Genomic DNA, 71865 nt, shown 5'->3' with positions numbered 1-71865 from the left:
AAGTCATAATTTCAGAGGAGCAAAAGAGGATCAGAAGAACAGCCTGCCTCAACGTGGTGCTGAAGAGCCAAAAGATTAAGTACTGCATTTCGTTATTTGTGAAACCTATACTAAAGTACAACCTCACAAGATGCTCCACATTCCTCATTTTAACACAGGCGGCAGGCTGCTCTTCTGATATTTCCCCTCTAAAATAACATGTAGCCTACAATTATGACTTCATTCCCGTAATATTATGACTTTTTCTCATAAAATTATTATTTTATTCTCGTGGCAATTTCCTCCAAGTCCGGGTGGTTCTTTCTTCGGAATAGACACAGTTTCTTGCACAATCTTTTCAAAGTCCTGATACTTATGATAATGTGGTGCTGATGTGCCAAAAGATTAGGTATTTTGTTATTTGTGAAACCTATACTAAAGTATAAGTTCACAAGATGCTCCACGTAGGAGGTAGGCCTACATTTGCTCTGACAGTGTAGTCACTAGATAGCTGTAATCACCTACACGCTGATTTTCTTTTCAGTGGTGTTTATGGCTACACATGTTTATTGTTGGGTTTATGAAAACCGTAAACCAATAAAACATTTAAGTGTTCATAATTATTATAATAGTTTATTGAAGAACTCTTATATTAACACTTTAATATCCTAAAATCAGAAGTGTAATAAAACAAAAACAGGACTCTTATGTCTATTTCCACTTTTATTCAAATACAAATACAAATACAAATAATTTTGCCATCTCAACAAATATAGATACAAATACTGGGCTCTCTGCACATCGCTATATATATGTATATATACACACACACACACACACACACACACACATACATACATATATATATGTGTGTGTGTGTGTGTGTGTGTGTGTACAGAATACTCAAATGACTTGTTTTTCAAACTAAAATGACTTAAGGCAATTGGTTTCCTCAAACCATTTGAGTACTCTTGACTCATCAGGTTTTGCAGTGTTTAAAGACAAATGTTCATTGAATCCAGACCTCATACCAGAGTAGTTGCCATGTTTTTTTGTTTTTGTAAAAGCTGATTTGCTTTCTTCAAAAATGTGACATTTATTAATCTGTAAATTGTCCTTTTTTATCTCAGCTTAATTAAAATGCTACCACAGTGCCCTCATAAGTCAAGGGAAAAGGACTTATACAGTTTATCACACGTCCTCCAGTGCCACTCATTCAGCAGCAAACTCATCATGGCTTCTTTTGAAAGAGTTGGGGGAGGGGTGTGAGGGCAAAAAGTTCCTTTCAAAAGTTATGTTTACTCAAATGGTTCAAGGAAACTGATTACCTTATACCCTATGAGTAGGTGAAATTTATTAATTTAACTCAATTAAACACTTGTGTTAAAGACTGCTGATATATTTTAAGTTAAAGAAAGCAGCAAAAAGCAGCAAAATTAATCAGTTTAAAAGTCTTCAAAACCAGTCTTTAATTGATAAACTTGCCATACTCAAAAAACCATTTGAGTAAACTAGATAAAATTTGCTGATTTTAATCATTTGAAAGAAATGTTAATTTTAATATCTGAGACACCTTGATTAAAAAAAAACATGGATTTTCATACAGCTGGAACCAGTAATGAGGAGAGCCATGAACCATAACAACACCGTCAGGCTAATTGGCCTAAAACATGTTGCTGCTCTTCCTCCACTTATAACTATACAGTGTGGTTGGAGATTTATGATAACCAAAATCAGGAAGAAAGGCACTTCCTCTTGGAGCATTTAAACCTTAACAAGAGGTGGGGGTTAACCCTATTTTTTCTCTCAAAGAAAATTAGAAACATGCCCAATTAAAAAACCTCAAAAGCTCCAGCTAATCACAAGTCAAAATCACAGGTAGAACAAATAAGACAGGCCACTGAAAGGATTCTGTTTCCCAGCAACTTCAAAGAAAAGAATAAGACTCATTCACACACACACACACACACACACATATCACTGAAAACGTAAAGATAAAAATATGAACTACAGTTGATGAGCAGGGGATTCTTAAAAGCTTTTGACTCTGAAGATTAAAAATATTATGATAGGTATCAGACACACCCACTATTTTTGTTCATTTAACCCATACCCAAGCACATTTTGGGCAGTGACTACACTATATACTAGTCGATATAATTATTCATTCTTTACGTCACTGTACTGGCCTTTAGTTTCAATATATATTTCCACTTTATTTTAAGCGTTTTCTTGCGAATCATCTTCGTTTTTGACTGCTTTCGAGGAAAGTGAAGTGTGTCCGTTAACCATGTGTCAGTTGATAAGGGTTTGAAAGTTTGTCCAGTGATGTATCAGTAATTGCGTGATGGAATCAGTTCTCTTTGTGAAGTCTTACTCGCACCATCCACACGGGGGAGCCCTACATAAATGTGTGCTTTGGATCAACGTACCGTACTTTATCCATTGCATTATTGGATGATATAGCAAAGGAGACGTTAACAGTGTTCTATAGAGATACAAGTTGCAGTAGAAATGTATGCTACATAGGCAGTAGGATAATGACTCTCCATGTTTACTGCTTTAAAGTTACTCTACTAGACAGCACTCCTCTCGCCAACCTGTAATTCTCGCTGAAAAAGTAGGAAATTATTATAATGTAATCATGGTTTACTTCCTGTTCGGCACGTTTAGAGCTGATACTCGTATTCGTGTGTGTGTGTGTGTGTGTGTGTAACAGACAGACAGACAGAGGGACAGACAGACAGATAGATAGATAGATAGATAGATAGATAGATAGATAGATAGATAGATAGATAGATAGATAGATAGATAGATAGATAGATCAACATTAGCAGTTAGAAAGTTTATTACGCCATCCTGTAGTTTAAAAAAATTGCCAGTTCCCATTATGTGCGCGAATGTTCCTAAATAACTGAAAACGGTATAACGTCATTGTCATCAATAACGCTTTCCAGTTTTAGTTCCACTTTAGCTGGAACAGTTATTGCATCATTGTGAGTTACGGTTTATCTGGTTATCCGATTTATTCCACTTTTAGAGAAAAAATAATGCATTTCTCTTAAGTATATTATAGGTTTTTATATTATCGATAGATTATGTTATATGTTATAAAATACTTGTGTTAAATTTCTTGAAGTTAGACTGAACATCATGATTTCGCAGACGCTGGTTTTTGTCCACATTTGAACGTAACCGTGATGGTTTTATAACGCATGGAAAGAACGCTTTTGACCTCTAGTTGAAACATTTTGATTTAACATTTTTACAAAGGCCTAAACACATTTTGGCTTGCGGATTGAATTTGAGTGCTTTGTAAATCCAGCTAGAAGCATCACAAGAAATTACAGCGACCGAAAGGTGTGTAATTCATTTGACAAATACCCTTCACTTTGAAATGGTTCCAAACCGCCTGCACTGTAGAAAGAAGCGTGCTCCATGCACTTCGCCTTTGTCCCACTAGAGGACACTATAGAGACTCTAAAGACTCTAGAATTATGTATAAAGATCTTGATCAAAATCAACTTATTGTTTATGTATGTATTTTGTACATCATGACAAAAAATTAAGCAAAACTTTTAGTTGGCAGGCATTTCATTTCCACACACAAATAAAAAAAAATGATCAGCCAAATAAACTGATCTACAAAGCAAAGAATAAGTGAAACAAAGAAACTGTGCGTGTTTGTGTGTGTGTGTGTGTGTGTGTGTGTGTGTGTGTGTGTGTGTGTGTGTGTGTGCGCGCATGCGTGTGTGCAGAGGTGTATTAGCTATCCATCTCTTTGTGTTCAAACACTGCCAACTGGATGGACTGCATTACTTAAATGATTAAGGGAATGTGTTTTCGGTAAGAGGTGCGGTCACACCAAATAAAAGCCTTCATCTCTCTAATCTCAGCTCAGACGATCCGACAACATGAAGATGCTGGTGTGTACCCTCGTACTGGCACTCCTCTGCAGTGCTACAGGTAAGGAGTGAATCTGAACTCCCTCAGTAAGATATTTGATTAGTTTAATGATACATTTGTGTGGTATGGAAAAAAGTTTGTCATTAAAATACTCAACATGAAATTTCCTTCAGGTGACTGGTAAATTCTGACTCAATCATTTCCTGATCTGGTGTAAACAGCTGATCTCATCTTCAAAATCTGTTATGTACAAAAGACACAAAATATTGAACCTGGCTGTACACACCTTTTGGCGGTGTAAGAACGCGTTTAAAAATATGCCTTTAAAAGGAAAGGAAGGAAAACCTTACAAGGACAGAGAAATCAAAACAAAATTAAACTTTCACAATGCAGTTGTTTTCATTCGTTACATTTTCAGAAAAAAATCTTCGTGACGCTCACAGTGACAACTGTTTTTTTTACTGCTCATTCTAATCTCTCTGACACCACAGTTCACAGCCTGAAATGCTACACCTGCGTTGACGGGGACTGCAAGACTGTGACTGAGTGTCCAGCGTCAAGCAATTTCTGCAAGATTGTTTCCAAACGTAAGTGACAAACACAAATTTTGTTCTTAAATAAAAGTTAATGCACGACACAGAAAGGTTAAGGGTAGCAACTGACAGTCACTAACAAGGACCAAAAGGTTTTGAAGTGTGAATATTCAAATTGTCTTGAAACAAACCAAAAGAGACAGAGACAGAGAGAGAGAGAGAGAGAGAGAGAGAGAACACAAGAAGAACTAGAGGAATAGAACTTTTGTGAGTTTTATTCTTCATTATGCTTGTCTTTTCCAGCGGACCTTTTCCAGCGATCCTGTGAGGAGCTGTGTGTGCCCGGGGTTGACATTCAGTGCTGCTCTGAAGACCTGTGTGGCTGATTGCCCACACACATTCCTCAATCTGTTGACATGCTCACCCTCCTGGAATGTTTTTCTGACACAGAGCAAAAGTAAAAGTAAAACTAATACTGATGGCTGCTGACAGCTATAAAATGAGAAATGAACTGAGATAACTCCTGATTCATGAATGCATTTACCATTTTGAAAAATGCTTTATTAAAATGGTTAAAACAATCTATTACTTGGGGTTTTTTTGTGTTTATTTTCCTGTTTCTCATATTTATTGAGGTACATCAGTGGACATACAGCATGTACATAAAGATTATACATCTTAAGAGGATCCTGTGGCAGGCTGTCATTCATTGAATGAACAGGAATTTATTAATGGCAATTATCTCCTCTAATCTCAGCATCTTAATGTGTGTGTGAGTGTGTGTGTGTGTGTGCGCACATGCCATAACTTAGCATGTGTGTGTTTTTCTGTCTTTTTGTGGATGCATGTCTGCATGAGTGGATTTGTGTATAAGCAGGCATGTATGGGTGTGTGTGTGTGTCTGTGTGAGTGTGAGTGTGATGAAGACTTTGGTATAAAGGACAGTCAGTGAGTGGTTAGGCCATGCAGCACAGTACAGTGCAGCTCAGCATTCTCTCTCTCTCTCTCTCTCTCTCTCTGTATCTGCTCAGACAGCTGACAGCTGTGTATGTGGTTATTTGTGTCTGTGTGTGTGTGTGTTTGTATGTGTGTGCGTGTGTGGGTGCGTGTGTGCGTGTGTGGGTGTGTGTGTGAGTGTGTGTGTGTGTATGTTTGTGTGATGTGTGTATGTGTGTGTGAGAAGGGTCTACTGCATTTTCTCCTTGTCAGTCATAGCTGTCCAAGATCTTATAAATTTACATCCTTGATCCTGACCATCAAAGTAACGGATGGAGGTTGACACATGCATACATGTTAATACAGTATGTGTTCTTTTCATGTGGCTGTGTTAAGCTGTGAAAAGCTTAACAGAAAAATCATTGATTGGATAACTAATCTTCTGAAGAACATAAGTGGTTAAAACATGTATTTTTTGCAGAGGCCTATCTTTGCAGAAGGCTTATGGCTGCTACTGTGCTACCCTGACACTGTTCTTGTTTCTCTAGTACATGAATAGCTTCAGCATTCTGATGCTGGGCAGGTTGACAGAAAGGCCTAGCAATGTTGCCAAGCTACCGCGCTGAAACAGACAAATGACTAAAACAGGTATGGAATGACAAGTGTGCAATATGATCATCTCTAAGTTTCTGTTGACATACAATGCGTCACTGTTGTCAGCAAGCTCAGGTACAGTCATGCTGTTACAAATATCTTAAAACTGCTTAAAAAAACATTTAAGACATTCTAGCACCTTCATTTACCTTGGATAAAAGAAGTTTTGTTGGTTAGCTCTATAAAACCAGCAAGCTGTATAGCATCCAATTTTATAAATGACCTGTCCCAACCATACACAAATAATTCAGTCACCCCCAGTCTTAATCAAACACTGGAATATGGGTCAGATACGCATTAATCTTCCGACGGTTGTTTCTTTTTCCATTAGAGTGGGTGCAGATATTAAAGAGATTGAGGATTTGAAGCAGGTAAAAATAACTGCCGTATCACTTCCACTTCTTCGCGCACGTGTGGAGTGCATTCCATTTATCTTGTCACATTCTCTGATGGAAGAAGAAAAAAAGAGGAAGATAAAGGGCCAAAGTCTGGACCCGTCTTTTCTGACAAGTCACTTTCTGTCAATTTACAAGTTCACAGAAATGGTCAAGAGCGGGCAGTTCGGAGAACCAGTGCTCTTTTGCTAATTGACATAGAGGAATACGAAAAACATCAGGCAAGCTGAAAGACAAGACAGGGGCCGAGACAAATAGGATCTCATAAAATATCAGAATGAAATATTTCAAACAACATGCAACAAATAATGACTATTGAGGAGAGGGGAAATGCCACAAGCTGTAAAGAACAATCTATATTTGGCGTGAGGGGAAAAAACCAAACAAACAATATTTCTACGCTCATGAACTCTCAACATTTCCCGGATCGCTTATAAAACGATGTGAAGTGGTTGGAAACAGAAATATAAACACTGATAGTGACTGCATAGACTTAGCCAATTTTACTGACAACGTTGTAACGTTAACAAAATGCAGCTTAGAACTCATGCTAGCATTGCGCGTGGATAAGGCGATCGTGTAGTGCAGATGGCATATCCTGGCAAACATCTGCGAAGTGACATAAACAGATTATCGGAAGGAACAACAAATGGCTGTCAGCTTTGGTCATCTCTCTGATGCGTTAAATAGCGAAAGCGCTGGTGATTAATTGCGAACGGTAACGGGTTACCAAGGACTGAATGCCAACGTCTTTTGGTCAAAGAATTGTGACCACAGCACCTCATATATCAGCTAGTGACCTACTTCTGCTGGCAGCCGCAATTCCACAGAACCCAGTGTCCCGTTGGCGATTAGTTCATTCCCCCCAGCAGGCTGTGGCCTAACTATGGGAAGACATAATGAAAAGATAAAATGCGAAATATCACAAAAATAGGAGCTGACAGTTATTTTACAGAATAATATAGCCTATATCTGGTTGCCTGTTTCCTATTTTTTTTTCTTCTTGACACTGTCAAAACAACTGAACATTTGATTAAAAGGAGATTGCAGCGCGAGCCCCAGGTGGTGGGATTCCAGGCAATCTGGATTTTGCGCGAGGATTTTAATGCGTATCGTAAGTGCCATTTCCTGCGCAGGGAAGACAACATGACTTCGTGAATAATACATTATTTGCTCCCGAACGTCAGAGTAGATAACTGTGTCACTATCAAGGAGTATAGGAAAAGACTCTCCATTATAACAAGACTGATGTGTCCCAAAGTTAATTTTGTTTGTGTGTGTGTGTGTGTGTGTGTGACAGGGCTAATATTACTAATTGTAATATTAAGTGTGTTTAAGGTACAGCGTCTCAGTTTAGTCAAAAAAAAGGCTATGATTATCTCTCCATAAATTTTCGTGATGGATTGTCTTGACAGAGGATTAATAGCACACATACATTTCAATAAACGTCCTACACACAATTTTGTCAAGTCATTGTTGCCCTTTCAGTTTCAAAACACTTTCATCATTGTTTGCCATAGCATTCTAATTAAAATAAAATTCCTTTGTATTTACATTAAAGTAAAATGTCTTTTAGATTAGACGTCAATAAGGAGGAAAAAAGAAATAAACAAGAAAATAAAAGAAAAACTGATGCTGAAGCAGAAAAAAAACATGATCTAAACAGCCTCACTGGCTGGCTGTGTTTCGCTGTGGCCTTTCTGTAAAGGGGAGGTTCTGCTGTGAGTAGTGATGGTCGTCCTCCCCATCTATTGGATTATGGAGGGGATTTCATTCAGTTTTAATCTGTCGGGCCATCAGGCAGCCCAAGGCACAGAGTGCAGCTGTTCCGTGTCTGTTCGTGCACTTCCTCCGCCGTCCGCATTGTTCATCATCTGTTCCTGTCCTTTCTGCAAGGGAAGGAGTCAGCTACCAGGCAGGGATGAATCTTTTCTGCTTCTCTTTGGTAAGAGTCATCTTTCCTCCACCCTCTTGCTCAAGCCATGACCCATGGCATTGTTCTCAGAAAAGAGAAAGGGAAAGAATTTCCTCGAAATTTACTGTAGGGCACGAAGCCTGAACAGGACTACTGACAGCTTGCCCAGGGAACATGAATAGGAGGATTAAAGCATGGGCTTTGTTGTGATTTTCAGTGTGTGTGTGTGTGTGTATGTGTGCCTGTTTTGTTTTGTTTTGTTTTGTTTTTGAAAAACCCTGTTGTTGTTGTTGTTGTTGTTGTAATGGTTGAAGATATAGAGTAAAATAATACAAGAGAATCTGATATTTCATCAGCACAGTAAAGGTACATCCATTACTTTTCCTTGTTCTTGAAATTTCATCAAGTTAACCTCAACATTCTAGCACTGGTATCTGGAGTTGGCTGTTGTGGTCTGTGGGTTTCAAATATTTTATCATTCGAATCATCCCATGGGAAGTTTTATTGAAGGATAATTAGAATCAAAGCAGGGGAACATGCTTTATAGGAACTTTTTAGGAACAATGTTTATAGGAACTGTGCCCTTTGAGCAAATGTTTGGATGTCTGGTCCAACACAGGATTTATGGTTAGCACATTCTGCTGAATTTTAGTCATGGGACAGATTCTGTATCCAAACTGATATTATAGGGTATTTTTTTAGTGCTATGGTATGTATACTATCTTGTGAGAACACTATCTTGTTAGATAGTTAAAATGTTGCAAAAACAATGTAAAATGCCTTTCTGTATAGATTATAAATTATAAAACACAATGTTCACTCTGTGCAAGCAAAAAAAAAAAAATAACAGTGTATGATCAAATATCATGTATGATTTTGTTTGTGTGTGTGTGTGTGTGTGTGTGTGTGTGTGTAATTCATATAATTCTGACATGTTAGCAATACACTCCATCCTCAGATCCTAAAACTTGTCAGCCAGGGTTAGGTGGGAGTGCTGGTTTTGCTTCTTACGTTTTACTGAAGTAACTCAGTGTGGAAAAATAGAATCTATTGGAGTAGAAGGAAATGCAGCAAAGAAAGAAAGAAAGAAAGAAAGAAAGTAAGACTTCCTCAACACTTTACCTCTTCAGTCCAAAGAGGTCAAATTATGTGCAGTTTTGTGAGAACTGACTTTGTGTATTTGCATTGAGGTTGAGTGTGTGTTGACAGTGCCAGTGTTGTGTTCCAGGAGGGCTCTATGGACAGCCTCTATGAGGCAGTACACAGCTCCAGTGAAACTCAGGTCTACACCATCCCCAGCCGCTCATGCAGTCCAGCCATGCTGCTGGAGGACACCACCAGGTGGCCTGCCACTGGACGCTCCGTCTCCATGGTAACCTGTCGCAAACCTGACAGAATAACTTGAGCATCTTTGTTGTTTGTTTAAAAAAACATTTAACATACTCAGTAAGTGAATGTTTAATAGTGACTATGTCTAATCAAATATATTGTAAGACTAAACAAGTTTGATATTTTCCAGAAAGCCCTCTAATTTTGTTGTGACCACAGTAGTGCTGCGTTGTTTGTTTGGTGTTTTTTCCAGGAGATTTCACAGATCAACACAGATCACAAATCAAACAATTCTAAGAAGAAGAAAAAAAGGTAAGATAATCTAATTTTCTTTTGAAAAAAAAAACAGTTTTGAAGTGCTAAGTCTCTTTGGTTGAGAAAACAGAATGAGCTGAAAGGAGCTCCAGCTACCTGGAGATTACCAATGGCTCTTTATCAGAATGACTGAGGTTTTTATCTAGTGGATTTTCACACATAAACCCTTTCACAGCATCTGCTGGTTTGAACAATGTCTTCTCAAGGGAGGTGAAGGTAACAACACATTTGGAATAAATATCTACTTTTGACCTTTTTATGACCTGTTTTCACCTTATTCCCATCTGATATTCTTATTTCCCAGTGGGCTCACTGATATGTATTACTGTCTCAACATGAAATAGCATAATGTCCCATTCACTGTGGAAGCTCAGGATCAGTCCTCTTTGCTGTTTGAACTCCTTAAAATAGATCTACATGATCCACTTAAAGATCTCAGGCCTCCACCCTTGGCTTTTACTGTTTACCGCATCTCTGTCTAACAACAGTAATGTCTCTTAGCCTGCTGTGGTAGAAGGCAAGTCTTCTCTAGAGTCTATGAGCTATCTGAAATTACCTTATCAAGACCACAAGTGCTCATATGTACCTAATGGTAGCTAATGGTTGAGTGCAAGATTAAACGTGTGGATTGGATATTGACCCCATTAATGCATGCACTTTAACATGCTGATTCTCTGCTGGTCTGGACTGTTGGTAAAGGCAAAGCCGCTTCACTGGTAAAGATTTCAACTGTTTTCGACTGCTTCTCTGTTTTCATAGCATATCAGTAAAAGAGAAGGAAATGACTCAGTGATATATCTGTACTTGTTTTGATTTCAGAACCCTAACCAAATCTGTGTCTGACAATGAAGCTTTAGGTATGTTCTGAATCCACTGTTGTGTTTTCATCCCTGGAAACAGCCCTTCCGCCCAAATCTCATAAGCAAATTAGTTCTTCTGTTTGAAAAGAACACTGACAACTGACAAACCAGTTTTACAAGAGGTGGTAAACAATGAAATACCACTGCGTTGTATTTGTTCCTGAGGAGAAATAACTCTGAATTTTACAGCAGCTTCACCTCAGAAATGTATTGTTGGTGCCGTTCTCACTTTACTAGTTGAACAGAAAAACCCAGGACCCAAAATCGCATGGGGACCGTTAGAATAGCCCAGTGACCTCATGTACCCACTACCCTACTTGGCAGGAATTTGCTTGTGAGATTGTGCTTAAAGTTGATCTGCTTTTCTTTGTTTTGTTTTGGGGTTTTTTTCTGAAGCTCTCATTGGTAAATGCGCTCTAAATAGTTTTGTTTTCTGTCCTGCAGACAATACCATATGCGCAAATGATCCTTGGCTGCCGTCCAAAAACCACAAAGATTTAGTCACCACCACTAAGACCAATCAGAATGAAGGTAAGTTGTCCAGGGATTTTACAAATGAAGCTGAACTTGTGTTTATCTACAGTACAACATCACCTGCTGTTTTCACTGTTAACCATCATGTATCTTAGACTGTGCCAGACACGTGGACGTTTGGAGTGGTGGGGGGGGTGGGGGGGTATTAAAAATGACTGTACGAATTCTTAAGAAGGACTGGTCTGGAGCATTAGGTTGTCATTTGTTTGATTAATTAAAAAACAGCAGGGCATTAAGTCTAAGCGGGACAAAGGACTAAGAAGGATGGAGGTTTTTTTTTTTTTTTAGCAATACAGGACAAGTGGTGCAATGCAGGAAATATCCATTCACAACATCTGTGGTACACAACGCAAGGCTGGTACACAGCCTAAGGATGTCTTAAATGACAACAGGCTACGGGGAAAAAAATGCTGGTTGTGGGCGCATAATGAAAACTTACACAAAACACACAAAATTGCCAAAATGATACTGAAAAATGAAGAACATTTGAGACCATGGTGAGGTTAGATATGCTCACACACTGTAACAGCAATACATAACAACTGTTGTTGCTGAATTCCTGTGAGTCCAAGCTCAGTACAATATGCCAGAAAATATGCCAGATTTCAGTTTCTCATTAAGTGCTGGCGTGATGTTATAAATCATAATGACCCTGGTTCTGTGCAATGTCACATCGTGTCAAGTTCTTTCCCTGAAAACTAAACATTAATATCTTTTCCTTTGTGCACTCTATAGCAAATCTGTCTCAGGAACAGTATTAAGGTTACAACAGACAACTGTGCAGACACATTTACTCTTGATGTATTGGCATTTGAGTTTTTGCTGACAGCTGAGGAGCAAACCCTACCTGCCCCCACCCCCTTTCTTTTTTTCATGTGGCATTTTCAGGAAGTAATGTGCAATGCTGGCCTTTTGTTCTGAAAAATACCAGTGTGACTAAATGACAAAACATCTCAGGGTGACTATGGAAAACCAGTGTTCCGTACAGGCAGGCCAGAGAGCAGTGTCTCTAAAAGTGAAAGGTATTTTTAAAGACTTTCTGATCTCGGTGGAGTTTCGGCCACGTTGGTTCCTCTGATCTAGTGTGTGTGAGTGGAGAGAAACCAAAAGCATGCCCCCAGAACTCAGAATATATGTTTAATTTCTAAAGAGAGATATATTAAATAAACTGGGTCTAGTTTGGGACTTGCACTGTCTTTCTTTCTTTCTTTCTTTTTCTTTCTTTCTTTCTTTGGTTTGACTATGACTAGCTTGACCTTCCAGTGCTAAGGGACCTATTTAGCTGGTAATCAACAATTAAAATGAAAATGAAAATACAGCCCTTGGTTATTTTTGTGAGAATTTTTGTGAACTTGTATTCCTTTCTATGTATATGGCCTCTCAAAATGTATGCAAGTGTTATGTTACGTTTATGCATTTATACATGTTTATATATGTGTTTATGTTTAAGTACACACGCAGAGGTTTAAGTGTGTGTATAAGTATCTGTTTGTGCTTACATGCTCAGTTACCTGTTTATGTCTGTATGTAAATGTGTGTTAATGTTTATATGAACATGTATATGTTTCTGTGTGTTTTTCAGAGCCAGTGAGGAAGTTTGCTGATGCTCAGACAGAACCCAGACATCATCAGATGAACTTAGAGAAAACAGAGAAAGAGCCGTCCATCCAGGTTAGCATACCAGAAACACATCTCACAAGCAGTGACCAGAGACCAGCCTTTACATTATAACACCTACTTTCACTTATTACAGCTTCCTTTTAAGGAAAACATCAAAGCATATGAATTCTTCCATCTAAACCCCAAAGTAGGGTGTCTTGACATGTTTTTCTTTGTTTTGCTGTTTTTTGTTTTGTTTTTTTAATGTGTCAGCAAATGGTCTATTATGAAGGATGGAACCCAAACAAAGAGCGTCCAAACAGCAGACCAGGAGATGTGGTATGATGTCCCTCTGGGCATAACTGCCATTTTTTCCACCTCTTTTGATTTGTTTGGCAGCATTCTGTGCATGTGTCGAAGGCAACAGTTGTCCTAAATAAGGTAACGATGAAGCACAGTGGCTGATTGTACTGTAAACATTGTGCAGATGGCAGAGAGTTGGGTCCATCCCTGTCTCAGTAATCGTCCAATCACAGGGATGGACAGAGCACTGGTCATGGCCTTGAATCTGTCAAACTCATTCATTTCATTGCACAGAGTACAAGGCAAGGCCTTTGATTAGTAAACAATGCCTTCCATCAGTCACACACACACACACACACACACACACCCAAGCATGTTGAAAATGTGCTAAAATATAACTGAGAATTGCCATTTTAAAACCCCTCTCATAAAGAGATCTGTGTTAGTTCTTTGTGATGTACATACAGATACTAGTAATTTCACTTATGAACTTTCACATGTTTGCTTCTATAAAAAGATCGCAGAAACAAATGCAGATACTTTGGACATGAAATGCACTATGGAACAAGCTGAGAGAGCAGGGAAAGGAGTCTCCATGAGGAATGGGAGTCAGAGTGAAACAGCAGTGATTAAAGGATCAAACAAACCAACAGGTAGAAACCACAGGATTTCAGTTCTCTTCAGCAAGTGAAGTGAAGAGAAATCTGCTCAGTCTTTAATGAGTATTACAATATATTTTGTCTCAATGACAAAATACATTATAGTGAAAAATTCTTTTTTCATGATTTATTGTTCATGAGAAAATGATCAGCCCAAACATTTCATATTCCTTTGTTAAGGTCAAATGAAGGACATAGTGATGGTGGGGGCAGAGAGAGGTGAAGGGTCACACCTGAATACCCATGCCACGCCTGCTGCAGGGGTGCCCCCCTCCTGTCAGCGCTGGACTAACCCTGCCCAACAGGGACAGATGTGGGCACAGCTCTACCACACACACACCTGCCGCCGACCCCTGACAGAGTACCGTGTCTACACCCACAACGTCACCCTGCACTGTCCCAGAGAGGCAAACAAAGTCAATAGCCAAGCTCAAAACAGAGCCACTTCTCCACAAGGAATAGCTCACTCCATCACTAATGTAGACCTCTATGTCAACAGTGTAAGTGATTGCCATGAACACACATTCTAAGCATTCATCAGTAATCCACGATACTTTAAATAACAGGTTTTGGAGGGGAATAGTAGTAAATTGTACAGTTTGATGCGAGATGTCCACTGTCAGTTAATCTGCTGGCAGTCTGTTAGCATCACTTACAAGAACAGCAGGACTGTTGTATAAACAATCATGAAAAACCAATCAGAGAATCGGTTTATAGAACAGAGACCGGAGCAGTCCGCCCAGAAAACAGATTACCCGTCATGGTATCGCTTCAGCAGACTGCTCTACAGGGTCAGACCTGAAGACAGATGTAATGCTCAAGTTTTTCCAAACTTGTGTATAGATTAGAGTAAAATACCCGTTCCCCTGGGATCTCGCTGTAATTCATCCATTTCTCGAAATTGCTGATTTGTTTCAAATTCTCTTGGCTGTGTGGTTAGATCTCAAACGTGATGAGACTGAATTGTGGCTACCAGAATCAGGACACCCCCCCACACACACAAAAAGAGGAATATATGTGCTGTTTTTGTATTTGTGGGCTGTGTGGGTCTGAAGAAATAGATTATAAACCATAATCCTGGATTGGGATTAAAGCATGCCTGATTGCACACAGCTGGATTAGACTATGTTATTGTCCACAGGGTTTTCTTAAACATCATTGGTCAGTTGTTTCTGGCCTTTGTGCATACCTCTCATCTTATCGTTTCTTTAGTGATAGTAGAATGAACAAACATTTGACGAGAAGAAAAGACATTATGAAATCCCACTTTCAAACAAAATATACAAATATAAAACAAATTAAAAAATAATTTGTTTTATAAAATAAAACAAATATAAAAAGGTCGTAAACTTTATAGTTTACAGATATCACTAAATGACCACTGGAGACTACATAAACTTGAACCAAAAAGTGGAAGCTAAAATTGTTAAAATTAAAAAACGGTAATAAGATTTTAACTAGACTGACAAATCAGAGGTGATATATGGTGACATATATATATATATATATATATATATATATATATATATATATATATATATTCTATCAGACTGATACCGATTCCAATATTTAAAAATCCGAAATTGATATATCGGCCAATATTCTTTTTTTTTTTTCCAGAAACATATAACATGAACAAAGATTTTCCATAACATTTGTTATGTTTAGTTATTTAAGAGTCCTTGCCAAGATAACATGACATAATGCAGTTTAAAAATAAACTCGTTTTAATGTCATAAGTACTTTGATTAAAAGTACAACAAAATATAGCCTATCAAAGTTCTTAGTTTTGATGAATAATGCAGTAAACTGATATAGTGACCTAGAGTAAACACTGTTGTTGAATGCCTCTAATACTACATGACTGTCTGCAGCAAGGACTTTTGGATTTCACACTGCACATCTGAAAGAGTAGATAGATAACTTTGTTCGGCTACCAAGCCATGTTAGATGCTTGTTCAGCTCACGTTTGTTTACGTGTTCCTTCTGGTTTAATAATGTCCAATGCACAAACTGTAACTACAGACATGCGAGTCACATATTTACCATTGCTTCATTTAGGCAGAAGAAGTTAAACGCTATAGTTCATTATCAGTATCATTAGCGTTAGCGGTCTTCCACTGACAACATGACACTAGCTAGCTTTGTGGGTAACCTAATTTACAGATTTATCTGCAATTAGCTCATATCGGCTGATTATATTGGCACACCGATTCATCGGTCTGGCTCTTGTATATATATATATATATATATATGTCTTCTTATATAGGCCTATGTAATGTTTTAATGATATATAATATCTTCTGATTTATCAGAACAGGATCAGAATAGCAGTCTGCTGCGATGTGGTGCTGACGTACCAAAAGATTAAGTATTTTGTTACTCGTCAAACGTTGCAAAATCACGTTGCAATTTCCTCTGAGTCCATGTGGTGCTTTCTTTGGAATAGACACAGTTTCTTAAACAATCTTTTCAAAGTCCTGATAATGTGGGCCAGGTGTGCCAAAAGATTAAAAATTTCGTTATTTGTGAAACCTATACTTAAGTATTTCACAAGATGCCCCAGGTAGCCTACATTAGCTCTAGCAGTGTAGTCACTAGCTAGTACACCTACACACTGTAGTCACTGCTCAGTCAGCCTGTGTGTCACAGTTGCGTCTTCCAATTAGGGCAGGTGGTGTCGAGGTTCACAGTGTTCACATAGGCATTTATTAGTTTAGAGTTTAGTTTATTGGTTTAAGTGTGGATTAGGAACTCAATGATAGTTTTAAAATGATTTTAGTTTTCAGTGATGTTTATGGTTATACCTGTTTATTGCTGGGTTTCTGAATACCATAAACCAATATTACATTTAAGTGTTCATAATCATTATAATACATTACTGAAGAACACTTAGCCTATATTAACACTTTAATATCCTAAAATTAGAAGTGTAATAAAACTAAAACAGGATTGTTATGATGCCTATTTCCACTTTTATTCAAATACAAATACAAATAATTTTGCTGCCTCCACAAATACAGATACAAATACAAATACTGGGTTCTTTGCACATCCCTAATATATATATACACAAGAGCATTACATTACATTTTCTCAGCTTAAAGTGCCTGTAAGTGAAAGTTGAATATTGAGTCCAGATATGTTAAGGGTCAAATGAAACCAAATAAAACCATACATCACAACTAAACTAAATTTAAATCCATAAACCGTAGATTGTTCATCCTAAGAAACTCTTTGTCGTATATGTGAAATCTTAATAACCAAATAGAAAACATGGTGGCCTCTCAACTTTCTACTCTTCCTGTGTGTGTCAGAGTCAATACTTCCCCTGCTCTGAAACCAGATTTTGAAATTTGGGCAAAGGATGAAAAAAAATGGTGTCATCAAGTTTAAGCGGGTTCACTCTCAGCGGTGGAATGTTTTTTTGGGGGGGGGGGAAATGATCTAGTGAGAACAAAGAGCAGATTTTATCAGTCTGTTTTAGGCAGAAATACTGACATCTGTTTTATTAACATACATAGATACAGTCTGAAGCTGCATGGAAATCCTGCATACCCCCCCCCCCCACACACACACATCCCCAATCTCCCTTCCCCCATCCCCTTCCCCCAGTAAGAAACATCCATGTATAAGTTTGAGTTACTAGAAATGACTCTAAAAGCGGTTATCACACAGACCACAAAATGCCGACTTCAGCGGCTTGTGTTCTCTCCTCTGAAACTGATGCTTTGATAATAGACAGAAACACGAATTGGCTCACATCCTGTCTGGTTTGAGGAAGTTGAAAAAAAAAAAGGCTGTACCACTAAAATGCAGCGTCAAACCTTTTCCAGTACTAAACCAGATCACATCTGAGAAGTATTCAGATTACTGTGGAGAAATAAAGTCAAACAATGCTTCATAGAGCAGCTTCTAGCGTCTCAGACAAACCCAAAAGCATCAAACCTAAGGTAAGAACATTTACCTAGACCTTGAAAAAAGATGCTGTATACAGAGAAAAAATAAATAAATTGAAAAAAAAAATCGGATAAAGAAGAGGTCTGTAAAACAATGGGTTGGAGGTGATAAGTGTGTGTTGTCGTTCCAGTCTCTTGCCTGAAAAAGCTGCATTTGTGAGACACTGCTTAGATATTCCGCGGAGATTATTACGAATTATTCATTATTATTCAATTGAAAATGCAATATGAGTGCCTCAGATATTATTTCAGTTGTTTATTTCTGCTGTAATGAATGCTGTGTATGGTTGGAAGAGGACATTGCAGAAAGCCATTGTAATTAATGTTTTCATTCATGATGTTATCATCTGTAATCCACATCATTTGGGTTTTTTTGTACTAATGTAAATAACTGGGGTATATCACAGGATGTATATCTGTAGGGCAATGATTATCTCTCTTACTACGGCTGTTTTCAGTATTGGTTTGTGTTTACGCTGTATTGAGGGTTGATTTCTGATTTTGCAGCGATCCACCAGTTTCGGAAGATTTGATGGATTCAGGAATCATCCATCCCCAGACCAACTGGAGGAAAACGGAAGCACAGCGGTATGTCATGTTTGTGTCATTCAAATTTAAGAGAGGAATTACTGTAATCAACGGCATGACAAACTATCTCAGTGTTAAGAAACAGCTGGGTAACAGTCTTAATGGGGAACAGTTAGGAATGTACATGCTAGCTAAGCTGTTTGTGCGTGTGTGTGTGTGTGTGTATGTGTGTGCGCGCGCACATGTGTGTGTGTCCAGCTGACAGAAGGGGAGTCTGGAACAGAGAACTATGACAAACCAGGGGGCTTGAGTAAGAAGATGAAAGCCATTTCAATGACTATGCGCAAGAGGATGTGCAAGAAACACGTCAAAGCCCATTCTGAGGACGTGGTGAGTCATTGCATGAAAACACTTCCCTCATTGACAGTTCTACAAATGCGAGTTTACTTCTGTTAATCTACCAGTCTTATCTGTATTCAGATCATTTACTTATTACTAATCATTAGCTCTCTGGAGGGAACAGGTTGCCTTTTTCACACGAAACCCAAAGCATTTCATTCCCCTACCAATGAAAATCGTCTCAAAAAAGTAACAAAGCAGAAATCAAATACCATGAGACTAGTCATTCAGGTTTTATAGGTGATGGTACAGTTGTGTTTAAACATGAGGTTGTTGTATCTGGTTCAGGGTGAAGACGTCGACAAAGACCAAGACGGAGAAGTGGAGGGAAACTCCACTGAGGAAAAAAACTCAGACATAACGAGTAACTCACAAGAAAGTATCTACAGTGGGCAGAGCTCCTCCAGTAAGGAAACACCCATGCCCTACAGTAAAACAAGACCAGGAGCTGGTCAATCTATCTGTTATGCATTTGGTCTCCAGTCAATGGTTCTGCTCATGCTAGCCTCTCTAATGTTTGCTTTACGATAAATCTGCACATACTTTAGGAACTCACTATTAGTGAAAAGGAGGACGATATTATGAACGGTGTAGTAATATTTCTGATGTCTTCTCTTTCACTGGCTCTGGACAAGTGAGCAGTTCGGACCTGTCTGGTAACAGGGACAGTCTGAGGATAGAGGAAGAGGTCCCTTACACTGGGCCGTTCTGTGGAAAGGCCAGAGTCCACACAGACTTTGTCCCCAGTCCATATGATACAGACTCTCTCAAACTCAAGGTAAGCCAAGCCTCACCTAGCGTCTGAACTTCCTATACTGGCTTTATCTGTCAATCAGTATTATTTCCGTGTGGAAATAATTGCTTGTGTCTGATAAGATTTTTCATCCTTTTTTTGTCTGATGAGGTTAATATATACTTAAATCATGTACATTTTAACATATATCTTATATTTTACATTTACCTACGATAATTAATACACAGTTTTTTTCTTTCAGGTTGGAGACATAATCAACATCATAAGCAAGCCACCAATGGGAATATGGACGGGCATGCTTAACAATAAAGTGGGAAGTTTCAAATTCATTTATGTTGATGTTCTAGTGGAGAAACAGGAGGAGGAGGAGGAGAAGGAGGAGGTCCCTAAGATTCGACCTCAGACACATTCCAAAAGGCCGCGACCCAAAACACTGCTGGAGTTACTGGCTCGTCTTCAATTAGAGGTAAGTCCTGGAGAAAACAGAAAAAATCACAAAAAATGTGAAATTCATTTAATTAATCACACACACACACACACGCACACATGCACATACACATACACATACACATACCAGAGGAGATTTTGCTCCTGTGATAAAGAACTAATGTGTGGTATGACTGTTCTGTAGGAGTACACCTCTTCATTACTCCTGAATGGTTATCAGACTGTGGAGGACCTGAAGCACCTGGATGAGAAACACCTGATTGAACTGAATGTCACTGATCCAGAACACAGACGACGACTGCTCGCTGCCACAGAGTCCCTCAAGTATATCGGAAGTAAGAGTCCAAACAGAACTCACAAATTTACCATTATAAATTTGATATTCATGGAATGATCTGGGATAAACGGACTGGATCTTTGGGAGTCAATAATGCATTGTCTGAATACTTAACCAGAACATAGAAAATGGCAAAGCTTCAACTATAAAGACAATTCTATAGCTTTACCATTTGTCTGGTGAAGACATAAGATACATCTTGTGCATATGTCTCATCTTACTTTCCAGTACTGACAGAGGGAGTCGTGCCACGAAGTGAAACTGCTTATCAAAGCGCAGTGCCTTCCTGCCACATCTCACAAAAATAGAAACTGTACTATTTATGGCGGAAGTTTGAAAAAAAAATTATATAACCTAAAAATTCCATTATTCAGTCAGCTGCTCTCAACAGAGGAAAGGACACACCTGTTGAGATACTGAATGTTGGGCCTGAATTCATGTCACCTTATTACATAATGTAATAATGTAGAAAAGTATAGAGGAGTCTTGAAATGACAAGCAGGGAATGAGTGTTCATTCCTAGAGGGCTTCTGATTGAACAGGTGGCACATGGCTGGGCAAGGTTGTTTTTTTGTTTGTTTGTTTTTTAGCTGACACAAGAGGGTGTTAATCGCCAGCATGAAATCTAGTCATTTAATTAAGATTAAACTCCATTAGGGCTGTGAGGGCGTGCAAACCTAATTTGCTTTAATGAGATGAAGATAAGCATCAGACACCCCCACAGTAGAAACTAACCAACTGCCCTCCTCTGCCTCTACCCACAGGAAATGACATAGCACAGACTAAGGACAATAAAGGCGAGGAAGAGGAGGATGAGGAAGGAAATGACTGTCCCAGAGACTCTGGCTGCTTTATTCCATCAGAGTGCACAGAGAACGGCAAAGACGACTCAGAGTGTCATTCCAACACGCCTAATGCAGTCCCTGTAGTGTAATTTCACTTCATTACCACCACAAGGCGCTGCAATAAACATCTGTCAATTACTAATTTAGCAAACATACATGAACATTTAATTGTTTTGTTTTGTTTTGTTTTGTTTTGTTTTGTTTTGTTTTTTTGTTTTGTTTTAAATCATGTAGCCCCGTTTGTTTGTATTTAGAGGACTTACTGTAACCACTGCTCTCTAACTATTATTATGTAAATATGTTTTTGGTTTGAATTATTAGCTGGGGGGTATTCCAGAAAGCGGGCTTTGTTTTGCTCGGAGAATGAAGCCACGGGGCTCCTCTATTAGGAAGTTTACTACTTATTCTGAGTTAACTAACTCTGAGTTTTCACTAAACTCACTTTCTTAAATCCCCCCCTGGTGTGTGTGTGTGTGTGTGTGTGTGTTTGTGTGTGTGTGTGTGTGTGTTACGGTTTTTGACTTTTCTGGGACTGTTTATATACATATAAATAAAAACTGTACATAATCATGGAACATTATACAAGAGGCATAATCTGTATTTACTAAATAAATTATTTACACGGTACCACTTTTATTTATTTATTTATTTACTTATTTATTTAGCAATTTCAGTGTATTTCAGTTCATGTGTCACATCATCACCAACATCAACAACAATGTCGTCGTCATCATCATCAAATCTCCCTGAGTCATTTATCTGTTTAATCATCCAATAATGAGCGATAAAGGGCTAATCGTCCACTCAGTCAGTCCAGTTTTTATTATTATTATTATTATTATTATTATTATTATTATTACAGTTTAACTAATAATAAGTCTTTCCCTCGACCATAAAATTCACTATGATACAAACAAAATATTTTTTCTTCAGAGGTTTTAAATAAACTGAAACGTAAACGCTGCCTGCGTCAAAAACGCATTTCTGATGCTACGAAATGTATTAGAGGTGACTGGGCCGTTCGCATTGCATCTCGGGAACAGTAGTCTTTAACAAATATATTTCTTTTAATGTTAACGCAAACAGCAGTACAGTGGCACTACAATATCCACAAACAACAATATCTTCGTTTAAAGCTGACGTGGGGCTGTACACAGGAAATTTCCTTCCACCCGGCTGTCAATGAACTCTGAAGACTAATGAGTTGTTGTAACGTTACTTTTAACACATAGTTTATGGAGAAATGGCTGGTGAAATGACGATACTCGGTAAGTGATAACATAAAGATATGAGCTGTTTATCTTCCCAGAGTAACCGATTTATTTGCTAACCAGCAGGTCAGTTTCCACTGAGCTCAACGCATCGCAGTTTTCATTCAGCAACTTATAGAATCTGTTTTAGAACATCCTGTACATCTGTTTAGAAGATCTGTTTGTTTTGTTAACCAGACCGATTATTCTATGTTATATGGTCCTCTGATTTTTTTTCTCGATTATAATCGACACTCATAAACTTAGTATGAACTAAGTAGAATACCAGTTAGTCAGTCTGAAGAATTCCTAATCTTAACATTTTAATGATGCGTTTTAGGTTCCGCCATCCTGGCGCTATTATTGGCGGGTTATCTTGGTCAGCAGTATCTACCTCCTCCTAAACCCAGAGTAGTTGGGTTGGATCTCGGCACAACGTTTTGTTCTGTCGGGGTTTTCCATCCCGGGACCGGAGAGGTGGAAGTGATCGGAGACGATAAGGGTCGGAAGAGCATCCCCAGCGTGGTTTCTTTTACCGCTACTGACATCCACGCGGGACACGAGGGCCAGGACTTTTCTGACAGCAATCCTCAAAATACTATCTATGACGCCAAGAGGTTTATTGGGAAACTTTTTGATCCTGATACACTTCGTCAAGAAAGTGCTAGATACCCATTTAAGGTTAGTTATTGTGAGAGAAACGCTCTAACCTTCTGATAGTATTGATGCATTTTTCGTATACTAACCAGTTTGGATACCGTAACGGATTGTATGTGTAATGAAAGCCCTGTCACAGCGTTGAAATTACATTATAACACTGGACTAGCCCTGAAGTTACACTGTCGTACAGTTTGAAAGTGCACCTTCAGAGCATCTTGAGTGCTTTTTCAGTGAGAAGTTGATCGCTGCCTTTCAGGTTATACTAAACAATGGGAGTGCAGAGTTTGTGGTTTCAACCAATCAGACCTTCACCGTGACCCCTGAATTCATTGGCTCTCGTCTATTGCTGCAAATGAAAAAGATGGCAGAGAAGCACTTGGGTGTCCCCATTGAAAAAGCAGTTATATCCGTACCAGCTGAGTTTGATGACATGCAGAGGAACTACACCATCAGAGCAGCCAACCTGGCAGGTTAGTCAGCCAGTCCCTGGTTACCATACAATCCAATCAGTTTGTAAACTTGTGTTCCTACACACACACACACACACACACACACACAAACACACTTATCTATATGTGCACCCTCCACTTGTCATTACTCAACTATTTATTTCATGTATAGATCACAGTGATGGATTATCCTTAATCCAAATGCCTGAGACCTGTTAAATGGTACATTCCTGTGGGGAGTACAGACACTTGACACACATTTACAGTAGCTTCAGAAGGTTTTAACCATTTATTTAAACTGTATTGTTGAATAATCAGAACGTTTCTCTCCCTTTGTCACTGCTACATTCAGGACTGGAAATCCTCAGAGTGATTAACGAACCCACGGCAGCTGCTATGGCCTACGGCCTCCATAAGGTGGACGTCTTCAATGTGTTGGTTGTGGACCTTGGCGGAGGGACGTTGGACGTGTCTCTGCTAAATAAACAGGGAGGCATGTTTCTGACCAGAGCCATGGCAGGTCAGTGTGTACTGTACCCACTTCTGTTTGTGTGCATTAGCCAAGAGTTTGTAAAGATGGTTGGCTGACTGAGCCAATACTGAACTTGCACAACACCATCTGAGAGGAAAAGCAGGTCACTGTTGAGGGAAAAACTCTTTGGACATTAGTTTTATCCCTGTCACTTGTATGCATGTGTCAGATTTGCTTTGCGTAATATTTCCATTTGAATTTTGCACAGGTAATAACAAATTGGGAGGACAGGACTTCAGTCAGAGGCTGTTTCAGTATGCCATGGAGCAGGTGAGGCAGAAATATGGTGTCTCCCCCACGCTGAAGGAGGACATCCATCGGCTACGTCAAGCGGTAGACGCCGCCAAGCTCAACCTCACTGACGTGTCCAGTGTTCTTCTTCGAGTTCCTCTGCACCTCCAGACTACAGGACCAGACGGACGGGAGGAGGAGCAGCACATCCTCTTCCTGGAGACTCTGACCCGAGAGCTGTTTGAAGACCTGAACGCAGACCTCTTCAAGAAGATCCTGGCTCCTATTGAGACAGTGCTGGAGGAGGGCCACCTGAGTCAGGAGGAAGTGGATGAGATCGTCCTGGTTGGAGGCTCCACCAGGATACCCCGCATTCGTCAAATCATTACCGAATTCTTTGGGAAAGAGCCCAACACGTCAGTGGACCCGGACCTGGCGGTAGTGACCGGGGTGGCCATCCAGGCCGGAATTATGGGAGGTTCCTGGCCTCTGCAGGTTAGCGCTATTGAGGTTCCCAACAAACACCTGCGCAAGACGAATTTTAGCTGATTTGACGCGGAAACTTTTTCAAACTGTTGTGCTGAATTCATTATCATGTGACTTGTACTCATGTGACCAGCTTGACATGAGATTGAAACATGTTTCTTTTGTTGTTTCGTTGGTTTTATTTTGCCTTTTCATGTGCATATATTTTGTATGATACGTATACTGTATTTGAGGCAGTGACCTGTTGCTGTAGTTGCTTAAATGTTCTCACTGAGAACGCGTTAACGTCATGGCAACCCATTCAAACTTCGTTTTCGTAGGGAATCGTAAGTTGACTTACAGGGTGAGTCATGTTATCTCCAGGAATTAGACCAGATGTGGTCAGATAAGCAAGATTTGTGAAAATACCTAACCTGTATGTAAGATTTCTAGCTGGTAAATGTCCTTTTATTTTTGGTTATTCAAACGATGATAAGATTTATCAGAATACTTGCCACGGGCCAAAATAAGACTGAATTGTCATGTTAATAAATAACCACTGGTAATTTGTGTAGACAGTAGCAGAACTGTTTTTATTCAGGGAGTAACCATTTGTGAAGAACTGTGACCAACCCTTTCAGATATTTATTTATTTATTTAGTGTTTCAGCTGCCAGTTTTTCTGTTTGTTTGTTTGTTTGTTTCGTTTTGTTTTTCTGTAACCATGACAACATGCTTGTGCCTTTTTAAACTATCTGCTACTGTTTAGTTTTTCTGTTAGCTTATCTGTATCTCACTGAAGTTCATAGTACAGTATAAGCCTCGAGAACTGAGGTTTTTGGCACTGCCTTGTGGCCACTATGAGAAATACTGAGAAGTCTGGCACATTTGGATTTGTGCATTGTGTGTCTGAGTTAGAAATGCAGGTTCTAGGCAGATGAAATAAGAGGTGATGAATGGACCAAGACAGAGTAGCACGTAAGCTCTGCACAGATAAAACAAGTGACAGGAGGTTGATTGGTTTCTAGTGTGTGTATGTATGGGACATGCCATAAATGGACTCTAGAGCTTTAAGGTATAGGAACAGTAAGTCTGCTCTGCTTTTCAGTAACATGGACAATAGAAAGAACTCATTCCTCAACATGCTTCATGTTGTTTTTGTCTTTTCTTTTTGAAGTGTGATAACTTGAAACTGTAAGTTAAACTTTTGAAGAAGATGTCACCTTTGGTCACTTTGTACTTTGTAAGACTGATACCAGACTTGCACGTTTTGTTCGACATTTTCAGGAGAGAATTTAAGATGCCAGAAACCTAACTGGTTATTATGAAATACATATTAGTTTTTATTGACAAAGTGTCTATGAGAAAATTTAGACGTGCAACTCAACCTGTGTTGTGAAGCATGTAAGTGAAAAACAGCAGTTTTCTCAACATTCTTGTCTCTGATGAGTTTCAGTAAAACGACTCTGTGCGGTTAAGTAAGTTCCATTCACTTGACAGAAAAATGCTAAAAATGACAAAGACGATATTTCATCAGCTTCTCCGTTGGGTTCAGTTTTCAGTATGAGTCAGGCCCGTGAGTGCAGCTCTGAGTGCCTACGGCTCAGTAGGAGGCCTCACCAAGGTGTAATGTGTGAGATAATCAGCCCTAACCTGGAGCTCTGGATTCTGACTGCTTTCATTTGGTGCCACTGAACATGCAGTACTGGCCTGCTTCTATACCATTCTTAACCTACTGGTTTCAAAGGCTCCTCACCCCATTTAGTGACACTGTACAGAATGAGGGAGAAATAATAGACAAGGCCCACATGCATAAGGAAGATGATTTTAAGTAATAGTTTTTATTTTTAAAATGTTTTTATCTGTTGACCTCTTAGGCACATGTATACTGAAAGAAGATAATAATCCTCAAGCAATCAGTCAAGTTTTTGTGAAATGTTCTGAAAAATCATGGCTAACCCAGTACTGTTCCCAAGTCATTCATCTGGGGTCACATCGGGACAAATGTCAGAGTAGGGTTATCAGCGTTCTTGTCCCGTGACCCCGTGTCATGACCGGACAAATGAAGTGAGTCGACCATTTGACAAGTCTTAATACAAATCACTGTACACTATATGAAACATCTCCAGTCAGACTGAAAAGACTACACAGTCTTCGGTTTGACTGGATCCAAACAGTATTGCACTCTGCATCCAAAACCCCAAACACAGTTACACTGCAAGAAAAAAAAAAAACAATGAAACAAACAGAAACACATATCTCCACACATAATTAAAAGCAAATATATTCAAATATTCACCTGTGCAGTCCCGTTTAAAAAAAAAGATCTCAACAGAACATAGAATACTAAGACACTTTCATCTGTACATGTTAATAACACACACACACAAGTTGATGCACATATGAAAAACAATATTGTTAAATACTGAAATGACACGTGGTGCAATTTGAAAATGTAAATACAGTCACAGGAAAAAGCTAATTGTTTGTAAACGCTGTGGTTCTTGTCTGTTCTCACAGTTCATTAACAGGGCAGTGGCTGTTAAGCTGAAGTGAAGCTTTAGGAATGCATACAGACTGCTTTGTGTGCCTAATCCCTGACGACAGCATGAGAACCAAAAATCAAAACTCCTCCCGGAAATGACAGATAAAACCCAGCGTACAATTACAGGCATGCTCTTGGTAAAAAGCAAATGGTAGAGACATTCCCAAACCCCAGATGTGCCCCCCCTTCCCACCCCCACTAAAATACTAAGAATGAAGAACGAGGCCACATATTTGAGGGAGGTGGGACAAAAAAAGTTTACAGAGGGATAGCCTCATTCTTTAATTTCTTTACTTAACAACAGTTAAAGAAAAAAAAAATAAAATAAAAGTACAGTCTTTAAGTAGCCTTTTAAAATCAGTAGTTCAGAGGCCCACACCAAAACATTTGGTTGGGTGGAGAAAACCAAAGAAATCAAAGCAGAAATGTCCATCGTTTCCTTAGGGTGGCTGTGGTAAGGTTTGTTCTTCGCTAGTGTTAAATAGCATCTGTAGAGAAGGTGCAGGTCAGTGAGTGATGCTCTGATTGGTGTAGCAGTCAAAGCCGTTTTCCATGTACAGTTCCTCTGCGCTGCCCACTCCATTGCTCACCTCTGAGAGGATCAAAGGACATTGTAAATATTAATTTCTCTTTAAATATCATTACATTTCAAACTACTGCTGTACCCAAAATGAGCACAGCAATATAGCAATGTCACACACATAAAGCTAAAGCCACAGTGAGAGTAAGGTCTTCCAGATCTATTAAAGTAATGACATACAGACAGCGCTTCACGACAGCGGTTCTTGAATTATATAGCAAACAAAAGAAGTTCCACCCTTAATATAAACAGTGAATTTATTTAGATTGTTCATTTTTGACCCCTTTTGGTTCAAAATCATTACATTTACTGACCTATAGTCTCTGCACTTATGAGTCCAGCAGTGAATCTGAGAGAGACCAGCCTATCCAATGTGGCTTTAAACTCTAACGTTCTTTAACATTCATCCGAGGCTAATCCTTCCCCTCTTACAGAACTCGCTTTAAGTCTCCTCCATAGATCAGAAGAGGATCCAACAGACAGCATCCCCAGTCTACACACTCACCTTCCACCCCCCTGAACTGGCGCCACTCTCAGGAGGAGAGCCATGTGCCAGCAAGCACTCGGGGCAGAGTGCTGTCTCAGGAGGAGACAGGAGGACGAGGGGCAGTGTAAGGCAGGCAGGGGAGGGATGGATGGCTGGATGGATGGAATGGAATGGAATGGATGGATGGATGCAAAGACGGATGGATGCAGTCAGAGAGAGAGTGGATCACACAGCAGTACACTCAGACCCAGGTTCACGATGCTACAGCTGCTGGTCTTGGAAACATTCAGAAACATTTTAAGAGGCATGCATGTTACAGCAGGGATACACAACAAATGTACACACGCATGCGAGCCTACACACATGCTCACACACAAACACACACAGGCATTTAGTTTATGTAGGCTTCAAGAGCTAGCACTGTTAAGGTCTGTCCTTGGCCTTTGATCTTCTTCAGGAAATTGTGTTCTCACAGTCAGTTGCTGATATAATGTTTGGAAAGGATGTCAAAATACCAGGATGTCAGCCCTTAGAAACCAGAGACACACACTCCTGATTTAGCGTGTGGTCTCTGTGCTCCGTGCTTACCGGAGAAGATGAGCTTTTCCTTCATGATGTTAATGTCACGGCTGGATCTCCTGACGGCTGCACTCAGCATGATCTGCTCTGGGTTATAGCTACGCATTCCACTCATCCTCCACCTGCACAGTCACAAAGACACAAACTTACCTCATATTCTCCACAGACAAACAACTGCTCCAACACTTTAAAACACACACACCAGGGTGAAAACTGATAGATTCAGCTATTGGAATTGATTTTGCAACCACCTTTTTCCTGATTAAAGGTAAATAATCTCGTAATCACAGTTTATGAAAGATTGGGTATAACTGATTTAACCTTGAGTAACTTAAGAGGATGTGCAATTTGTATCAGTATAGCAGGTGGCAAAAAAACAAGCAAGAAGCATTTAGAGTTCCCCTCTAAGACTGTGAATGCATGTTTTACTGGAAATGAATTAAACAGAAAAGTACAGTACGTTGTTGTGGCTCACCAAAAACTGCCTCAGCTGAACCAAGAAAATACTAAATTATAGAAGTACCTCATCTGACCTCATTCAGCTGTATTGCCCTGTTCCCTGCATAGGGCTTTAAGGACACATCTTTCTAATTAAAATCCTCTACAATACTGCTTACAAAATACAGGACTGCACAATGAGTTTAAACAATTCATCACCGTGGTAATCGCTGTTACAGTGACTTAACTGTAAAAGGGATTAATAAAGTCTCCAAAAAGAAAAAGAGCAAAGGTGAGCCAAACAGAAGTTGAGATATTTAATGATAGTTAAGGTCGGCGGAGAGCCAGAGCCAAGGTTCTGGGCAAACCTGTGATACAGAGGCTTTATATAACTCTGCTCGTGTTTTATGCATGGCAGCAATTCATTTCTGACACGCCATCTTTCTCTCATAGAAATTTACATCTCGCCTGGGGCAAAAGCCACAGCCTGACATGAAAAAACCATCTGCACCGCATGCTGTAATACATGCTGATGTGTGCAAGTGTCAGTCACTTTGCTTTGCTTAGCTAAACGGTAAAGGCTGCCCTCTCATGGAGCCTGGGGAAACTGCAACAGACCAGGTCAGCTATGTGCAAAGTGAGGAAGTTGGTGTTTTAATGATAAATGGACAAATAGTTATTGAGATCAAAGGTTAGGTATATTTGAGAGATGATTATGAAAGATGTGTTTTTGTGTGTGTATGCTGTGGCAGTGTTACACTGAAGAAAAGGAAAAGAGTAGATTTCATAATAGAGAGATACAATCTAGATAGAGAGATGGATAGATAGACAGTAAGAAGAATAAGAGAAAAATGACACATCGGAAGCAGGGGGTAGTAGAGAGAGATAGGGGGAAAGAGAGAGAAGTAGAGAAAGAGAGAGAGAGAGAGAGAGAGAGAGAGAGAGAAAGAAATGAAGTTCCACTTTATCATGGGTCAGTAGGGGTGACCCAGTTACCTGATCATGTGATAGCTGAGAGAGGCCAGAATGCAGCAGAGAGGAGTAGCATGCACATCAGGCAGAGAGGGACAAGAGAAAGAAGAAGAGGAAAAAGAGTGAATAGAAAAAAAAGGGAAGAGGGAAAGAATTAGGAAGTCAGTCCAGAAGCAAAAGCAGCTAGCAGGTAGTGGCAGTAGCCAATGCAGAGTGGTTTAAAAAGAGTTACAGTATAAAATGTTAAAAACAAAGACCAGAACAACCATCAGTGTAACAAAACAGATCAACTTTAAACACGGTCATTAATATTTGGAATTACTATTTACCTTTCTTCACAATCTGGAACTGCTTTGTACTTTTGACAGTAACTGTTGCGTTTCCCTTACAGCCACTTTCATTGATGAACACATTTACTGAATGAATTTCTTAACCAAAACACTAATAAACATCAGCTCTAAAATTACATTCACAGGACAAGGAAACAAAATACTCCAGTAATCCACTCAGCATATTACTGTAGTCCACATGGAGCTGCTACAAGTTCTTAAACAGCCATCAAATCGGACTGCACAGTACTGACTGGATAAAGCATTGGGTGTACAGTAGCAGTGTGTGGCTAACACATCTTACTGTTTAATGAGATTTATCACTTCCTTCCTCTGGAAACAAACATTTATCTGCATTAGTCTGATCTGCACATAAAACACACTAGGGCATCTGGAGACCCTTCTTTTCAGAAGCTGTCAATTCTCTTGTTTGAAATGACTGGCCTTCACAAAGAGTCCAAATATCAATAAAATGCTATGTTTATCATTATAACACAAAGCCTTTGTGTTATTATGATAAACATCCTGAGAAATCTGTTTACTCATAGACCCTTTAAGGATGGATGATAAAGATCTCAGACAACAAACAGTCAGTCACACAGCTTTTCAATCAGTTACTAAAGCCAAGACACCCTTCCAGTTTAAGTGGAAAAATGAAATTACTTCAACTACAAAAAAGCACTTATCTCACAAGGCGCAGTACATAATCCCAAAGCATTCCTGGATAGGGAAAACTTGTTTTGCTTTGTGAATTCTTTTGAAATTGCAAAAGATGACTCAGTGTATTAAGCAATCTCTAAAGACCCCTGAGACAGAGGGAATCTAGGACTGAGTTCACTGCACTGATATATAAGAGGGGAGAAAATGGCTATGTGAATGTTTGTGTAGAAACATATGATGTCATTTGTACTTAGGTGGCAGAAGAGAGAGAAAGAGAAGAAATAGTTTTTACACTCTGGACATCAAAGATAGTTTTTACTGAACTGTTCACCTGTTCAGAGTGTTTTACATTCATAAGACTATAAAGCTGATGGGTCAAAAGAGGAGTCAAAATGCTGGAACATTTTAAAACAGGGCTTACTTCTGGAACACAAAAATCCCCAGCACTACTGCGAAGGAGATGAGATCTGTGGCAATCCATATCAGGCAGTACTCATCTGGACTCTACAACAAAACAAGATGTGATAATAGTAGAAGACCACCAGGTGGCACTATTCCACAAGAGAGTTCAAGGCTATACCCAACAGCACACTCAGCACATTCATGCAAGTTCATTTTATAGGCTATTAAAAGTGGCATACTAATTGGAAAAGTTTTGAGCTGTTTATTCAGTTAATGTGCTTCTAATTATCCCAGAAAACGCTTGCATTGCATTGTTTTTCTTACATAAAAGTAAGGAGTCCCTGATGGTTCTTAATTCAGATACTAAGAAATCTCTGACAGCGGTTTATCATGGTGTTTCTCTCGGGAGATACTGCCTCCAATAATATGTTAACACATAAATAACAATATAACACATAAATAACAATACTGTATAAAAGTGACAAAAGAAAAAAAACAATCCTGCTTTTTTATTCTGAGGCTCAGGACTAAGGCAGCAGAGACAGAGACACTGATGAGTAAGGCTGGGCCTGACTGTAGAAGTTTCCGGCGCTATAGACCCTGTCTGTTGGGGTGATTGGAGCACTAGGGCGTGGTCTTACCATGAGCCACAGGGGTGAGAGCACATCCCTCAGGATCTGAGGAGCCTCTGAGGAGACAGATGACACTCCACTGCACCATAACAGGGAGTAGAGCCACGGCTCATTCACTGTGTACAGCGTCAGACTCATGTTATTCAGCGACAGATACCTGTGTGAACCAAACACACACACACACACAGCCACACATGAGACACACACAGAGAAATGGAGGGTATATCTGTGTACACATCTATAAAGCTACACAGGTTCACTCCCATAACATCTGATTAAGTTTCTGACATACAGGGAAATAATGACTGTTGTCTACTCAGACACTAAGACTTTCCTTTTGTAAGCAGGCATGACTGGGCATGGCCGCCCGTCAGTCAACAAACCACAAACGCAAACATGAGAGGCCAAGTTTATTTTCCCCTCTGAAGTGAATGAGTCATAAATACTTTGTATTTAACCATGTACTTTTATGTATTTTTTGCAGTATGCAGGTAGTTTTTATGATGGTCGATTCACCATTTTAGCTTACATGTTAAGATTTCCATGATGCAGGGAGAAAAGAAATGCATTTGAAGCTTGCTGCAGTTAAAAAGCCTAAGATATCTCCCTATGAGTGTGTGGGCAGACCTGATGTCCCCAGTGCTGGCCTGGTTGTAGCGCAGCAGGAGGTGGGTGATGCCTTTGCGTTGCAGAGACTGCAGAGACTGCTTCTCCACAGAGGTCTGCCGGAAACCTGGCGCTTCCTGCCGAACCATGTCCCTGTCCCAGTCTGGAGTCCACATCACCTGCACACACACAGCAATGTACCATAACCATACACCGCAGGAAAAAAGAGCACGTTCAGACAGTCCTCCCAGAGTCCATCCAGCAGTACGGTTTATCCAGAGACTGGACATGAGGGTGATAACCAGCTGGCATGGTTCTCGCTGGTCTTCCTCAGGCTCCATGTGTGCAAGTGAAGCAGAGAAAATCACAACACACTGTTGACAGATCACATCAGCTAGGAGCATAAATAAATAATGCCAAAAATACCAAAACTGAGGTTTGGAGGGAAACATGATCTGCATTGCATTACAAGTCAAGTCACAGCTTGAAGCCTTATTCAAACAAATCTTTCCTATGAAAAACGTATTAATCCATACATTCATCCATCCTTAAATACGTCAAAACATCCATCCGTCTGCCCATCCCTGTATGCTCACCAGGTTCTGGGGTATATCTGACCGTAGTACGGTCTCTAGTGTGATGTTGACCCAGCTGTGATAGTAAGGGTGTTCTGGGGGTGGTCGGCGCACAGTGAAGAGAGCGGAGCAGTTGGAGCGGGCAGCCATCCTGAGCATCTGCTCCAGACTGCAGACGGTCTGATTGCCCACACGCCCCCGCTCCTGGGCCGACATGGACTCCACCGTCCAGAAAGGGTCATCCTGTCACATCAACCATAGTAACTTCATTAATGATTCATGATTTATGGACACCTACAGCATTATCACTTACACTGTGGGTAATTAGCTGTGGTTTTCCTCCGCTGATGAAGGCAAGACAGTTTACTTTAACATCCAGCTGTGTAAAGGGTCTAATTATCTCTGTCTAAAGCAGTGTGTTTCTCTCTTCGGCCCAAAGGCTACCCATAGTGATACAGTAGCTCATTTTCCATTAACTTTTTTTGAAATATCACATATAAAAAGTGAATTTTTATATATACAAATTAATATGGCCAAATACAAAAATCTGACAGGCAAAAAAAAAAATCTGAAACACAAAAAGAGTAGAAGATGACCATACGTTTCTCTGATTAGTATCAGAAACAGAAAAAAGGACAATGTTTGTAGGTTATTCTGAATAGCCTCACTTTAAGGAACCACTGTCCAGCGTTGAGGGAGCGCAGGTCAGTCCAGTTGAAGAGCGAGGCGTCGTCAAACTGCCTTTCCGGAAAGACTTTCCTGACATCCGTCGTCCTCCTCAGATTTGGGTCTCGCATCAGGAAGGGTACCCCATCAAAGCTGCAGTCAGGCAGAGATGAATGAGATACGACACCAGAGAGAAACTTGCCGCATGCGCTGGCACATCTAAAACTGCCAACTCTGCTCCTCAGTAATCAGCTCTGATGAAAACCAGGGAAGCAAACGAGGAACATCACCGCATCCCTCACGGCTGCCTCACCCTCCACTCGCAGTACTCACTTCACACTCAGAGCGTGAAAGGGATTTAACATCATTTCACATCATTTTAAGCTCTTATAAAAACAAAAAAAAAGACCTCTCCTTCTACACACGGTGAACTACTTTGCGTAATACCTCAGTGTTAGTTTGGAGTTCTGCCTTTATTTGGATTTTATGGATCCACATTGGAACAGAAGACAACGCCATAATTTACCACATAACCAATAACTCAGGGATATTGATCCTTTTGTCTGTACTGCAGTGAGAAACACATTCAAGATCCTGTAGCTGAGGGGTTCCTTTCAGAAAGGGGCCCTGTTTGCAATCATCTGTGATCACACACTACTCTTAGTATGTCCAGCACTGTCGAGTCAGCCTGTCAGATCTCCCTTAATCCATTGTCTCAGTTAAGAGTGTGTCTGTGCTGTTACACACACATCTGCAGGACACACATGTACACATACAAAGAGAAAACACACACATGTGCATGCATACACACAAACATGAGCACACACTCTGTCTCACACATACACAGATACCCACAGCCACTTGCATAAATTCTGTCACATGCATATGCAGAAACATACACACACACACACACACACACACTCACTCACTCCCTCACTCTCTCTCCCCCACTCACACACACACTCACTCTTTCTCTCTCTCTCCATACTTGTAAATTCTAATGACTTAGGCTGATAGTGTCAGTGCTAGGCTCTAACTCAGACATGAACTTCTGGCCTGGTCAGTTAGCGGCTGTTAGCTCAGCTGCCAGAGCCTTGTGAGGGCCTGTCTGATGAATCAGTCAGATCTGGATGTACAATGTTGCACCACACTGAGGGGGAGGGGGCAGGAATACCTGATCGCTACATCTGCTTCAAGACCGCTAACACTCATTTGCACCGCCCTCTGGAAAGACAGCAGTGTGTTCTCTGGAGCCAGCTGAGGAGAGAGAGAGAGAGAGAGTCAGACATTGCACAAGGAGTATGTGAGGAGCTTGAAACTTGCCAAACAGGCAATAATCCATTGTGTACATTAGTAACCTTCACAACGATCAGACAATAAATCAATAATGTGTGAACACAGTGTTCACACACAACTCTGGGGTCAAACTGCTACATCTACACGCCTTGGACGCAGTTCAAACTTATGTAATACAGTGCAAGCAGCAACACAGGACTGTCTGTTTGATGGTAACAAATGGTTACAATTAGGACAGGAAAAACGAAATGGAATAAAAACAACTCAGATTTTGACATGTTTGAGGCGCTGAAGCACCTGCTCTCGTTAAGTCAAGTCATTGCGTGCCATATATCCACACCTCTACCCGTGTGTCTATCTGTAAATCAAAGGGAGAATCAGTACAGCCATTTCTGGGGTTGCTAGGATATGAGGGCCCTAAAGGAAAATCAATGTTGGAAGTGGAAAGAGACTCTGCTCCTATGATGTGCCCCCATGAACTTGACGTATGTTAAACCTTTCATTACCCATCACTCTGTAGTGCACAGTCATCTGCCTGCAGCTTCTAACAGCTCGCTGACTGATAATAGTAGCATGCTTAGGCCAGCACCAGTGAGGCTGTGTGAGAGCACTGACATGTCTCGAACTTGTTTTGAAGTAATACAGATAAAACACATAGAAGATGACGCTTTACTGTTGCATGACATGAAAAATAATTAGTCTTTTTTCCGCAGAAATGACACACTGTTAATGTGTTCATATATTGTACAACATGATGCATGCAGTGAGGTAAACCTTCAGCTCTCAGTCTTCTGATGTGTCTTCTCTCATCTTCATGTTTTATGAACCATATTGTTCACAAGATTTAACACAATTAGCACAAATCTGTAGTCAAATTCAATCCATAGTTATGCCTATATATGAAAAAAAATGTAGAAGGAACTTATTTCTACCTACTTCATAACACAGGAAAAACCAAAATGTTTTGAAGCACAAGCTGCAGATACAGTAATAAAATATGCATTATGTCTGAGAGTGAATCAATGGTTAAATGGTTTGGCTAGACGTATACATCTCATATCGAGTATCTTCACAGCTTCACACAAAAGGCAGAGAGCAGATAGCACAGTGTGCTCTCAGGCGATCTGCAGCTGTGCTATTTTTAGCATGGAGATGCAAAGGGTCATTAACGTGGGTAAGCTGAACGACGGCAGGGAGCTGTCAGAGTGGAGGAAAGAGGTTTGAAACACATTCTATGGAATTCACATTAACTCTGGCTCTCCATCGTAACACAGGATTGGTTGGGTAGGTCATGTGACTCACCATGGGAGCGCCTTGGTAACCAATGACTTTGGGCCTGTCTTTCAGGTCCCTATGGTCCATGATGCAGGGGGAGCTGATGGACAGGGGGGTCAAATAGAGAACCAAGAGGACACTCAGATAAACCAGGAGAAGCACCACCTGAAACCCTGCAGAGAACAGAGACCTGGATTAATTTTCACTACAGTGTAGAGTGTAGAGACTAAAATAAAAGTTCATCTAGACTCAAACTGAAATTGCAAAAAACATGGCTACATGTACAGATTTTGGTGTGTGGCTTAATACGGTCATGGGGAAAATAAGTGAGCACACGCTTTACTACGTCTGAAAGTGGGACAAAAACAAAACCTCACTATAAGCTGCCAATTTAAATTGGCAAAAACAGGCTGTACAGCATCTTAGGGTTAGTGAAAGAAGACAAACAATGAGGTGTTCATAATATAATGAGATAGAGAAGCGTGTGCTGTTGGATATTTGCTGTCACAGGCAATGTATTAATGATCATAGTACTTCAGACCTCTGTTCTGTCTGACCTTATGCCTGGATCTCTGACACAGAACATCTTTCCACTCATCTAATAAACCATTACAACAGAGTTTAAACTCAATACACATTTCTATGCTAAGAATGGAATTAAATGTAACTGAACCATTACACAACAAGCTAGTAGTTGTCAGTGTGGTTGTGTTAAACTATGCTATAGGTTATTTTAATTTATTTGATTTTCAGCAAGGCAAGCGCCATTATCTTGAAAAGCACTACACAATACCAGAACCACTATTGCTACTACTACTGCTATCCTCGTTAGTACTATTTTTTTATTATTATCATTATAATTATTATTATTATTATCATCAGCAGTGTGGCTGTTGTAATATAGGTTTGGCTGAGAGGATTTGGACACAGTTTTTTCAGTTCAGGAAAACACAGAGTGTCCTTGGGAGTGATGTGAGGGTGAAGGAATGCAGTCTGGGGAGTGGGGGCTGACTCTTGTCAACAACTCATTAATTATTAAACATTTTTTCCTAAGGCAAGGCATTTGTTAGTGTGTCATCCTTTGACCAGCGATGTGGACACATGCTTACTGGTTCTCTCAGCTCGGGCCACCATTCCAGCGACCAGCCAGGCCAGAGCAGTGACTGCAGCCAGGGCACCGATGTGTAGGAAAGGACCAGTAGCCTGGAGCACACATTCAGTAAGAACACATTCAGATACACAAATGACCCTACATAGCTGTCTCCACTTCATATTCAAACAAGGATCACATTAATATTTGCTTGAATGGTTTGATCAGGATCAAGTACACATTCACAATGAGATCTATATATTCTGTAACTACACATCAGATACCCTGTTCCTTCCAGATCCTACGTAATATCGTTTTGATTACTGCTTCAACTTGTGATTTCTGATTTCATACTCTCCCAAATGTTTGCTCCACCTACTACAACGACAACACAACCAAAGTAGTTGTTGCTGTCATAGGATTTCTGTAATGTCGACATTATTCATCCAGGTCTTACACAGGGAATAACTGGACTTTATCAAGAGGATCAGAACAGGGCCAATCATTGTAATGCGTTTGACCCCTGGTGTAGGACATGAGGTCGTTTCTATAGAAACAGACCTGAAGAGAGATGGAGATGACATCCCACTCCTCTCCCCACATCTGATTGACAGAAATTATTCCAATGACAGTAGTCAGCAGGGCAGCAGTCACTCCAATCTATAAGGTAGAGAGAGAGAGAGAGTGAGAGAGAAGAAGACACGCACACAATTAGCTTAACAGTTAGTTGACTTTTGTATTCTAGACTTGTGTATTCCTCTTCTGTTTTCTTTTGAGTAACAGACAGCACGGGCCCTGAGTCACCTTGACCCTGTATGAGGGCTCATTTGGTGTCTCTGTGTTACAAAATGACAGGACTATGAGATAACATCAGGCAGACAATGGAAAGTACCAGAAGTACCTTATGGAGCCAGTGTAAGTTGAGCTGCTGCCCCACTGCTACATGACACAGCGCTAAAATCTGTAAAGGAAGAACACACACTGGTAAAACCCCTAAATATAATGACATCTCCATTCCTCAAAACAAACAAACAAATAAAACAAAACAAAACAAAAAACAAACAACAAATAACAAGAAAAAAAAACATGAATATAAACAGCCACATGACACTAAAACTCATCCAATAAGATCAGAGGTTAAGATTTTGATGGTGGGTTTTTAAAAGCGCGAGTGCATGTCTGAGCAGGACCATTGAAGACGCAGCAGAATTGGGATAGGACGTGTCCCTCGTGCCAAGCCGCAACACAGTATCAGAGCCATGGAGCTGTGAATACTTGATGGCTCGACAACTCACCATTAAAAATGCAATATAAGTGAAGCCTGCAGCAGTGGCGGCCAGAATGGGAGCAGTCCCATCATTCCACTCCCCTGACCTGTTGTATAAAAACCTGTCAGACAGAAGAAAAAAAAAACTGAGAGGACTTACACAATGTTCACCCGCTACATTATCTCACACACAAGAAACGCTCAACATCACACAGATAGGAATTCAAATACATCTAATATTACTTTTCTTTGATTTTCCTCAGCTTAGTTTTCTCAGTGATGTTGCAGTTACGAGAAATTGAATAAGGAGCATTATTTTCAAGACAACCTTCACTGAGAGAGATGGAAGGCCTAAGAATTTTCCAATACCACTTCAGCTGGCTACGTCAAACATCTGATAAAGCCTGTAAAGGTAAAGCTTTTACAGATAACTGTTGGTTAGCCTCAGGTTTGTCAAGTTCTCTCTGGGGGCACTGCTGACATGACACCTATCGTTATGCTACCATAACATGAGTGTTGCTCTTGAAAGTATTTGAAAGCTTGTGTTGTCAATGCAATTTCAGTAACAAACATGTTATCGACTATGGCTTGTTCATTCCATAAAGCAGTAAACAAACAAACAGCAAATGAAAACAAAAGGCTTCCAATCCCCTAATGAGCTGGTGATCACTGACTGCTCACTCTAATGAGAATTGTGGGATTAGGTGGCAAAGGTTTGGCCATGGCAGGGAGAGAGTATCCTTTGCTCAGGGACATCTTTAAAGATGACTAAAGATGACTAGAGGGGTGAAATAAAGTCTTGAATGCTCCCTAGAGCCCCCCCTCCTTTCTCTCTCTCTCTCTCTCTCTCTCTCTCTCTCTCTCTCTCTCTCTCTCTCTCTCTCTCTGGATCTGTAGCCCAGCATGAGTCTGTGATATCAAAACCCCCTATTTGCTAATTACACGCTCAGTCTTATCACTCATTCCTCTGGCACGTCTTCAAGGCATTAGTGGAGGCTTCTGCTGAATAGTGCTCCTTTTCACAGAAGCTCCCACAGTAAAGCTATGGCACTGACTGTGTCAGACAGGACCACTGGGAAGGGAGGAAAGGTGACATTGGCCAGAGCAGGAACCAAGGACAAGAAAGAGCACAACAGAAAACAACCTTGAAGGATAAAGCAAACAATAGATTGCAGGAAGCTTGATTGCCTGTTTGTTGGTTTCCATATAGATGGGAAGGGTGCTTGAATGGCTAAGCAAACAATGAGTCAGACTTGATATCACTGCACATTAAATTATTAAGAAATCCATATGTCCACTACTGAGAACAGTGAAGTCTTCATGAACACTTCACCTACATAACTATGCAACACAGATATGTATACACCTAAATGTGTGTGAGTGTGTGTGTGTGTGTGTGTGTGTGTGTGTGTGTGTGCGCGCGCTTAGACTTGAGACTCAAGAAAATGTCACTCTAAAAAACTGAACCTAATGTGACGTGTAAAGCAAGTTCCAGGTACTGTCGTAGCATATCTTAATCATGGTGATAAAGAGCATTTTATGGACACAGAGTGATGAATGAGTAGAGGTGACTTTGACGCTTAACATTCCTGAGACTCAGCACGTTTCAATACAGAGCTAAGGGCTACTACAGTTCATTTAAAGTATCCTTTATCGTCAGCATGGACACTGTAAAAATACATATAAATAGCCAATGGAAACACCAGAGTCTCACTGTTAATAATCTTAATCTGAGCTGACTGAGGGAATGAGACTATTACATGCAATACATTAAAATGACTAAAATGTGACATAAAAATATGAGGCTTTGAGAAAAAGCCCACAAAAACAGGCACCACAGCCCCAGGTAGTACTTAATGGAGTGAAGCAAATGATCTAATTAGATAAAAGGAAACTCCTATCATCCAGCTAAATCACTCACGCTTCAAACTCCATATTTTCCCTCCCGAATCTTATACACATTGAAAAATTAGTATGTCGATTAGTGTGCTAACTAGCACGGCAGTTAGTCAGCTGACGAAAGCTTTGAGGTGCCTGCCTCAAGAATGTTGTATACAAAATTTCACACATAGTACAGAATCCAATCATACAAGCATTTTTCTTTTAAATAAAATGGGTTGTGGGGGCGTAAACTGAGTGGGAGTCATAGAGTTAGCAGTAGATTTGTTCTGCCTGAGGCAATAAATATGTGTGCCAATTTTGTTACTTTAGGAGAAATGGGATAGTAAGGGTATCCATCCCTTTTCTGCTTGTGTCAAAGTGTCAGTTTTAACATGCACACCAATTGAAACATGGACGTATCAAAGTGGGTGAAGCTGTTTAACCTTCTCCTGCTTTCCAAAACCAAGAAGAAGAGGAAGAGGAGGAAGAAATTCACATCAAGCCCAATGCAGTGCCAAAATGCCTTCAGAGTATAAACCCTAATACACCCACCACAGAAATGCCAAGTGCCTCTTTTCTACGTCAATCAGACGCACATCTAACCAATCACAGCGTTTCTTTGGTAAATTACCTTACACACTGATGAAGGGAATTAGGACGGAAACCCCTGGGGGTAGCTACACTATTTAACATACCAAACTAACACATTATGGGGGTTATGTAAGGAAACAGAGCTGGGGCATTAGAGAGTGTAGAGAATGAGACCATACTCACCAGTTAAACTCACTGTAGTCATTGTGTGCCTCCCACCAGAAGTAAAACCAGACAAGGAGAAGACAGAAGGTGCCAAAGAGGATAAAGGACCATATGCACTCCCACTGCAAACAGACAAACAACGTTTTAAACACATGGCCAAAATTTACTCCATAAAAAAGAAAGCATCATTCCAATGAGTAGTAAGCTACACTTCTGTTTCATATTCTTTCATTTAAACATGAATATCACCTATTTCAACTGTCAATTTCAGACATTTTTTATTTGAGACAGTAACATAAGTAGAAATATTTCCTCCTTGATCATCTTTGCAAAATATGACACAGTAACTTTTTTGAAAATAGTGTATGGCCACATGAAAAAGTAATAAATCAACTCCAACGTGCAGGAACTAAATATTAAAATCAAATCAAACATCAGATTACATGAGACACTGTCATCTCTCTCATTATTCCCACACACAGTGGACACTTTAAAAGCCTAGTATATGGATTCAGCTTTGATTCAAGCATTTTCAAAAAGTGAAGATTTTCATCTTTACCTCAGGGATAATTCTTTTACAGGTAAATGTCAGAACTGACACTACTATTAGATAGAGAGGCGTCATCTCATTTTATATCAAAATGCAAGGATTTCAGGAGAGGAGCTACAACACATCTGTCTCATAGCTGGAAAAGGACATGCTCCTACACATCAACTTTACAGGTGTAGTACTGGACTAGCCGTCTTTCTGTTCTCTGTTGTGAAGTGATGCAGTTTGAGCTTTGGAGAAAATCAACCTCAGCAGTGGGCCTGTGTATCTTACAGGAATGACTCCACTCCATTAGCATTCCAGCAGTCCTGTGTAACCAGACACTGGATTTGACTGCTGGCTTACTCTGGGTCAGATTACCTTTCCAACAAGCACACTTATCCACCACAACAGCTAACTAAAAAAAAAACAAAAAAAACAAAAAACAAAACAAAACAGACTAATTCAAAACTCAACCAAACCTGATAGTCCTTCCATTCACATAGAAACAGGGGCGTTGTTGTTTTTGGGTTTTTTTTCCAGAGTGACATAGTAACAGAGTGCTGGAAAGTCTTTTCTGTCCTTCACGATCTACACAATATCATATTGATTTGCTCCACCTGATACACGCTCTTTCACACAGTCTGGAGGTTATGGTCCTTGGAGGAAATATCACACACGTACATACTTTCATTAATTTAGCTGTGGAGATCTAAAAGAGCCTGAGCTGCTCCCCTAGAGGACTGGTGAGATAAGTCTGTGCTCTCTGAAGACACATTCACTGGTTTAACTGATTTCCCCAGTGCTGGGCTTTAATGACTAACCTAGCCTTGGGAAGGAGAAGCCACCCTGTTTAGCTGCCCATTCTTTAGCACAGGGAGAAACAGACTAAGGCTGCACTCCTCTTGGGTTCTGAATTTAAACGCTCTTTTAGTAATTAATTAAAAATCACAAATGATGATCCTAAAAGGCTGTGAAAAAGCTGTAATGACGTGCAGAGCAACACAGGCTCGCTTTTTAAATAAATTGTCGAAGACTTCAAGTATGCTTCATCAAGTTCTTAGGGAGAATTTTCATCGCCTAACTATTATACCTTAATTCTCCTCTCGGCTTTCACAGGGATTTCGTTTAAACTGACACGGTTTGCTGAGAGGGCTCAGAGGTTTCTTTTCAGGTCCTTTATTTTGTTCTGGGCGGGGCTCCCTTGGGTTGGGGTGGATGCAGAACAGCCTAATTAGCCATGAAACGATGGACAAAAACATTTCAGACAGGGATACTGTGATCAGTCATGTTTTGAACTCTTTTTCAAATATAGTACTGACTAAAATCAAGAAGTAAATTCAAATTAATTATATCATTGTGAAATATGAGCTATAACGATATTCAGATTTATATCTTTAAATATCCACACTACAGGGTTTTGTTCACGGCTTCTCTCTCAGATAAAATGTTGCATAATAACATTGGTTCACAGGGCAAACACTTCCACAGACTGTTTCATCTCAGCAGTGTGTAGACATGGGGGCGTAAAGACAGAAAAAAACCTGTTAGCAATTAATTTAAATCAATTTTTGCAAATGAATATTTCATTTCACTGACAAAACACAGATGCAAAGGAAGGATGTCATGGACTAAATGTTAAGCCTCATCCAAAAAAAAAAGGCAGAGAGAACTAAAAATAGAAGGATAAGAGGGGATCAGGGGTAATTCCTGGGAGTAAAATTGTCGACACACAATCATGCTGTCAAGTATGCAATGAGATAATCCAGAGGTGACAGACGCCATGTAAAAAACTGACAGGAAAACAAGCATACTGTACATGACCCCACAAATTAAAAGTCACAGTCAAATCAACCACTTCAACAGGCAACTATTTCATTAGGCAAGAGAGCTTCAGTTCAAGTTTTCAAAGGTATAAGATGTAAAAACTTAGGCCTATTGTAATTAATAAAACATGGATGTGTGTATTCTGCAGTCTAACATTACTGTCAAACTTTGAAACCAACCAAACTGTTTATTTTACTGCTCAATGTTGTAATTGTGAGCAACAGCAAAATGAGAGGGAGAAATTGTCATTGTTGTGAGTGTGCAGTGCATTAAAGAGCAATCACTAACTATGTCAACATATTTTACACATCACTATCTTATCTTTTGAGAATCTCCATTTATAAACATTTTGGTGGTAGACTGGCTTGCAGCAAACTAGCGTTAGCCACACCGCTTTGAGATTCGCCAGCCAATACACTCACACTGGTGATGATGAGTACACGCTGAGGCAAGTACTGTAGCTAGGTCCATGAGCTAGGCAGAGGATTATACAAAGTCTTGCCCCTGTCTGTGTACATCTGAATCAGTTAGGTCCTACAGCAATGATACCCTGCATGTAGTGGTAACTGCACATGCGCCCAGTCACTTGCCACTTAATAAAACGAATATTAAAAAAAAAAAAAAAAAAAGAAAAACCAAGGGTTTATGACTCACTGCATGTACGAAACAAGTAAAGACAATATTCAATACAAATGTATGGGGTGAAAAATATATATAACTTCTTTATATATGTAGTCTGGTAGGAAGTGAAACTTGCTTATATTGTTGATACTCCTGCAGAGTACAAATCCTTCAATATACTAGTTAAGTGCAGTAAAGAAATACTTCATCATTTACCATCCCTTGCAATGGGTGTATTATTATCATAAAGTTACGGGATCACAAATGAGAACTGTGAACTGCTCCATTAAAAGGGTACATTCTAGGACAGCTGAACTGAACATCATTATAACACAATGTGGAATGACTCAGTAAGGAGGCAGTGTGTGAATTTGATAAGTTCTAATTCGTGAAACGGTGTTTCATCCGTCTCCTCTACATCTTAAGTTTGCAAGGAAATTCTGAGGCAAAGTAACACTCAGTTACTCCTGTTGTTGATTTGACACTGGTATTCCACCGATTTGACAGGATGTTCGACACATTGCTACTCAAGACAAGACACTTGGGCTACTGATGGAGATTTGACATAGCTGTAAGGTTGTGTAGAGCAATCAAATTCAATACTGCTCAACCTTACATAAGAACATCCCGTTGCAGTGTTGTTTTTTTTCAAACTTCACTGCAAACTCTTCTTGTTCCCTATATTTCTCATGCCACAAAAAAGTTTTCCTTTCAATGTCATTTCTAAAGAACATTACAAAACTGGCCATAATTGCGAGGTTACTGATCAAGTCTAAGGAACTGCCTGAGGCAGAACAAAATTCTGATTCTGAACAGCCCTGGGTGAATGCAGCACCTCAGAAAAGTATTAACATTCAAAAGGTTGATTTAAAGGTAGAACAATTACATATTGATATAAGGCAATAAATCTCATATGTGGACAGAGAAGAGAAGAGAAGAGAAAAGAAGAGAAGAGAAGAGACCTCCCAAAATCTCTCTCCTCTCAATATCTCTCTCCTCTGAGCCAAAGCAGCAGCTGGTGGGTCTGGATGGCGGTGTGAGATCTAATCCCTTGTCCACGCAGGGGGGGAAGTCTGTTTGTTCACTCAGAAGACCAAAACAGAACAACAGAGTTCATGTGAAATCTTCAGGATATTAATGCGCTAGAATACCATCCCATTGTCATTTTATCACACCACTGACATACACTAACAGAGCACAACAGTCTGACAAAACGAGGAAGCAAATATATATTACATACATATTAAATACTATTATGAACCTTAGTAACCATATATTGAAACAAATTCATTCCTAATAATGCTCAACCCTCTTAACATCCTCGCATATTTCAACAAGCCAAGGCTGTTTTCCGTGTACATGTGAAAATACACAGCACAGGGTTAATTAGTTGTCTTGCCTTTTCTGTCAAGCTGTGCCCTACCTTGCCTTTCTGCTCCACTGAGTTAACAAATTAGACCTGTGAAACCATGGGCTCATTGACTCTGTTTTAAAACAGAGCTCCATTGACATGGCATAGAAATGGTCTTCTTGTTAATGTCATACTCTGTGCTAGAATGGCTATTATGTTCACTGTTTTGCCAAATACTGACATATCCCATAGATGGACACTGTCTTTGTTTTGATTGACAATGCTCCATAAATGACTTCATTACCGGGCTAAACTTTCTCTCTGAAGAAAAGGATTTCAAAAGTCTTTTCACTGTTCAAGAATGAAGACAAGAATGTGAATGAAATCTTGCCAGCACATTTATGTTAACCACACAACACTGTTCAGGTTTGGGTGTTGATTCGTCATATTGTAAGGCCTAGTGCGAGCAGTATGGCAGAAAACCAGGTCAGCAGTGGAAGAGGAGTATGCTGTGGGAAAAAAGGACTGACCGGACTTGACCAGCTCTCCATCACGACTATACGTCCCCTGAGAGTTCACACTGCTGTACAGTTAAACAGTCACACCAGGCTGCAAAGTGGGAACTCTGAGCTCTTTCCTCTGCTGGCCTTTTCCAAGGCTTTGATACAAACATACTGCAAGGTATTTGACATTCAGCAGTGACTGAGTGCTCCCTTACACGTAAGCAGTCACGCCAACCAGGACATTAAATTGTCACTTTAGTTACAAATGAACAACAACAATGGCATTGACAAAGAGGACAGCGAGTTGCTTCTTCTCACAGTACATGTTTGTTTCGAGGCCCCTGTACCTTTTCAGTTTTCCACACAGCGCTGCCAGGTGTAATCTGCAACCGTTCACAATGACTTCATACATTTATGAATGCTAGGTTGACCGTGAGAAATCAGGGAAAAAAAAGCTAGCTTTGCCCCAGAATCTCCTGTTCATGCCAGAACTGGTAGTAGGTGTCAAAAAAGACTGAAACAAAATGTTAGATATCAATAAAAGTACAAATTAAAGTTTGTGCTCCTGGGATACATCATCAGGAAGTACATTCGGGACAGCTGTCCACCAATTCCACGCAGAGTATACAGTATTTGCGAACACATTCCCAACTATCGCGATGTGTGGAGAGGAGAAATAAAAATCACTATGGTGACAGGCGGAGATGGATTAAATCTGACAGGACGAGAGTTTTCCAATTCACCTTGGAGGAGGGCGGCTGATGAAACGCAACTCTACTCAGAACATTAAGGATTAATTTAATGTCTGAGTGCTTTTTTTTTCTCTTAAACTGATGGCAAATGAATGTGAGAAACTTTGTTCTGGATTCTGTGGTTGTAATTAGTGACAGGTTAGAAGACATCCGCTCGGTTCTGAGCAAGGAAAAGAAACTATTATCTGAATAACATTCATTATTATATAATTATTCTCATGAAGGATGAGGTGGCATTTGAAGAGGGTGGCATTTAGCATATTTTTAAAAGTATGATTATGTAAAACTACTTTTTTTATGTAACCACTACTTTCAAATAAGTCCTTACTGCCGAGGGCCGAGTCATAAGCCATGTGTCTAGGCCCAAAAGATTCTGGACTGCCTCAGTCAGATGAGTAGTCTACAGGTCACTCAGGTCATTTGATAGGAATTCACTCAGGCTGGATTTTGCCCTTTGTCTCCGTAAAAGGCAACAGTGCACCTGAATCCTGGGCTGTGGGCACAATTTCTACCTGTCACTGTTCATTAGTTCTATGACAAGACACCCTGACCTTAGCATCCCTCCAAATCCCCTTAACATCATATTTCCCTTTCATACACTCCAGAGAACTTGACTTTCATATAAGGCAAAAAAAAAAAAAAACACAGCTCTAAGGTAAGGCTTCACTGAAAGTTAAGCTCTGTGGTGCATTTCAAAAAAAAAAAAAGAAAAAAAAAAAGAATGAAATAAATGTTTGGCGAATACAAATTTCATCTCTGTACGACAAAGGAAGATTAAAAACACTCTGAAACATGATTTTTACATTTCCCTGGGCCTCGTGTCAGTGGTGCACGCTTCTTTATGTTAGTTCTGTGCTTGAAGGTAAAGACATGGTGAATGGAAAAACTTTCAATTATTACTGAGAAAGAGATCGGCTTTCACTGTGTAGGCGGCAGGGCTTCTTCCACGCTGACCTCACACAGAACAGGCTAACAAAGACAGGCTTTATAGAGCTACCTGCAGCTCAAAGGCAGGAGAGAGACAGAGAGAGAGAGAGAGAGAGAAAGGGACTGGACCAAAAGGTTTCTGTTCAGAGCACATTAGGAATGAAAAATGAGCAGTGCTCTGTTTGCAGCCATACACCATGTAAATAACATCCCTCCTTTTGATTGTTGCCACAGATTGCAGTGTGGATCATGAAAAATTAATGACGATTACATCATCATTATTGGCCGAGCGAAACGGTTTCACAGACTCAGACCTTGCTGAGGCCAGAGGCCTGAGACACATAAGCAGCGACAAATGAGACAAATCCTTAGATTCCAAAAAGGCCAAGATTTGATTTGTCTCCACATTCCTAGAGGGGAAAAAAAGAGAGGTCGCTCAGAGAACTTCGTGTACAAAGTTCTTTGCTATTATATCTGTACTCCCTGAGGTCAGCAACAGGAAACTTGAAATGATTATTATAACGTGTGTGAGTAAACAAACTAGATTCGCATATGTTACCAGCAATGCACTTTTGTTTCTGTATTTCTGTGTGGTTATTTTCCATCCCAGAACTACACTTTGGTTTGTGCTTGTGAACGAGCAGTTTGTGAACGAGCGGCTATGTTGATGGTATGACATCGCTGGTACAACTGAGTAAGTGTGTGTGTGTGTGTGTGTGTGTGTGTGAGAGTGTGATGAAGACTTTGACATAAAGGACAGTCAGGTGAGTGGCTAGGCCAAGCAGCACAGTGCAGCGCAGCGTTCTCACTCATTCTCTCTCTCTTTCTCTCTCTCTCTGCTCAGACAGCTGACTGGCTCTTTCTCACAGTGGATCAGGCCTCACACAGTGGCCCGGCCAAGGCTGAACTGAAAACGCTGACACTGGGTTATCAGTGCACTGAAAGAGAGCACACAACAGGAAACCTGCTCACTGGCTCAAATTCCCTCAGTAAAAAAAAAAAAAGAAAAGAGGAAAAAACAGCATCTTTTTTTTCTGCCCTGCATAGCACTTGGAAGTGTTCCAATAAATTAGGAATGCGCTCCCCAGGGCTCTGAATATATTCACAAGTTTCACTGTAGAGGTCACTCTCAATGATATGACAAGGTGAGAGAAAAAAAAAAAAGAAGTAAACTAAAAGACATACACAGATATATGCACATCACATAGCCAACGCCCATGTGATACACAGTGCAAGCTTGAGTGTAATGCTTCATGTGTTCTGCTCCATGCTAATGAAGGTCATGAACACTGGAGCACACATCACACTGCAATTAACTAGAGGAAGAACGAGCGCAGGGCTGTTTCCTCCGTTTTATTTATCATCTGATTATACTCCAGGTTCACCTCTTTAACAATGACATATGCAGAGCCTTCAGTCTGTTCACCTGCACTATGAAACAGGCATGTGAGTCACAGTCTAGCTCTACTCCATGCAGCCCTACCCTAAGTCCATCTGCGTTCTCTGCCGTGTCCTCTCTCATCTGAGTGACTGTTATTGTAACTGATGAACCATCTCTGTCCCCCTTTTTTCCCCCCAGAGTGCCGCTAAAATCTCCCTCTTTAAGTCAACCTCAGAGGTGCACCATGACAGTAAAGGCCAATTTACACTAAACAAACCTTCCCACGTATGTGGCCCTTGGAGATTATAAATGCTTGATTAGCTATAATGAGTAACATCAGTATGCATACAATGCTAAAGAGAGAGAGAGAGAGAGAGAGCGAGAGAGAGAGAGAGAGAGAGAGAACACTTGTTACAGCAGCATGGCCAATACAGTGTCAAGGTAACAACACAATGGTTAGACTCAGCTGCGGTATTCCGAGCTGGAGGGTTTTGCACTAGCATTCACAGATGTCCAATACTGGATATATCAAATCTGTGACGTCCACTCAAAGCCAAATAATATACAGCAAGTGCGTAACAGCCCTTATTTTAATATGCATCATGCCATTTATAAGACAAGATGTACATCTTGTATTTATCAGCTAAATACAAGCAAAGCGCTGTTGCCTTGTCAACACACGAAGAGGAGTCACTGTTAGACACTAAGAGAGAAGTGAAGGACTTGGCTGCTTTGTCCCTAAAGAATATATGAGTGCCAGACCACAATACTTAGTTCCTATTCCAGCACTGCAGCATAAAGTTGCACCTCTGAAACGCACAAACACACTATTAAGGATTCTTCCCCTGTCTGAAGGTAAAGGTGAGAACACTGTGCTTTTTGGGTGGTGAATACCAAAGATCATTAAAAGGGTAATTTAGTTCATGTATCTGGCCTGACTTTCCACAACACATAATAAACACCAATAAGACAAAAAAAATGCAAAATGAGCTCATGTGTTTGGTCTTCCAGAGATAATCTAACATTTAAAGAGTGTAATGCCAGTGAGCTTTACACATCTCTCACTTTTATCAAGGCTTCTACATTAATAATTCACATCACCATTCAAACAAAAAGGCTTATTGTTCCAATCTGAATTTTGATAGCACTCTTTTCCTGAAATCAGGGCATATTCTCTTACACGCTGGTCTACTGTACGAGGATTATAGTCTCTGTCAGAATACTACTGCCCGAGCTGCTAATCTCTCTCAACACACACACATGCACACAAACACACACAAACACATACACACGCACACACAGCATTTAGCCTCCCTTCAACCAAATGTCCTTCTGTATAAAAACTGTATTGCAGCAAAACTGCATTTGACATCAAAGGCAACTGTTAAGTCACTACACCAATGAATTCTGCAATGAAAGAGGAGATCTCATTAAATGCATCAAAGCAGGAACAGCTGCTTTAATGCCCTGCCAAGTGAAGAAGTATAGAGAACATTTCTGTGCATTCTTTAATTTTTTTCTTCTATTGATAGTTGTGGATAAATGATATGTGCTAGCTGTCCTGATTCTAGCAGGGGCTACAATCAGTCCCTGTATTGCATTCTCTGTGTGACTAGATACTTAAGTGCTCTTGTTCACGAACAGAAAGGTTTGATATCTTGACATGTGCTGTGGTTAATGGTTTCCCCTGGTCAGTTATTTATATATTCTCAATTCATCCTATTAATGAGATTTATGTTCAAGCACTCTAATGAATAATCAAACATACCAAGAGACAAAGACTCTCATTATGAGGCATTTCACATGCAGTACTCTTACAGTCTTCAGCATACACTACTTCTTCATTCATTAATTTGCTTTTGTTTGTGTGTGTGTGTTTGTGTGATTTTACATAAGCTCTGAATATGTAACATTACAGGTCTACAAAAACGACTGACTGTAAAACCTTTGTAACTGCCTTTTACCTTTCATTTATATATAGACATATTCCATTTATCTGGCAACCTCTCCAGGGTCACTCTGTTTTGTTTTACAACTGTCCCTCTCTCGTTTTTACTGTCTCCTTCTGTGAAAGTATACCGGATGTGCCAGTTAAAAAAAAGCAGGAAGCGGTCTGTCAGGCTGGCACAGTATTACTCATGGAGTAAATCAGTGTCAACTTTTACGACACGATGGGCAGGGCTCACCTTGGTCGTGTCATCATGTGACCGCTGGTACCGTTTCCATCGGCAACCATAGATCCCGGTCAGACATGACAAACAGAGCTGTCTCTCATAGACCTGCAAGGGTTGGTGCTTCACCATGCTCCGTCAGTCCAGACGCTGCTCCACCCCACTAATAACATCCCAATGAACAGGCCAAGAGACCCTGTAGACACAGACGCACACAAACAGAGCACAGATTAACACAAACAAGAGATTAAGATTAGCACTGTTTCTTACAAATCTCAGGAGGAAACACATAACCAGTGGCAAAACAAGGGGGGTTACTGTTACTGCTACAAAAACATGACCTGTGATGTCAAATCTACCTTTAAAATGTGGATTACCATCTAATTCACCATGGTCAAGAGCGGAACGTCTTGCCACTTACGTGTGTCTGGAGCCCAGAGTAATTTTGTGTAATCAGACAGGAAGGTTTGGAACATGTTTTGGCCCAGCCCTCACACTGGGTGGTCCAGTGTGACTCTGTTACCCTAGCGATAGGTGCCAAACAAGCGTGCTGGTGTTAAGTATTTTGTGTTGTTGTGGATTTTCCTTCAGTGATATTAAATGCCAAAATGACATTTAAGAGCCAAATATCATATCCTAGGCAGAGGGACTGAAGACAGAGGCCTGTGTCTCGCTGGCAGAGATGCCTGGCAAACTTTGCCCTGTGTTCCCACCCAAAAGGCCATTTACCCAGAGCCACACTAATCACAGCTAAATTACATATTCCTACAGCTTCAGCAATAAGCCTTTCCACTCTTAATCAGTCACTAAAATAAAAGTATTAAGGTTCACTGCTGCTTATCAGAGAGGCTTTATTTCCCTGGGACAACCCCCCTTTTTTTGAGTGCCTTCTGATTTAAATTACACACTGTGCAGTGTTAGATATTTATTGACAGAGTGCCAAACCACAGCTCTTGCCTTGCACCATCGCAGTGATTTGGGATGTCACTGTACGAACAATACAAGAGTTATGAATCAAGTTCAAAAGTGTGTGAAGATGAGGAATATCAGCAGCAATAGTTCCATACAAGACAACAGCTGGAGGGCCATCAAATCAGGTGTATCCCCTTTCCATGTACACTTTCTCCACTGTTTATCTGCTTAATTATTTAATTACTAAGTTTACTTCTTATAGGTCCTACCTCAGATTTTGTATAAGAATTTGTTATATTAATCTTTTTTTTTTTTTTTTGGTAACAGAGAATTAGCAAAGTAATCATTTCATTGTGAAACTGCCTGTTTTCCTGTGCAAATGACAATAAAACTCTTGAATCTTGAATCTGGGTTATACAGATTCTGGTAAACCAAACGTTTCTCTTGCCCACCAGTCTGAGAGGTATAGGAGAACCAATGACAGTCACTCATTAGCACTGTGCTACAGGCCTGCGACAACCTGTAATTAGCAAGATTTTTAAGAGAGCTGGAGAGCTTCAGCATGCCTAGCATTAGTCACATCCTAGCATGGGGTGCACCGCTACTATTCCACACACACTTACACACACACACACACACACACACATACACACACAGACACAGACACGCGCGCGTGCACGCACACGCACATGCATGCACAAGTGCATACACACAGGCACAGACACACACATGCATGCACACACACATACACACAGACACAGGCACAGGCACACACACACAGGCTGCCAATGCACAAAATGCCCCACAAACCCGCCATGCAAGCTCTGCTTAGAAAGCGTTCTGTCTATGAAGAACACCACAAAAGGTCAGACTGTATCTAATCTGTTGTTTGTTTGTTTTGTTTTGTTTTCTTGTTTTTCATTTTAAGAAATTATTTCATTCTAGATTTAATAGAAAATTCTTGTCTAAAAGTCTCTGAGGTCTATGGGGATAACAAACAGGTTAGGCTACATAAAGTTGAGTGAGTCGCTGTCAGATCTGGTCTGACTTTACTTTTTGGTCTCATTGTGTTTAACAACGCGACCTGTCATCAATGACAAGTGTGTATGTGGTTTTAGAACTAGAGGTAAAACAATCCAGAAGGGAGCCACTTTGAGGACTAAATCTATGTTAAATAATATATCATTATGAATAACTGACATGATCCTTTACCCGTGTTTGTATCTAACAGTATAATCTTGAAAAGGCTACTGAGACTCCTCTAACGTGAGAAAATGGGAATATTAAAAATGCATACTGAAGTGAAATGTGGTTTGGCTCTGGTGTATAACTACAACCAAGAGTGGAATTTTAATTAATGCAGCCTACCTTTTAGCAAACGCTACAAATTACAGATAGTGGGAACTGTAGTTTAGCCTACAAAAGAGTCAGTTATTATGCAGAAATACTGTGAAAGTTTGTGTTTAGACTGTGCGGTGGATTTCGGTATTTAACCTACATTTTTTCCTAATTTGTCTCAAAATGTATCAAAATCAAAAGAGCATTATGTAGGGTAGTCAGACAGACAATCCCCGTTTAAAGAGCTTTTCCCCGTAACGGTGAATGAACCCGAGGTGCCTCTGCAGAACATGACCTAGACATATGTTCAGTCTGGCTTACGAATAGTGCTTTCTGTTTCACACATTATAGATTTTAAATACGACGCCACGAGCACTCGACTGAAATGACTCATGATGTTGATTTGCTTGCGAAATTCATATTAACGGTCATGGACCCGTGTCACTGCCAAGCATGAAAGACAGGCAATTCAGGTACAGCCTTCTTACCTGGGAAAATGTTAGTTTCGTAAACAACTCATCCCTCTAAATGGCGTGTAGTGATAAAGACGGAGGCACAGATAAAGATAAATAAACGCTAACTGCTAAGCACCAATTAACAACTGTTATTTCTGTCTATATGTCTACCCTAATCAAATATAATGTCTTTTAATGATATTACTTTTATTGTTTGTCACTTTTATTTCTGCCTCACAATTTTATGAAAATGTGAGAGAATGTTTGTCAGCTAAAGTCAGTTCGTTTATAGTGCATATAGTGCACCTCCCGTCCCTTTCAAAGTCAGAAATCTAAAAACTATCATATTATTCAAAGGTAAACACGCTATAATGGGAATAAATTACCTGTTAAGCCTTGTTTCTGCCTTGTTTACTTCTCGTACTAGAATCAACTGGACACATCAAGACCATTTAGTCTGAAATGCTACTTCGCTTCTAACGAGTAGAAGGTCAGTGAGTAGCTCAATAAAAAACGGCTTTTCATGTGGTGAAATTCAAGAAGTATCGCCGTGGAATAACGTCCAGACACGCGCCCTCTTTATCTATTCAGTTGCGTAATACTTGGATAAGCACGAGGCTCATATGACGATTAAGCTTAACCACCGCTGATATGATCTGGTGGTGAAACACAGGTGTCAGCCCCTTGTTTAAGTATTTACAGGTCAATACGTAAGACAAAGACAAAATGAATGAACATACTGTTGTGCTAAGGCTGTGGTTCCAAGAGTTTTGCCTGCAGAACGCAAACACAATAAAGAGAGAGGTAAAGGGAAAACAAGCTTGTTGACCCTCGTAGAACAGTGTCTGTTGGATAAGACATGGATGAAGAGACTGAAAGCAGCAATCTTCTTTTCTGCTGCCTCATTTCCTCTGGTCTGAAACAGGCAGAGAAAAACAGTCTCAAGTGAGGGAAATGGTTCAGCACTTTGGTTCTCGTTCTACAGTCCAAATGAAGGGAAAGGCCAAGACACAGACACCTCCTTTGTGACCACAGACCCATACTGTAAGGGTCAACAAGCACAGAACGGGAATGAGAGAGAGAGAGAGAGAGAGAGAGAGAGAGAGAGGAAAAAAGAGGAGAAAGGACAGAAATTTCCAACAGGTCCTCTGCTGAGCGCACAATGGGTTTACCTGCCCAATTATAGTCCAGCAAGGTCAGGGAGAATTCAGACTAGCTTTGTGTTGCTTGTTAGAAGCACACATTTCGCTATTCATTAGAAGGAACATTTGCAGAAACAACAGATACTGTAGAGCTTTCTTTGGTATCCTTGGAACTACATAAACCAAAACAACATCAAGGTCAGTTATAAAACATGCCCTAAATACTCTAGAAACTGTCCTCAGTCAGTCAGTTGACTTCCAAACAAAGCAAAGTAAGTTTAATCGATTCCCAATGCTGCCATTGCATGCAAAACAGATGCTATCTATTGAATGGTAAAACGTCAAAGCTTAATAACTGAAAAGAAGGCTTGATTTTCTGTAAGCCCAGAAGCAAACTCATTCATTTCCAAAAATTCCTTGTGGTCAAACTGTCTGTTCTGCTGATGCTTTTGGCTTGATTTACTGATTAATTTTGTACAGACACCACCTTGTAAGAACATTGGGGAACTGCTTCAGATCTTTCTGATCATCTCTTCCAAAGCATCCCCGCCTCCTCTGAGTCAATGGCATGACTCAAGACTCTGCCTTGTCCACCTCGTCTTGGAGCATTAGCTCATCCTCAACAGCTTTCATGAACAGTTGTTTAGCTCAATTCCCTCTCCTCTCTAACCTCTTCGTTAGCTGACTCAGCCACCCTCCCACTCCTTCTTCGGCACCAGGAGGGAATATTCAAGCCTGGGACCGTCTGTTTGCACAAACTCTTTGCCAGAACCTCTACCTTGCGCAATGCCTGAACCTAACTACATCCTTCTGGAGTGGGTAGCTACATGCTAACAGGTCTAGAAAGTATGTAGGAGGATAGTCAGGTTTCACACATTGAGTTAGAGACTGTGTGAAACTGAACTGAATATTGTGATGATAAAATTAGAAGTGGTGTATTCCAGAGAGTCATCGAATAAATTCTAACCAGTTTCAGTTTCACATGTAATTAATTAACACTTTCCCATTCATAAATATAATAATTCAGCTACCAAGCAAAGGAAATAAGAGTCTGTGTTCCAACAGAAGTTCAATATACTTCAAGCCAGTCCTTCAAGGTCAGACTGAAAGATTTTGGAGGAACTGACCCAAACCCTAATAAATCTACTGTTTGGACATAAAGTAAGTTCGGTACAACACAAATGCACAAAAAGCAACAACAGCTAATGAGAAAGGATGCTGGCTTTGCTGCATGCCATGATGCATATTTATACATGTGTATTGTCATCTACAAAGAAATCTCCCTATCATCCTTGTTGTGATTATACGTTCTTGCAGCTCGCATGAATATTCACTATGGTGTGACGCTGAGTCAGCGCCTGACATGAGTCAGCTGTGTCGTTGAGATGGGCATTCATTCAAAATAAGTATATATACTCAATACATGAGGGATCCTGGCAGACGGTTTTCTTCTTACTGGAAGCTTTTAGTCGAAAACTAAATGAATGTCAACTTCTTAATGCAATCTGGCAAAATTGAAGCTCATCCTTAAAGCAGTAAGTATGCTTGTACGAATGCCACTGAGCAAAGTAAAGACCAATTTGTCAAATGGCTATGTATGAATTTGGGAGACACTCCCTTAGGTGAATCGGGGGGGGGGGGGGGGGGATCAATGCAAACAAACAATGAATACAATTAAGTCACAGTAAAACAGAAGTTTGAAAAGTGCTGCAAACAACTAACAAAACTAAGCATGTGAGCCAAAACATGCAAAATGCATGACGTAGACAAACAGGAATGGAGTGTTTTAAAAAAAACAAAAACACAACATTGCTGATAACATGAAAATGAGCACACTGCCAGAGGGCTGTAGGACAAAAGTAATAATTGATTTGTCAGATCTAAGGGAGAGGGCGTAGCCTACGTCTGTGTGAATGGCATAGGAGTGAGAGAGCAGTACTTTACTGTCCCATACAACTATACACACACACATACAGATACTATAAAAAGAAAAGCATTCTCGTGACTCTTTAAAAAACACCATTTCTAAACGTCAGCACAAATGTGTGTGTGGGTGTATGCATTGGGGGAGGTAAAATTTCACATTTGGCACATTCCTCCAGGAATATCGGCATAACCAGTGGTCCTGAGGGCATTTAGAAATTCCATAAGATTACTGTAAGTTGGCTAAAAGCCAATCAGCTATCAGCACGATATTCTAAAGAAACGAAGAATCTCCTCGCTGGGAAATTTAGAAGGTCAAAGGATGCTGCATCATGAATAAAATATGTAATAAAATATGAGAAATTATACAGAAGTTCATGAGTCATCAGGCATCCCTGTACATCTGCACTAACAAACAACGCCTCAGGATGATCGATTTCAGACATCGATCCATCTCGTTATGGGGCGTAAGGTTTGACGAGCCATGAACTGAGTCATTAGTGAATGACTCACTCGGAATACTGAAGTACAAAGGCTGAGGAGGTTTGGAGCATTGGATCAGATACTAACATTAAGCCTCCCAGAGTGGTGACAAAGCGCATGGTTTTAACTGAAATGTCACCATCTACCACAGCTGATCTGTGAACAAAACGCACAGCAAAACCCTATTTAATCCAATGAGGATGTCAGGAGATGACAACGAAAGACCATGTTTTCATGATGGCGAGGGATGTATCTTAAATCACATACGTCTGAGTGACTGCTGATCTCTTCAAGCTGTATTTGTTGAGGATTCTTTCAGTGAAAGAAAAAAAAAAAGCTGAGTGCCATCCTTTGACAGCTGACAGGAAGCAGCGTTTCCATGTCCTCCTGACAGCGTTTCCATGTCCCCCTGACCCCTCTGAGAGCACACAGAGGAGGCCAAGAGCCAGAACATGTCAGATATGGTTAGAAATGTCTACCGCACATTTGACAAGCAGCAGCGCTGCTTTATGAAAGAACCAAAATTACATGGACTTTCTCAGAGCCATAAAACAAAGCTTTAAATGCTGTATTTGGGTGACGGACGCATTAGACTTAACCTTTTCTTCCAAGAACACTTGGATGAAGCTATAACCATATGATATTGTAATGACGAGGTGTATGAAATGCAAAATGACTTCAACTATGACAACTCTATAAAGAATTAACTTTGAACTGAAATTGGAAAAGATTCTGTAGGGTTTTCATTTGAAAGCCCTCATGTGGCTCTGGCTGATTTCTGTAAGCTGTGGCATTGGAGAGACACATAAGGTCTTTTTAATAGGGCTTCTCTTGCTCCTGTGAAGAACTATGTCTACAGAGAATGCCAAACTGTTTATAAGGACAGTAAAAAGATTACATAAGAGCTGTTTGTTGAAATACATCATGCCTGATAGTTGCCCCTGTCCTTACCAGTCCAGGTGTTTATAATGTATATATTGTGCTGAACATTACAACAAACAGCTTGAAATATCCTTTCTTCCCAAAAGGTTCTAAAGTATATGTAAAAATGTCACATATCAGCAAAGATAATAACCCGTTTGTTGTTAATTAATACTGAGAGAAACAGCACTGCTGTAATTTTCACTGAACAGTTTTTGCTTCACATTGTAATACTCCTCACAGTGACATAAAGCTTTCAGGGTTTTTCATTTTAGTACATGAATTCATCCCTATTATAAAGTATGCAAAGAGAGCACATCTCTGTAATACACCAACAGAATTATAGCAGAATAAAAAATGACAGTAGTGTTTGTTTGTATGGTGTATTATGGATGATAACTGATTCTCTCCCAAAACACATTGTTTCTTTTGTGAAAAGCAGAGCAATATTTTTGTCTTGGAAATGTCTTTGACAGTTGATTGTGTTTCTTGTAGCTCAGAAAACTCAATGAAGGCCGAACCAGAATCTCTCTGTCAGCGATTTACATCTGATCGTTTGGAATCCAGAGTACTGCACAAGCAAGTCACTAACTGCACACAAATGAGAAATTTAGCTGAACGTCTGCCGGTGACCATTCATCAGAATAGCGAGGGAAGTCTTGGAATACTGGGAATCTGGTGAGAGCAGAACTGGGACAGGTGTTAGACACTGAGTTTCCTTTCATTTTTCATCTGCTACCAGGCCTGTGCTCCCATGAGTAGTACGTACGGTTAACTCGTTCCATTGTAAGCCAAGGAGAGGACTTCTTCAGTAAGGGAAAAAAGCAAACAAACAAAAAGAAAACCAGAGGAGTCAGCAAAGTGCCTCCTGAGGACACTTCTAGAGGCTTCTGGAATAAGTCCTTGGTTTGATTGATTGAGCTCCAGCAGTGTAGTAAATTGAGGTAAATATAGCCCTTCCTTTGGAGCTAGTGCTGGATCATTTGCTGCAGTCATGAGCCCTGAACCAGCTGAATTACTCGGGAATGGGGGCACATAGCAATGGCAATTTAAATAAAAATTCAAATGAAACTAAGCTGAGAGGAACCATAGTAGGAATAAAAACGATAAAATGGTTCTAAAGATGGCTGAGATGGCAATACGTTATGTTTTATAAGACCGGTAACTGGTCAATGAAAGGGAGCAATGATAATGGCCAAGCGAAGTTCTGCTTTTTTTTTTTTGTTTGTTTGTTTCTTTTTCTTTACATTTCTGCCTTATAGTATCATCTGAGCTGTATTAGCTCCGAATTAAAAGTAGCACTAATTAAACAGGCCCTCGGGAGCTGTCAAGAGTAGCGACGTCTCACAGAAAAAGTAATCACTGACATGGTGCTGCAATGCTACAGGCCCCTTGTTGTTCCTAACAGTGTTTTTAAAGACACCTTGTCTTTGTCCGATCATGACCAGGCTATGATTTAAACTGTCACAAGCGCGAGAAGAGGCGGACAGAGGGCAGGACCAGGGACCTTTGTGGAAAGTTTGCCGGGTGTCTGGTGCTAATTAAAAAACAACAGGGAGTAGCATCACTACGAAAAGAGTGTCAGTGGGTAGGCTGGCATTGGTCTACCACCCACTTCACACAGCTGCAACATCCAGTGACACAAAAAATACAGGGGGTCTGTTTGACAGAGAGCTTTCTTTAACAGTTGTGTGATTTCTGTATCCTGCTGTTGTTCTGTTTGCAACAGCATCCAGGGCTTATCATGTATTGTCAAACTCAGTGAGTGCTTTGTCTGTGGGTGAGTTTACTTAGAAACATTCATATCCAGCCATACTCACACACAGTCAGAGGTTTTGTTTGTTTGTTTTTCCACAGATGCAAACCCATTTGGTTAGCATCTCTAAAACAAAACAAAACAGAACAAAGCAAAACAAATTAAAGTACCTAATCATCTTTACTTGCTGTTGCATACAGCAGGATACAGAAATCACACAAAAATACATAAATGTTTATGTGTGTGTGCCTGCCTACATATTACCTGTCTATGTTTACTTCCAAGAATGAGCCATAATCATGAAAGTCCTGTTTTACTTTCCACAGGGAAATCAAACTGGCCAAGATTTTGAGGAATACAGGGCTAATTTTATGCCCAGCCATTTACTGGAGAGAACTCAACTCCTACACAGCGCTACAACTAGTGCTTTCAAATTCATCACTACAAAGCTGAGAAGCTTTCACCAAATGATTGTTAAAAAGCTATTTTAGGCTGCATCTTACAAAATATTATTAGATATACAGAATACATCTAACGGTTTGTGAAATATCATTACCCACGTTATAGCTCAATTTCTTGGCAGGCCATATTAATGGAATTTATCTGCTCAGTCACGCATACCTAAGTGACCTTTAAATTCAGCTCTCAAAGACCAGCAGGTCTTATGTAATGTTGGTACCAAGCTCTAAGTTTGGGGTCTCTCATACTTTCCTTTAAAAGCTTTCATTGTTTAAGGCAAATGGGGGATTCCTTCCAAACAGAAAGATCCATTTTTAATCTGACTCCAACAGGCCAAATACTATTCATTAGTGATGTGCGGGTCAACCCATAAGTGAACCCACGGGTTGGGCAGAGTGAGAGAGAGAGAGAGAGAGAGAGAGTTCATGTCTTTAATGAAGAGTTACTTGTTTTGCTGCTATTCAACAACAAAGAACACCATTTGGAACAATTCATGTGTTTATTTAGTAGCCTAGACCCAGACGGTATTAGGCTAAGATATAACAGGCTATGCTTTGAAATCAATGTATTATGCTAACGTTTGGGTAAACAGCCCTAAAACGTAGTAGTGTAACACTGCTCACTTTGCTGTAGCCTACGGTGGCTCGTGCAAAACGTTGTCTACACGAGTGTCTGTCCTTTTTGAAACGTGCGCTGCATAAGAAAATGTTCTCTCTTACTCTATAATGTGGATGCCATCGCTATACAGGCTAAAGTTGGTGGTTTGCGGGTCAGGTTCGGGTGTAATAGGGATGGAACAGTCGTTAAATTATAAAAAAAAAAAAAAATAGTTTATGCGACTATCGTCTTATCTTAAAAAAAAAAATGGTAGTAAGTAACACATTACTTCTGGCTAAAGCACCGAGAAGCTGTTTGCCAACTGCCATTAAACAACAAAAGAAAAAGAGCCCATTACTACCAGGTACCAGTAAAACGTGTGTGGCGCAGTGAGACTCGATGCTACTGTACAAACAGGAGAAACATACAGAGCTAAAGACTACTACAGCTGTCAAAAAGCTGCATGGAACTCCTTCAAAAGAATAAACGCAAATGTTACACTGTGGAGAATGGTCGAATAGTTCCCAGTGAATATCGAATAGTTTTGCTTGAAGTCCCCATCCCTATTGATTAACGCTCATTTTTGTGGGTTGGGCGGTGCAGATTGGCTCTCATAACGGGCCAGGTGGGTGCAGGTATTAAAAAACCCTGAGCCACGCATCTCTACTATTCATATCTGATGGTTTAAAAATACGTGTTGACTTGACCTGTATGACCAATGACTTGCTCAATGTATTTTCATGGATCTTTTTGAAAAAGCATTCCTACAACTGGAAAAGCAGATCCACAGCCAAAAAAACCCCTCATTTAGAGAGCACAGCTTTATGTGGTGTTGTTGAGGCTTTTCCTTCTCTCTTTCATATAAAGATCCTGACATGCTCCGCTGAACCCCACTGTACCAATGGTGTCCTCTTGCCAAAAAAAAAAGGTATTAGAACAATGGATGAAAGGAACCCTCTGGCTGACTGGCTGCCTAACAGAAAGTAATTCTGGCTCAGCCCTTAATCGTACAGTAGGCACTGATAGGGTTGTCTGGAAAGCAAACGGCTGACAGAGGCATGCACGGCATGCAGACATTGGGGAAACATTGTTAGGTTGATAAAGAAGGCCACCAAAAGCCTTAACTCTCTCAGCGTTTCCAAACTTCTCACATGCAGGCACCATGTGTTCAGAAAGAACAATGAGGGATAGCAAAGCCATTTGCATGTGCCGAAGCCACACAGGAATTTCTGCCCTGTACAAGAATGTTCTACACCAAGTGGCATCTACTCAGCGATTTGGGCGGTGTCAAAAAAAAAAGTGTCAAAAGCATACACTCAGGTTTTTGTCCACCTTAGATCAAATTACTCCAATCAATCAATCTGTCTGATGACAGCCTGACAAAAGCAGAGGGGTAAAGCCGTGAGACAAAGTAATTCAGCTCATCCTTTCTCCAAAAAACATTCCACACAAGCTTTTTCCAAACATCCATATTAATTCCTGGTGAGAGTGTAATCCTGACCTGCTCTTCAGAAAAATGAGCTGGGGACAATAAAATCTACTTATTATAATTACCCTGCTAAAAATAAACCTGTATGGTGTATTTGGGGTTAAATTCTGACCTTAGGTTTGCATAATCTTTACATGCTCTCACTCATTACTTCATACCCATCTTTACTCCAACCTTACCAGCGCTGAGAGAACCACATCTAACATGTCAGTGCCAAAGGAGATCACAATTGTTTTAATTGCCACAAATTAGCAGAGTAAATGCGCAGTGATCTAACCATGTAAGCCAGACATTCCTTTGTCTTTGAACCTTAGACCCTCTGTATCAACAAGATAATCAGATCATAATTATTTCCATCAGGTCCATAACATTCTCCGACGCAACACAATGTTTGTCGCCATGAGTGGAACACGCCCACTGTTAAGTTTAAGTCTTCTACACATAAAAGAGTAGAGTTTTGATACTGTTTGGAGCATTAAAATCTGAACTTGTTTCCGCATAGAGGGGGGCAGGAGTGGGGGTATAGGTGTGTGGGGGGGGGGGCTTCCCTAATCAAAGTCAACACCAGGCTAAGCTCCCATGGAGACTGACAGGCCTTTTCAGTTTAAAATCCTATCACCCATGCTAATAAAGATAATACCATGCAATGCCATTTCTGCTGGGTTAACAGAGGTTCCTGGTTGCTGTAGTGATGGATCTTATTATAGACACATGGAGCCTCAGATCTTTAGCTCCTGTCATTCTTTAAGAAAAAAATGACAGAAAGAGATAAGAATGTTTTCAGCACCAAGTCAAACCGATAATTTAAACTCGCCAGCTTCATTTGGTTTATGTAATATATCACTAATGCAACACAACTGATTAGATCAGTTTAATAGGCAGGGAATTCATGATGATTCGGGCCCTTAACTTTGAAACAACAGAAGTTTTGAAGTGGGAAAACTGACGAACCTTTTGATTTTTGAGATAAATCTACTGACAGGTAAACTTATATGACTGTTTTATCTCACCACAACAAAAAAGTAGTGTGTTGGTTCGAGTTTAGCCAAAAGAACTACAAATAAACATAACATGTCCATAGACGGGATCCAGATGGATGCAACAGTTACTGACTGAACATTTTGATAGTTTGAGCTTTAAACATTTTGACAGTCTCTTGAAACCAATGTATGTTGTGTGACAGACTTGAATAGACAGTGTAACAGAACCCGGCAAAATCAGATTGTGACCTCCTAAAGGAATTTCCCGTTGTCTTACACACAGGTTATAGGTTCTCTGAAACGTGACAAAATGTAATTCCTAGCAGTTGGTAGATGGATACGCATGAAATCGTCTGTGTTCTGTGGGTCGGCAGACAAGCTCCAAGAGACATCGTATGCATTCGTAGCCACTGTGGTTGCTTTAGATCAGTATAGACAGGCCTATTTCTACCACTTTGCACTTGTGTCACAGCATTACAGAAGATAAAATGCTTGTATAACCTTATATTTTTTCCAAAACTTAACATGTTTCCTCATAAAAAGTCGAAAGATGTAGGACTAGCATTTTATCATTGTATTTCGCGTTTATATGGCAAGATATACTTAATAAAAATGCATGATATCTTTCCATGATATAATTATTTCTCTAAAATGCCCCCAAATTAATCTGGTTTGAGTAATGAGAGAAAATCATATTTTACTATCACAACCATCAGCAAACATCGCGGGCGTATCCGGTGATGTGGTGCTTCGTATATAGAGGCAGCACGCGACTTGAAAGCACTGTATTCTCATTGCCGAATAGCTACAACAGTTCACTGACACCATAGTCTACAGAGTGAATCCCAGTAAACTGGAGTGATACAACTATTTGACTGTTCTGTTAGCACCGCTAAATTATTAACAGCTGAGCAAATATGTCCCACAACATCCTGTAACAACGTAGTTTCTTGATGCTGTTGTGTAAGAAAAAACAGGCACCTAAAGAATATAAGGTATCTGAAAGGTATGTTACGAGATAGGACTCACCCTTTTTGTTTATTGCACTTGCACTTTAACACCTTTCTTAAACAAATGAACCGATGCTAAATCTACAAAGCAATGTTACATACACATTTGAGAGGCTCCGCTGATATAATTCATGTAAAAAGTTAATGTCACACTTGCCTTTTTAAAACACTTACCCTATTCAGACGAGTTGTCCTTGCGCCCTCGATCCAGGTGAAGACTGGGTACGCTACCTCTGTGTATTTAGTAGTCCACGCTAAAAAATTTCCTCTCCTCGCCTAAACCTAACAATTGTTGGCTTCCGAATGTGTCGGAGTGGGTTACACCAAATGTCCAAATAGCAAATAGTACAGGTACGGAAACTATAAGAACGACAGAATAATGTCTGTAGTTTAAAACCTTTACTATTTCGTGCCGGGTAAAAATCTAAGGACACTGTGATTCACTTCTCTGTTGATCTTAGTTGCATTTCGGTGTTTGTGTCTAGTTAGGGCATTACAAGCACGCCTTTAATAGCATTTCATAGTGCTGTAGAAGTGCCGAACGAGTAATGGGCGGAGCCGAGGATTGTGTTGTCGTATTGTGCCCTCCTCCGTCCAATCAGAATCTCCGGTTTAACCTGCACGGTGTGTCTACTGGGAGCAGGGCACTCTGAATCGCTTCTGTGAAGAATCTCAGTTAACATTGGTCTCATATTACTATTAACAGTAAATCCCAATGCATTGTAAAATCCTGGTACAGACGGGAACAACATGTATGTAATCTGTTCGTTCCCAGTATAACAGGAGAAAAACTCGATTGTCTAAACTCTATTTTGCATAATGACATCAAGTTATGCGTAATTTCCAATGTTCTTTCGTAATGGATTGTAGCACGTTTAGATTCGAGTGTATCAAGTGAATTATTATCACTTTTGCTGTCCATATTGATAAGATTATTTACAGCACAAACACTGATAGGGTTAATGGATTGCAGTGTCGAATTTTGACGCAATTCTTAACAATGATCGCAAGTCACTGAAGCTAAAACATACCTTTATACTCAAAATCAAATTTTACCACACATAAAATTAAGTCTTCTAAAAGACCCCCCCCTCACACACACACACAAACACACACACACACACATACACAAATGTGTAGTTGCATGGGGGAAAGAAGTTTTTTTGACAAAGAATCCATAACAATCTAAAGATGTCATACTGTCATAATAATATATGATGTGATTAATATTGTGAGTATTTACACATGAGTTACCACGCTTAATGACTAAGCCCATGTTCCTCAATATAATAAATAACTTGTACTACAATGAATCATTAACCATTTCAGATGAGACTAGAGAATGATTGAACCAAGAAAATGTAAGTGTTCCCCACCTTAGACAATGTGTAAATGCATATAGGACTTATAGGATACATTCACATAGGATTAGTATTTTCCTATGGTCTTGTCACATTACAGACATGGGACATTTGAAGAGGCACACAAACAGCATTGAATGCACGGCATACTTGCGGGTTTAGCCAGCATGCCCTCACGCCGGAGGAGGGGAGTGGGAGGACATCATTTCCGTGCACTTCCTCTGACATTTCAGGGCTCAAACGAATAAAGAGGACCCCCGAACACTCAGAGCAGGTGCTAGTCACCACATCCAGCTGATCTGCTAATACTGAACTTCCCCCCTGAAAAAATGTCAAACAGCAGGGGAGGTGACAAAGGCAGAGAGAGGGTGATAAATTGTACCGTTTTGCTAGAGAGAGATGGGCAAGGACTGTCTCTGAACATTGTGACTGTAACAGGATTGTTCCAGAACAAGCCCTGAGGACTGGGGTTAGATGTTAAAGAAGCGTTACTAATGAAGATACAAACTTCATCCGACATGTTTGTGTTCCTGACAACTCAGTTTAAACGGAATCACTCGCTGTCATGTTCACAGGCCTCCATGAGCAAATATCCGTACAGCATCTATTTTCAGCGCCGCTAAAACTACCTCTAACAGCAGTTTAAAACAGTATTCAGGTTCACTGACCCTCTTAATGTGGAAATTTAATTATATTTCTTCGTGTCATAGCTCTAACTACACTATTAAGCCTACATGGGCGTTATTTGGGTACCTACACAATAATATGTTTGCATTGGCCGCCATCTAGTGGTAATGAGGGTGAGAGATTTTTCATTTTTCTTTTTAAATTGTGAATTGCTCAAATAAATGGAATAAAAACTTATCTAAATTTGTACAGCTTCAAGGAGCCATTATCAAAGGTCGACATTTATGTTCCATGCTTTTAAAACTGTGACCTCAATTAAACTATGTTTTAATTGCTTTAGAGCACTCTGAATTACATATCAACCACTCTGCTGCTCGTTTTGGGAATTGTGTAACTCCTCAGGCCACAGGAGGGCATTGTACTCCAGCGCTTAAGAAAAAAAGGTCCTGAATTACTTTGCACCTTCATTCTCTTAGTCACTGAAATAACTTGTACCCTCTGTCTCACGATAATTAAGACCCACAAAAAATAAGGCCAAATCCCATCAAACTTAAATTAATGTGAAAAGGTGCAGAAAAAGCCACATCAGCATGGTACCATGGAATCCATGCTGATAGTTTCAAGGGTTCCCACTGCTTTGGGGACCTAATTTCATTCTCATATATTCAAAGACACCCCAAACTTTGGAGTAAACAAAGCTGAGTCAGTTTGGAGAACTATTTGAAGTCATTTGCACTTGTGACTGCCCCCTGCAACCTTCATTTCCTATTCTCCTGGTCATCACGCTGGTACACCATACCTCATCAAATGAAAACTAAGGGGTGAGACCTTTTAAGTTCTACACTCAACACCCTCATGTGTCAATAAGAGTCAGTTCCAGTCAAAGACTTTGGAGACAGTTCATATTCCTCTGGCCTTAATCACTTATGTACTTCTGTTGATTCTGTTTGTACATGCAGCAGCATAGCCACTTCTTGTTTCCATTTGAATAGCAAGTCAGCAGTTTTAGGCGTCCTTTTGTTTTATGTTTTGGGTTGAATAATGGATCTGTTTTACATTTCTTTCCTAACAGATTTAACTGGGCAACCCATGTTGTTTCCTCTTTACTCACCACTTTGGACATGTCTGTTTATACTGGGTAGAGTACCAGTCATCCAGAGTACAGAACACACCGGAGTAACAGTCATCCATCTGTCAGTCATTCAAACAGTTTAGACCAAATTAAGTCTTTAAATAATTTAAAATACCATACCCCAGAGCCCTAATCTAATAACCAACAGTCATTTGCCCAAAAGCATAAAAAAAGATATACTGTGCATTTTGAGACTGAAGGAATGTAGACGTGAGCATTCTCTTCATTTAGATCAAGGTACAATGTACCCATATGAAATCTTTACTCATGTTTCCTGGTACTCGTGTAAATGTATCTTCTGTAAAACTTTAATACAACTGTTTCCCAGCAAGTAAATAGAATCAAACATTTCAATGTTTGATCGTGCAATTCAGTGGAGAGTTACATCAGAAATTGTAACACTACAGATGCCTTACATCATACACTCAGAAACTCAGCAAGGCTTGGCAAGCTCCCCTATCAATGAATCCTTTGTCCCTCCCCCCAGCATCATATGGCTAAGCACAGTATGCAGTCCAAAAGTTTTCGGGAGCGTGTTTCAGAGTAGTGCTCTCAATCATTTTTCAGTAAGCATGAGGTGCCACGCGAAAGAAAACAAGAGGTCTTCTATGTTCAGAGGCAGAACATCGGGAAAGGGATTTTTTTTTTGGAATTCAGTTGTTTAGAAAACATGTGTATGTAGAAAACCAGACGTGTGATAATAAGCAGAACAACTGCAATCTTTCCTCTTAGAGATTTGGAGAAAAAAAATGCTGACCTCAAAAAGTACATTAAAATCTGGAACCGCCTGACATGTTAGACATCTGTAGTTTAGTCTACAGTAGTGATGAAACAACCAATGTGTGTGCAACAAACAGACAAGAGGACAAATCAGTAGGATAAGATAAGTTGGAGGCTGTTCCTTGTCACATGAGCCCTTTTTGTGTATACTATGTCATCAAATTCAGGCAAGAATGTTTTAGAGTCCCCTAAAAAAGTTTTATTTCTCCTCAGTAAAACCAGTGTATGCACTATCTCCGTTCAGTAATGCAATATAAAACATAATAATATTACAAAAACGTTCAGCATGTACCAGAAGGTTGACTTTGGATGAGTTGTTGCCATGCAATTTTTAGCCTTTTCCCTGTTTATAAAAATTGGCTGAAATATCACAGTATTTCGTCAATGAAAGGACATTTAAAGATTCTCCTCCTCTTTCCATCACTGAGAATCTCCTACTTGCCTCAGTGGACAAGCTTAGATGTGGGAAGTTGCTGACGTTGCTCAGGAAGCATCTAGAACGTCGGAACATTTCTGGAGCCAGAAGATCCTCTCCCTCTTATCACATGTTTGCACATGTGCATGGTTCATGCGTTTGCATGTCTTTAAAGGACAACTTTTGCCCTAAGAAATTTTTCAGTGCTGTTTATGCCTGTGTGGCATAGTTATACTGTTGATGTGGAATTTCAATATTTATCTAGCACAGAGAGACAAAGGTTCTGGGTGGGCTTCCACACTGTTTATTGAGCTGTGTGTGTGTGTGTGTCTGCATCTGTGCTGGATGCTTTTTGCCTTACATTGTGGTGTGTTTATTGTTTGTTTAAACTACAGGGGATATGTTAATTCAGGTGCATGTGAGGTGAAAACCCACATCTTGCTTCAAAGAAAGAAAGAATTTTAATATTGTGTCAGTGATTACAGAATATTTTAGTCATGAAAGGATAGTCCACTTTACTTTCAAAGTCCTTTTCAAAAGTTCCTCACAGACATCATTCACTGCACAAAACAGTTCTTCAGTTCTTCATTTTTCAATTTGATTTCATTTGATTCCGTTTAACCGCATTGCAGTCCAGATTTGTCTTTTTCAAAAACATTCTTCTTCAATTTAAAAGTCAATTTACAAACTTGGACAAATCACCAAGAACCCACCTGAAATGCATCTATTGAATTAAAGTAAAACAGAATGAAATAAATCGCGTACTCTTACGTGGACTACCAGAAAGTTCCGTGAAAAGAGGTCCACTCAGGTCAGGACTTCATTAGAGAGAGTAGTCTGCAATTGTGATTCCCACATCCACACCCACAGGCCGAGAATGGCCCTATAGTGAGCCGTGAAACGTGGCACAGTGAGGGGGAGGGGGAGCCCAGGACTCTGAAAACCCCCCAAAAGAAGGATCTAGCAAAAGAGCATGCAAACCTCATGCAACAGAACTGTTATCAGACAATCATCTAAATTGCTGTTAACTACACATTAAACAAAGAAAGCTTTTATTCAAAATTCGTATTTAATTCTGAATGCGTTTCATGTGTTGTCATGTTCATAAAAACTGCAAAGCATGACCAAAAAAGAATCAAAGCTCTAAGGTTTCATCTGATCTGCTTTAAGAAGATGTTCATAAAGACTTTCTTCCTCCAGTGGACAAACTTGTACTTAAAGACAAGGTGTCACATTCATACTTCCTAATGATGTAGATTGAGAATGAGCAGTTTCAGTGCTGAGACATGTATATGAGGGGTTCAGAATAGGCTTTAGGACCTTGCAAACAGGGAGCTATTGTTGCTCTGGAGTTACTTGATCCAGGGGGAGGTCCCATTCCTGTCTTCTAAAGAAAAGCCAGACGTTTCTCATTTGAATATTCCTTTCCCAACTTCTGGAAGTTTCTGTCCTCTAATATATAGAGCACTAGAGTTAACTGTTTTTGGGCAAGCCAACATCAGAGACTTACCAGTGCATCAACGGAGCTGTGCAAGGTAAGGCTTGAAATATCTTTGCTTTACTTGTTTCAGGGAATGCAGAAGCTTTTCCCTTGTTCGATTTCAGAAATTTCTAAGTCACAAGACGTGACTTTAGCACACAGGGCAAAACAGAAACATCCAGGAGGTCTTAAAGTAGTGTACATTATTTTGGTTGCTATTGTAGAATGAACAATAGTATATAAGGTATTAGTGAAAATTGTCTTTGCAACTGTAGACTCATCCCACACCTCTGACTTGTGAGACTGCTAGTCTGTTAGTGAGTGAGTGTGAGACTTCATACTTTATCTTTAGTTTATGTCACAATCAGATTCAGAGTTGGAGGGGAAATTGCTTGGAAATTTTGGTGAAATATGCAACCACATATTTTTTGCATTATTGCATATATAACGGATCAGAATAACGGACTTCTTTCCTGAAACGTGGTTTGAACATCTACAAGTCGATATTTGTTGATGTTAAAAAAAAAACAGTATTTGGCAGGTAAATATTTATCTTGACCAGTCTACTTTGCACTTTGTGGATTTTAACTAAATGCTTGCAGTTAAATAGATGCAAACTATCAGAGAGATTTAGGGAGTGGTTTTAAATTGTTGCTACAGAAATCAGAGTGCTTCCTCTGGAATTCAAAGAGTGCTGCACCGTGGCATTTCTGATTGGACAGAAGTTTCCCCTAG

General features: G+C 40.0%; 5 protein-coding genes across 7 annotated transcripts in view; 4 read left to right on the top strand and 1 right to left on the bottom strand.

The window, feature by feature from the left end:
- Nucleotides 1–8324: 8324 nt before the first annotated feature.
- On the top strand, nucleotides 8325–13300 carry LOC115815180 (putative uncharacterized protein ENSP00000383407). Its single transcript, XM_030778145.1, has 7 exons — nucleotides 8325–8348; nucleotides 9547–9690; nucleotides 9901–9959; nucleotides 10782–10819; nucleotides 11267–11353; nucleotides 12939–13027; nucleotides 13229–13300. The coding sequence occupies exons 1-7, from the start codon at nucleotides 8325–8327 to the stop codon at nucleotides 13298–13300; spliced, it is 513 nt and encodes a 170-aa protein (XP_030634005.1).
- Nucleotides 13301–17813: 4513 nt separating this feature from the next.
- Nucleotides 17814–21275, top strand: samsn1a (SAM domain, SH3 domain and nuclear localisation signals 1a). The gene is made up of 8 exons (XM_030778144.1): nucleotides 17814–17870; nucleotides 18384–18464; nucleotides 18663–18794; nucleotides 19092–19212; nucleotides 19427–19581; nucleotides 19799–20023; nucleotides 20189–20339; nucleotides 21106–21275. Exons 1-8 carry the CDS (start codon nucleotides 17814–17816, stop codon nucleotides 21273–21275), a joined length of 1092 nt encoding a protein of 363 aa, XP_030634004.1.
- A 1101-nt stretch (nucleotides 21276–22376) lies between these two features.
- On the top strand, nucleotides 22377–26177 carry hspa13 (heat shock protein 70 family, member 13). The gene is made up of 5 exons (XM_030777215.1): nucleotides 22377–22454; nucleotides 22777–23117; nucleotides 23353–23566; nucleotides 23898–24065; nucleotides 24286–26177. Exons 1-5 carry the CDS (start codon nucleotides 22430–22432, stop codon nucleotides 24855–24857), a joined length of 1320 nt encoding a protein of 439 aa, XP_030633075.1. The 5' UTR covers nucleotides 22377–22429; the 3' UTR covers nucleotides 24858–26177.
- Nucleotides 26178–27178: 1001 nt separating this feature from the next.
- On the bottom strand, nucleotides 27179–52027 carry gdpd5b (glycerophosphodiester phosphodiesterase domain containing 5b). 3 transcript variants are annotated; one of them, XM_030776913.1, is made up of 15 exons: nucleotides 51886–52027; nucleotides 41827–41930; nucleotides 39200–39293; nucleotides 38806–38865; nucleotides 38466–38564; nucleotides 37924–38017; nucleotides 36842–36987; nucleotides 35418–35500; nucleotides 34246–34396; nucleotides 33599–33820; nucleotides 33024–33181; nucleotides 32406–32553; nucleotides 31784–31866; nucleotides 28973–29085; nucleotides 27179–27909 (listed from the first exon to the last, which is right to left on the bottom strand). In XM_030776913.1, exons 1-15 carry the CDS (start codon nucleotides 52000–52002, stop codon nucleotides 27824–27826), a joined length of 1758 nt encoding a protein of 585 aa, XP_030632773.1. In that variant the 5' UTR covers nucleotides 52003–52027; the 3' UTR covers nucleotides 27179–27823. The 3 variants fall into 3 exon arrangements, with proteins under 3 accessions (XP_030632773.1, XP_030632775.1, XP_030632774.1); XM_030776914.1 differs by lacking the exon at nucleotides 27179–27909 and adding an exon at nucleotides 28467–28659; XM_030776915.1 differs by lacking the exons at nucleotides 39200–39293; nucleotides 41827–41930; nucleotides 51886–52027 and having other exon boundaries at nucleotides 38806–38909.
- A 19076-nt stretch (nucleotides 52028–71103) lies between these two features.
- Nucleotides 71104–71865, top strand: part of serpinh1b (serpin peptidase inhibitor, clade H (heat shock protein 47), member 1b) — a 3893-nt gene continuing 3131 nt past the window's right edge. The window contains exon 1 of the mRNA XM_030777127.1: nucleotides 71104–71185. The gene's annotated coding sequence lies outside the window, so the exon portion shown is untranslated. The remainder of the gene's footprint in view (nucleotides 71186–71865) is intronic.

Source organism: Chanos chanos, chromosome 6 (assembly GCF_902362185.1).
Source record: "Chanos chanos chromosome 6, fChaCha1.1, whole genome shotgun sequence".
NCBI lineage: Eukaryota > Metazoa > Chordata > Actinopteri > Gonorynchiformes > Chanidae > Chanos > Chanos chanos.
Note: the sequence above shows the minus strand (reverse complement) of the source record. Positions and strands in the feature narration are given on the sequence as shown.

Coding starts and splice junctions, on each gene's coding strand:
- gdpd5b (XM_030776913.1), bottom strand. CDS start 52,002: ATGGTGAAGCACCAACCCTTGCAGGTCTATGAGAGACAGCTCTGTTTG. Junction 38,565..38,805: donor ACTTACACTGGCTCCATAAG/GTACTTCTGGTA, acceptor TCTACCTTATAG/ATTGGAGTGACTGCTGCCCT. Junction 31,867..32,405: donor TCTCACCCCTGTGGCTCATG/GTAAGACCACGC, acceptor GTTTTGTTGTAG/AGTCCAGATGAGTACTGCCT.
- samsn1a (XM_030778144.1), top strand. CDS start 17,814: ATGCTTCATAGAGCAGCTTCTAGCGTCTCAGACAAACCCAAAAGCATC. Junction 19,213..19,426: donor TGGGCAGAGCTCCTCCAGTA/AGGAAACACCCA, acceptor TCTCTTTCACTG/GCTCTGGACAAGTGAGCAGT. Junction 19,582..19,798: donor CAGACTCTCTCAAACTCAAG/GTAAGCCAAGCC, acceptor TTTTTCTTTCAG/GTTGGAGACATAATCAACAT.
- hspa13 (XM_030777215.1), top strand. CDS start 22,430: ATGGCTGGTGAAATGACGATACTCG. Junction 22,455..22,776: donor TGGTGAAATGACGATACTCG/GTAAGTGATAAC, acceptor GATGCGTTTTAG/GTTCCGCCATCCTGGCGCTA. Junction 23,118..23,352: donor GTGCTAGATACCCATTTAAG/GTTAGTTATTGT, acceptor GCTGCCTTTCAG/GTTATACTAAACAATGGGAG.
- LOC115815180 (XM_030778145.1), top strand. CDS start 8,325: ATGAATCTTTTCTGCTTCTCTTTG. Junction 9,960..10,781: donor TCTAAGAAGAAGAAAAAAAG/GTAAGATAATCT, acceptor TTTTGATTTCAG/AACCCTAACCAAATCTGTGT. Junction 11,354..12,938: donor TAAGACCAATCAGAATGAAG/GTAAGTTGTCCA, acceptor TGTGTTTTTCAG/AGCCAGTGAGGAAGTTTGCT.